This window comes from Hippopotamus amphibius, chromosome 13 (genome assembly GCF_030028045.1).
Source record: "Hippopotamus amphibius kiboko isolate mHipAmp2 chromosome 13, mHipAmp2.hap2, whole genome shotgun sequence".
In the NCBI taxonomy this organism is placed as follows: domain Eukaryota; kingdom Metazoa; phylum Chordata; class Mammalia; order Artiodactyla; family Hippopotamidae; genus Hippopotamus; species Hippopotamus amphibius.
Window position 1 is genome coordinate 39,160,975 of NC_080198.1, and position 62,520 is coordinate 39,223,494.

At 51.5% G+C, this 62,520-nt stretch overlaps 2 protein-coding genes and 1 pseudogene across 2 annotated transcripts; all 3 read right to left on the reverse strand.

Annotated features, from left to right (window-relative positions):
• Window positions 1-5,419: 5,419 nt before the first annotated feature.
• LOC130835000 (antibacterial protein PR-39-like) lies at window positions 5,420-34,663 on the reverse strand. The gene is made up of 4 exons (XM_057706166.1): window positions 34,461-34,663; window positions 11,000-11,107; window positions 6,146-6,217; window positions 5,420-5,552 (listed from the first exon to the last, which is right to left on the reverse strand). The coding sequence occupies exons 1-4, from the start codon at window positions 34,656-34,658 to the stop codon at window positions 5,436-5,438; spliced, it is 495 nt and encodes a 164-aa protein (XP_057562149.1). The 5' UTR covers window positions 34,659-34,663; the 3' UTR covers window positions 5,420-5,435.
• Window positions 34,664-37,461: 2,798 nt separating this feature from the next.
• LOC130834426 (cathelicidin-6-like) lies at window positions 37,462-52,218 on the reverse strand (annotated as a pseudogene).
• Window positions 52,219-60,077: 7,859 nt separating this feature from the next.
• Window positions 60,078-62,001, reverse strand: LOC130834427 (cathelicidin-4-like). Its single transcript, XM_057704597.1, has 4 exons — window positions 61,804-62,001; window positions 61,062-61,163; window positions 60,848-60,919; window positions 60,078-60,254 (listed from the first exon to the last, which is right to left on the reverse strand). Exons 1-4 carry the CDS (start codon window positions 61,999-62,001, stop codon window positions 60,078-60,080), a joined length of 549 nt encoding a protein of 182 aa, XP_057560580.1.
• Window positions 62,002-62,520: the final 519 nt, after the last annotated feature.

Here is a 62,520-nt window from a genome sequence, read left to right on the forward strand (position 1 = left end):
TAGGTCCTGCTGAAGTGGGGTGTTGTCCTGCCTAATTTGGGGAATGGACACAGATTTGGAAATAATCTCGACTTCCAAGCTTCGCATCAGTATTTTGTATTATGAAAACATTACCTCTCTCTTTGATTACTTTGTCATAGTACCTGGACAAACATTTGTAAATTAGAAGACATATTGCAATGAGAAGATACTGCAATTATCAAAATGCAGCTTTGTATTATTCTCTGAATGTGTATTTTTGGTCCCTTAATGGTTAAAGCAGATGTGCAATATATGTTTAATAGGCCACAGACAGTTTTGCTTAGTCTAAAGTTCAAATTAAATCAAGTATAATCCAGAATGACTTCCCCATACCTCAATATGTAAAACTGTCTTCCATCATTTCCCCTTTTAATTGTAAATCTTTCCATAGAAAGTAGTGATAATCAATATATTTTCCCAACATTGCCAGAGTGGCTCAGTTGCTTGTTCTGGATCCATTCATGTCCCTTAGCGCTAGGCCTAATTTTTGTTTATATATTTGTCTAGTCATCCATGGGGGAAAACTAATCAGACATAACAAACAAGCGTAGAGAGGTATGCTGACAGCAAATCATTTCATAGGCTATACAATTTATCGTCACACAAACATTGTATGTGTGCTTTAAGCAGTAAACTTAAAGCCAGCAGTGATACACATCATGAATAGTTATACTCTGTGAAAACTTCATTAAATAATTTTTTTCCATCTTGAACACTGGGGTCAAAGGTATGGTTAGAAGCAAAACAATAACTTTCCATTAAAATTCTTTAAAGTTTTTATCAATATTCCTCTCTGAGATGCATCACAGGCCCTCTGGAAAACACAAAGTTAGCTAGAGAAGGAAACTAACTATTATCCAAAGCAGCTCAATAGTCCAGGGAAACTTTGTTCTCTTAAAAGAGAGAAAACCAAATTCCAGCCTTGTACCTGCTTACTGTTAATAACAAACTTCATTTACCTAATTAAATTCAATCTAATCTTAACAATGTTCAAAATACTTTCTCAAATTATCTTTTTTATTACAAACCTTCTATCACTTTTTGTATCCATGTTAATTTATCCCCTATGTTTTTCTCATTCAGAAACAACCAGCTTTAAGAAAATATTACTCTCTTTTTATCCCTCAACAAAAATATCTCCACTCTTTTTTTCTTTAATTATTTATATATTTATTTTCACTGGCTGTGTTGGGTCTTCGTTGCTGCACACAGGCTTTCTGTAGTTGCAGAGAGAGGGGACTACTCTTCATTTCAGTGCACAGGCTTCCTATTGCAGTGCCTTCTCTTGTTGTGGAACATGGGCTCTAGGCACATGGGCTTCAGTAGTTGTGGCACACGGGCTTAGTTGCTCTGCGGCATGTGGGATCTTCCCAGACCAGGGCTCCAACCCAGGTCCACTGAATTGGCAGGTGGATTCTTAACCACTGCACCACCAGGGAAGCCCTCTCTGTTCTGTATACCTTCTCTCACTGAAAACGCATATACTCCTTGCTTTACATACTGAAATGTTTCCCTCCTTATTTTTACCTATTACAATTTTTAACCCTTAAAATCTTAACAAAACCAAGAAACAAGTAGTTGAACTGTGTGTTATACCAGCATCAGTAAGAACTATTTTTAAGTAAACATCCCTGAAACATTATTCCAAGTGTTTATCCAAAAGCTTTTATCCCATTCATCTCCATTTTATTATTTATGACAAGATCTCACATAGGTGATGTGCACCCTGACAGAGATCTTAAAACTTATTCATGAATCAAATATTTCACTACAGAACTTATTAGTCTATGAATAACACTTAGAATAAGTTAAGTTTACAAACTTCGGCTTAAAATATCTTTCCTCTTTTTTGCCCCCTGGCTTGAAGCTCTGCTAATTAACTCAAGGCTGAAATCTCAGGCAATGTGGGATATGTTTTTACTTCAAGGACGTGATCACACGTAACTTCAAGCTTCTTCCTAGGCATATTTTTGTTCTCTCAGGGTCAGAATTCTGAAAAAAAAAACCCAATTATTTCATCAAGCTAGTTTTCTGTAACTGCATACGCAAAAAAGCGGTTTTGGAGTTTCAAAAGAGTTTCATCTTATTTATTTATTTATTTATTTACTTTATTTGCTGTGTTCGGTCGTTTTTGCTGTGCACGGGCTTTCTTTTTAGAAAAAAAGAGTGGGGGTGAGTGGGAGCTACTCTTCGCTGCGGTGCACAGGCTCCTCATTGCTGTGGCCTCTCCCATTGTGGAGCACGGGCTCTAGGCACATGGGCTTCAGTATTTGCAGCACATGGGCTCAACAGTTGTGGCTCACGGGCTCTAAAGCGCAGGCTCAATAGTTGTGTCGCACAGGCTTAGTTGCTCCGCGACATGTGGGATCTTCCTGGAGCAGGGATCGAAACCGTGTCCCCCTGCGTTGGCAGGCGGACTCTCAACCACTGCGCCACCTAGGAAGCCCCAAAAGAGTTTCATCTGAACCAATTTTCTCTGGAGTCTGAAGAATACTGTTGGCCACACAGTGTTAAAAGAAAATCATCTTTCTATTTTTTTATAGTCATAGGTTCACAGCTAAAATGAATTGAACCTGAGTTTCCCATTTTACAAAAGGCAACAAGAATACCAATCACACAAATGAAATATATACTCACACACCAGAAAACAGAACTGTCACAAATCTTCCAAGAGGATGACAAATAGAGTCCCACACAAACACTTCCCAACACATATGGTCCTCAGTGGTAGACACACATCAGAACAATTGGCAAACATGCCCAAATAGCACTTCATGCTCAAAAGAGAAGTTAGCCTGGGTGCACACCAGTAGACTAACTCCATCTTTGAGCTCATCAGCACTTCCAGAGGCATCTTTCCATTCCACCAAGGAAAAGGTTAAGTTGGCAGACAGCGCCAAGAAGGGGAGAAACAGGGAGGGTCCCAGAAACACATGGTTTTGGTAGCTGCTAGGTACATCCTCTAAAATCCCTCTCTTAGTTCTGCTAGCCATGAGGAGCTTACTCATCATAACCATCCCAGAGTGTTGTCATGGCCAGGAGCTCTGCTCTGGAAAACCCAAGGGAGCCAGATATTGCAAGAGCACAGACCCATCACGGGCACAAAAATTATTACTGAAAGTGGGTCCCATTGCTCAATGCTCTGAAGCCAATAAAAGGCAAAGTTGGTAGGAAGGAAAGTTTGCTCGGAGGTGGCAAGGGCTAGGGAGTGGACTCCTGTCCAAACGCCAAATGACTCCCCACACTGAAAATCACTAGGCAAGAGCTTTTATAGGCGAAGGGAGGAGGCTACACGCAGAAACAGAACAGTCGGCTCCGACACTCATCTTGAAATTGGTCATGTGGTGGTCTGACCAGCGCCATCTTAATTGTTTTAAGTACAGTTAATCTTCACTTCCAGGGTTGGTTAGTTTGCATTTGTTTGAGATCAGCTCTTGGGATCGTGGCAGCTTATGTCTGCCTAGAGCCTGGTCATCATGCAGCTAACTTCTTCCACCTGGTGGGGAATTCAGTATCTACAAAACAGATCAAAGGATATGGCTCAGGATGTTATCTATAGCTCTTGAGGAGGAACTAAAGGTCCTTGAGTTTGCTTAATGACTAAACTATCATTATTTAGTCTTGTTCGACTGTTTTCCTTTGTTTCTGCATTTTTTTCACTTCTCTGAATAAACGTATTCTTTGGCTAAAGGTGTGTTCACAGGGAAAAGGCAGCAGAGGACATGGGGGAGAAGGACCATAGGGTCCTGCTCATTTTAAAAGGACAAGGCAGGGCTGAGGATAGAGAAGGGTTACAATGGACGCAGGAAGAGCAATCATGGGAGACCATTGGAAACAGATGTGATCAGCACAGACCCCAATATCGTACTGGTGAAGATCCTTCTCCCAGGTTGGGCAGTGAAGTACCAGCTGTGATGGGCTGAATTTTTTAGCATTTGCTGATTTCCATGGTGTAAATATTATTTCCACCAAGGCCGATTTCAAGCTACCAAGAGCTTAACAACATGCTCAGAAAAATCCTGCCCATTTACCAACAGGCTCTGGCAAGCCTCTATCTTCTGGCACAGACACAACACAGCCCCCTGGGTTTCCTCTATAGTTTCCTCCCTCAACTTGGGGTAATGTAGAGGGAGCAGCATGAGGTTCCTCTAACCTGCCTGCAATCAGCCCCACCTCCTCACCAAGAGGAGACAACCTGGCTGCCTACACAGGAAATGCTCTGTGGGATCCTGTCCTGTGTTCCGCTCGGAGACGGGCATCTGTGTCTTGGTTCAGGTTGGCCCAGAAGCAGACCTAAGACAAGCATATAGTGGAAGTGGTTTGTTTGGGAGGTGATTCCAGAAAGCACCAGCAGGAGTGTAGAGCAGGAGACAGGGCAGGACCTGAGTCAGAAGAGGACGTGTCAATGAACAGGTCACTGAAGTGGGAGACAGGGGCTCAACCCAGCTGGGGACCTCAGGGAGAGGTGTAGCACTTCTGGGAGTGGGCCACCCAAGGAGTGAGGAAGAGGAGGTATTTTTCCACCAAGTCCCCACAATGGTTAGTTGAAGCTGCTCCCTGAGTTCAAACTCCCCACTGCTTCCAGTCTGCCCCAGAGCAAAGGTCAGCTAGAGAATGGGGAGTGGGCAGGACATGGACAGTGTCTAAAACACGCAGGCAAACAGACATGTGACCTGTGTGTCACTCTGTGTCTCTCACACTCATGCAGAGCTCTTCACCCCGATGAACAGGATGCTTGTTTTTAATGGTGCAAATTTTTGTATCATGTGATCCCTACACACAGGCCACCACTTAAATCTGAGACCCAGCTGAAGAAACCATGATGGGTCTCATTGCCAGAGGAAAAGCCAGGAGGGGTGGGCTTTTCCAGAGTTAAGATTGTCAAGGGGAAGTGGAACATTATGGGCATTGCACCTGCAGGCTTAGCCCTGAGACTCAACTGCGTCTCTGTGAGTGTTTAACAAGATGCCTGGGCCCTCCTGGACTGTCGCCTCCATGTGGGCTGGAACAGCATCCGCACCAGCACTGCACACAGAGCAGGTCTCCTTAAGTCCCTACTGGGTGTTGGAGGGGGAGGACCCTGTTCTGGACCTCTTGGCCCTGCTGCCTCCCCTCTTGCCTACCTGCAAAGAACAGGGGCCTCACCCAGCTCTGTGTTACAGGAGTTATCACACACACACACATACACACACACACACACACACACACACACACACACACACAGCCCTAAGTGGTCCTGGTAAGTTGGAAGATGGGAGAAATTGAAAATGAAATTGTAACTGAAGCCCGGAGGAAGTTGTTTTCACAAGTTTTTATTTTTCAGATGCTGACTCAGGGCAAAGCAGACCCTAAGAGCTTTTCCCTGGGCTTCTGATTCACCAAAAGCCCTTTGCGGGGAGTTATTTGCATATCATTCACCGTCTACCAGGAAACCGTGGCGGGAAGAAAATTGGTGGGCGGTTAATTGGTGGACGTTGGAACGGTGGAGGGCGGTAGAATGGTGGTCTGCCAAATCTCCTGACGCTCTGGAGCTGTGAACCAATAAAAACAAGTTTCTTGTGAATAGTGGGTGAAGGTCAAGACAATACCCCTCCCTCCCCATCTGACACCCCATTCCTGATGGACTCCAGGAAACTTGGCGCCCCAGTTCACCTCTGGCTGTGACATTTGGAGCACAAGGTTGAATCCCTGCCCCCACAGACAGATAAGGAAACTGGGACACAAGAAGTCAAGGGGATTCCCAGGGTCACAAGCCCAGCCCAGCAGAGCTGGACGGGAGCAGGGGCTCAAAGTCCATTACTCTAGTCAGTGCCTCTCAGAACTCAGCACAGTCAGAAGCCCCTGGAGGCCTTGTGACAATACAAATGGCTGGGCCCCACCCCAGAGGCTGAGTCAGGAGGGGCCTGAGAATTGGGCTTTCTGTCAAGTTCCCGGGTGGGGACCCCACTTACAGAACCACTGCTCTAAGGGATGGCAGAGCCAGTCCTGGAGGCCTGGGGTGCGGGTGAGGGAGGGGCCAGGTAGGAGGGCCACTCTCTGCCCTGGATGGGGCAGCAGGTAATTGGTCCAAAGGATGTTCCACAACCCACCCCATCAGCTCCACAACACAGAGGGGGCCTCTCACCTCATTACAGTTGATGTCAAATTGGTCCTTGGACTGGTCCAGGATGACTGTCCCCACACACTGTTTCACCAGCTGGAAGGGAAGACTTGAGGTCCAACTGGAAACCCCAAACCATCACCTCCCAGCCTCACCCCAGCAGCTAGAAATCGTCACCAGAAGCTCCCTATTCAGCTCCCTGCAAACATCTGTCAGTGCACCCAGGCCCCACCTCACCCCTTTCTCCTTGAAGTCACACTGCTCCGGAGGCTGCTGGGTCGTCCTGGGGCACACGGTCTCCTTCACCGTGAAGCTCACAGGCTTCGGGGTCTCTGCATCCTCGTCCTGGTCAAGGATCAAAGTGGGGAGACTGGGCTTGGGCTCATGCTTCCTTCTCTGATCGGTCTCCCTGCCCCCCACCTAGACCGCAGCCTCTCCAGGCCCTCCTGTGTGATGGGCCTGGGCTGGGTGCTGAGTGCCCAGGGGAGGCGACAGGGCCTGCTACTGGCCTCATGGGCACACGGAGAGCAGGAGCAGACCTCAGACCAGCTCTCATGAGAACGCCTTCCCCTCTGAGGGGCTGAGGAAAGTCAGGGGCCACCTGCAGGGAAAGACCTTGTCACTGGAACCTCCAGGCTGAGCAGAGTCATTCCCTGGTAGAGAGACAACGAGGTGCAGAGGGGACTGTAGCAGGGACATTACATGGCAGAGCCAGCGACCCTCCTACCCCTGGAGCTCCCAGAAGGCCCTTAAGACAAATCAGGGTGTGCAGGGCGCCTGTTCCCACAGTGGAGATGTTAAGGCAGAAAGCCTCATGCTGGGAGGGGACCCAGCTCTGGGAAGGTTTCCTGGAAGAGGTGGCAGCCCACTGAGAGGGAGAAGTGCCTTCCTGACAGGAGGTACAGCCTGAGCAAAGGGGGTGACAGTGTGGCCAAGGATGGTGGCAGTAGCCCCCTCCCCATCCACCTCTTTGACTCACTACATTGGGAGGCAGGTCCAGCTCCAGGAGGCGGTAGAGATTAGCTTCTGAGGACCGCTCATTGAGACGATCCACAGCACGAAGCACGGCCTCCCTGTAGCTGAGGGTCTGGGCGCTGGCCGAGGGCATCGCTAGTACCAGCAGCAGTAGCCACAGTGACCACCACCCCAGGGCGAGGCTGGCCCTCTGGGTCTCCATGGTCCCCAAGTCGGCCTCCTCCCAGCTTGCAGGAGCCTCCTTTATGCGCCTCCTGGGCCTGATGCAATGGCCCAGCCGGGCAACTTCCTGACCTGCCCCATCCCTGGCTGCCTCCCAGGCTGTGAGCTGGACTTGCCTCAGCCCCTGCTGTTGCCTCACGGGATTGCTGGCCCGTGAGAGAGGGAAGCCTCCTGTGCAAGGTGAAGAAATGCTTTCTCCATCTCCCTGGCAATGTCTTGGCCTCTCCTGGGCCCCACCGGGAGTGTCATAGGCAGGGTTGCTCAAGAGGGTTGAGTCGTCCATGATTGTGAGGGACCGGGCACTGCCTTACATCCCCTCTGCCTCCACACCACAGCCTCCTCAGGATTCAGGGGAAAGCAGTGTATTCACCCCTCCACCTCCAGCTCCAGGCACTGCCTGGCACGCAGTAGGCACTCAGTTTGATGAGTGGATGCCAGTACCCACCCCTTCTAGACACTTGCCCACCCAGCCTGTCTCTAGGCAGACTTTATCCCCACACCATCCTTTCCACTGGGCCCAGCCCTCAGCCTGTCAGGGGTTTGGTTCCGTCTGCCCCCTGCCATGGATTCATCTCCATCTTTTTCTCAGTTAAAAAGCTTTTCCCACAGGTCCCCACCAGACATGGCCTGTTCCCCTGACCCCTCCTCAACCAAGCATGGGAAGGGCCATCGGCTCTGTGACCACTGTTCAGTGCCCTCTCTCACACTCAGGCCACTGCAGACGGGACAGACCTCACTGATCCAAATTCACACTCAAGCCTTGTCTTCACCTATACGGACTCTGGGGACCCCTCTGTCCTTCTGAAATGGCCCTTGACCGATTCTCTCCTGCTGCCACTCTCCTGGGTCCCCTCGTGCCTCCCTGGTACCTGCTGCTGAGTCTCCTCCAAGGACCCACCTCATAACAGGCAGGGCTGGCACAGGTGCATCCGGGCTGCTTCTCCTCCCAGTCCTCACACATTCCTGGGGACTTCCCTTCCCAAGATGCCAGTTATCACGGACACACATCCCTGGTCTGTATCTCTGAATTCAAGACTCCCGTGAGTACCGCTGCTTGTCCGCACTGGGCTGTTGGCTGCTGTTGGCTGGGTGCTGCCTCAGGAGCCCTGCGCTGAAAGCCTGGGAGCCCCATCTGCTCCTTCTTTTGACAGAGGACACTTCCTCTGTCCTCCCACCATCCCTTCCCAGCTCTCACCACCGCCTTCTCTCCTCTCAAGTGGAGCCTCTACCTCCAGACTCCACCTTCTTTGATTCCGGGCTCTCCCCAGACCACTGTCCCCCCACCACACCATTTGCTAGGGGCTCCGACAATCTGCTCATTTGGACATTTCACCCCCTGCCTTCGGGAGCCCACACAGCCCTGTCTGGCATCTCGGTCTAGACTGTTGTTCTCAGTTTTCCTCATCCCTAGCCCTGCAGGCCTCAGGTGTCAGACTGACCCCTCCACCTCAACCACTCAAGCCCCTCTCAGCCTCCTGCCATCAGCTTGCCGCCTGGAATTATAAGCAGAGGCCCCAGAATTCCAATCTGAAGTCTCCCCCTTGGAGTGGACGCACTGCCCAGGACCCTTCCCCACTGGGGCTCCAGATTGCTGTTCCAGGGACTTCCCAGCACTGCTTGGATCTGGATGTAGATGCTTCCCCAATTTGGTGATATATGAACCTCTGTCTTTGCTATTCTTTCTTAGTATACTGTAATCTTTGTTAATTAAATAAACTCTCTCTAAATTCTTGTTTAACTGAGTGTAGAGTGGTTATTGTGCCAGCGAATCCTAGGAACCTTGAAATGGAAAGTAAGGCTTTTTGCAAAACATGGAGCCTCAGCTGGAAACTGAGAGGCATCTGATTTACTGAGGGGTGTTGGCAGGAGGAAGGAGGGGGAGGGGAGCAGGATAGGGCAGAGGGAGGGGCTGAGCAGGGATGTGCTCTACCCTGAGACGAACTTCAACCTCACCCTCAAAAACCCTGGAACCGGAATTGCACCCCTGCTTTGGGATTGACTAAGATGGGGGCTGGACTTCGATGTCCCCTCACGGTCACTCACCTTCCACAGGCTGAGGGCAGAGGGGACACAACCGGCCAGGCATCTCCTGGGGAGGCTGTGAAGGCAGCTGTGAAGGGGGCACCTGTGAGCCATTAGCATCCGTACTGCACATTTCAAACAGCTGGGGGACGGGGGCAGCCACCCAGTGAGGGGAATCTGGGCACAGCACTTAACAGCACTCACTGCCAAGTGCCCTGCTCAGGGACCAGCATCTCCCTGGCATTTCAGAACCAATGTGGACAAAACAGAACGGTCACCTCCCACCACACTCATCTCATATGTACACCAGGACACTGACCAGCCCATAATGCTCTCAGAACCCACTCCCGCCTTGTCCAGCCTATCAGGGAATCAATCTGCTTCATCCTCTCTGCAGTGTCTTCATCCCAGTTGGCCCCACACTCTGCCAGCTTCTGGGGCAGCCCTCCTTCCATTCTCTCTTCCCTCCTCTCCCCTTGGCCACTGCCCTAGGAGGACACGTCCTTGCTGGGCTCCCTGGTGAGTCACCCCTCGTGAACACAAACACACACACACACACACAGAGACACACGCACACACAAACAGACAGACACGCACATATAAGAAGCCTCCCAGAGTTAAGGATTTGGTGGGAGGAGACCAGACAAGTGAAATTAAAGAACGGAGGAGTTTGCTTTCAGAAGACTTTATTTTTAAAAGTCCAGAAGCCTGAGCCAAGGTGAACACCCATAGGATTCTTCCATAGGCTCACAATTTACCCCAAAATGCTGATTATCGGCAAAATCGGGCGAATAATCCGCCAGCCTACTCGGATCGCGTTTCCCAACTGTCCAAGAACTCCAGTCTTCTGCAGCTGTGAACCAGGAAGAACCAGGTTACTTGCAGGGAATGGGCCCAGGGATAAGACCAGTGTGCTCCCCACTGGACACCCCTTTCCAGGGCCACACCAGGACACTTGGGGCCCCACTTTGCCCTCCAGCTGTGACATCTAGAGCACAAAGTTGAATCCCTGACCCTACAGGCAGATAAGCAAACGGAGGCCTCACAGATGGCAAGGGGCGTCCCAGGTCACAAGCCGGTCCCAGCAAAGCTGGAGGGGAGCAGGGGCTGAAAGGTCATTACTCTAGTCGGTGCCTCTCAGAATTCAGCACAGTCAGGACCCCCTGGAGGCCTTGTGACAATACAAATGGCTGGGCCCCACCCCAGAGGCTGAGTCAGGAGGTCAGAGAGGAGCCTGAGATTCTGCCTTTCTGTCAAGTTCCCTGGTGGGGACCCCATGTAGAGAACCACTGCTCTAAGGGATGGCAGAGCCAGTCCTGGAGGCCTGGGGCTCGGGTGAGGGAGGGGCCAGGGCAGGAGGGCCTTTCTGCTCTGGGTGGGGCAGCGGGTAGTTTGCCCTAAGGATGTTCCACAACCCACCCCTCTAGTGACTCCTGCAGCCCAGAAGAGGCCACTCACCTCATTACAGTTTATGTCAAATTGTTGCTTGGACCAGTCCAGGGTGATTGTACCCACACACTGCTTCACCAGCTGGAAGGGGAAGCTCAAAGTCAGACTGGAACCCCAGGTCCATCACCTCCCAGCATCAGCCCAGGGGGCGAAAATCTTCCCCGCAGCACCCTATTCAGCTCCCCGGGAGCCCTCAGCCCCCAGCCTCACCCCTTTCTCCTTGAAGTCACACTGCTCCAGGGGCAGCTGGGTCGTCTTGGGGCACACGGTCTCCTTCACCATGAAGCTCGCAGGCTTCGGGGTCTCCGGGTCCTCGTCCTGGTCAAGGATCAAAGTGGGGAGACTGGGCTTGGGCTCACCCTTCCTTCTCTGATCTGTCTCCCTGCCCCCACCTCGACAGCAGCCTCTCCAGCCCCTCTTGGGTGCCTGGCCCTTTGCTTGGGGCTGGGTGCTCAGGAGAAGGGGACAGAGCCCACTCCTGGCCTCATGATCACACAGAGGGCAGGTGCACACCTCAGACCAGCTCTGGTGGAGACACCTTCCCCTCAGAGAGGCTGTGGGAAGTCAGGGGCTGCCTGTAGGGAAAGATCTTGTCACTGGAACCTCGAGGCTGAGCAGAGCCCTCCCTGGTAGGGAAACAAGAAGGAGCAGAGGGGACTCAAAGCAGGGACGTCACCCGGCAGAGCCAGGGACCCCCCTACTCCTGGAGCTCCTAGAAGGCCTTTCAGCCTGAACAGGGTGTGCAGGACACCTGTTCCCACAGTAGAAATGCTAAGGCAGGAAGCCGCATGCTGGGAGGGGACCAGCTCCAGCAATGTTTCCTAGAAGAGGTGGGAGACGACTGAGAGGGAGAAGTGCCTTCCTGACAGGAGGTACAGCCTGAGCAAAGGGAGTGACAGTGTGGCCAACTTGGCAACCCCTTCCGGACTTACGGCATTGGGAGGCAGGTCCAGCTCCAGGAGGCGGTAGAGATTAGCTTCTGGGGACTGCTCATTGAGGAGATCTACAGCACGAAGCACAGCCTCCCTATAGCTGAGGGTCTGGGCACTGGCCGAGGGCACTGCTAGTCCCAGCAGCAGTAGCCACAGTGACCACCGCCCCAGGGCGAGGCTGGCCCTCTGGGTCTCCATGGTCCCCAAGCTTGCAGGAGCCTCCTTTATGCGCCTCCTGGGCCTGATGCAATGGCCCAGCCAGGCACCTTCCTGACCTGCCCCATCCCTGGCTGCCTCCCAGGCTGTGAGCTGGACTTGCCTCAGCCCCTGCTGTTGCCTCACGGGATTGCTGGGCAGTGGGAGAGGGAAGCCTCTGTGCAAGGTGAAGAAATGGTTTCTCCATCTCCCTGATAATGTCTTGGCCTCTCCTGGGCCCCATGGGAAGTGTCATAGGCAGGGTGGCTCAAGAGGGTTGAGTCCTCCAGGAGAGGAAGGGACGAGGCACTGGCTTACATCCCCTCTGCCTCCACATCACGGCCTCCTCAGGAATCAGGGGAAAGAAGTATATTTAGTAGTGAACGTCCAACTCCAGGCACTTGCTCACGCAGTAGGCACTTGGTTCAACTTTGATGAGAGGATGACAGTACCACCCCTTTTAGAGACTTACCCACCCACCCAGTACCTAGGCAGCCATCAAGGCCACAGTATCCTGTTCTTTTGCCTCAAACCTCAGCTAGTCAGGACATCGGCCCCGTTTCTCCCCTCTCCTTGTCTTCTCCTCTGCCACTCTCAGAATGAAGTCACATTCCCAGACCCCAGGAGATGTGTCCTGTTGCCCTTGCCTCGGCCAACCAACCCTGTGGAAGGGTCATCGACCCCAGTGACCACACTTACTGCTCTGTCTCACACTCAGGACAGCTGCAGGCTGGCCAGCCCTCACTGGATCCAAAGGCTACACCCATCCCTTCTCTTTATCTTCACAGGTGCTAGGAAACACTCTGTCCTCCTGAAACTGCCCTCTGCCCACCTCCCTTGATGCCACTCTCCTGGGTCCCCTCGTGCCTCCCTGGTGACTCCTGCTTGGTCTCCTCAAGGACCCTCCTCTTAACAGGCAGGGCTGGCTCAGGTGCAGCTGGGCTGCTTCTCCTCCCAGCCTACACACATTCCCTTCTCAGGATACCAGTTATCATGGACACACATTACTGGTGTGTGTCTCTGAGTGTGAGACTCCCATGAGTACTCCTGGTTGTTTCCACTGGCCTGTCGGCTGCTGTTGCCTGGGTGGCACTGGAGGACCCTGAGCAAAAAGCCTGTTCCTTCTTTCAACAGAGGACACTCCCTCTGTCCTCCCACCACCCTGCCCAGGTCCTACCACCAGCCACCCCCCAGACCATTTAATAGGGGCTCCGACCATCTGCTCATTTGCACATTTCACCCCCTGCCTTCAGGAGCCCACACATCCCTTTCTGGCATCGTGGCTTGGACTGTTGTTCTGAGTTTTGCTCTCCCCCAGCCCCACAGGCCTCAGGTGTCAGGTTGCCCTGTCACCTCCAACACTAAGACTCATCTCAGCCTCCTGCTCTTCTCCCATCTCTGCACCTGATCCCTCTGCCTGCCCTGCCCTTCCACCTTGGGAAGCCTTCCCTGACCTCCAGGCAGACTCATCACATCCTCATCTTGGCTCCCACAGCCTCAGGACATCCCTGCTGATTTGACCACAATATGTCCCTGTCCAGTGCTCTGCTTGAGACACCAGGCTGGGAGGGTGGGGTTGCGGGGCGGGAGAGCACAGCTGGGAGAGATGATGGGCCCAAATGATAAGGGTCTCCAGAAGCCATGCAGCAAATTCTACCCCACCTCTCCTGTGAAATGGCCACGTGGCTGTGAGGCCTGTGATAGTTCTTGGACTCGGTTGGCTTACGGGACCCTTGGGGACTTGGCCAGAGACCCTCAGAAGGTGACAGTGGGGCTGGATGCTGCTGGTTACATACTCAGCCTTGGAGAAGGAAGGAGAGGTGGCCTTCTGTGCAACCTGCTTTCATAGTCCAGGTATTGCCCCAGTGGCCTCTTGGTCAAGCTGTATCCTTTCTCCAAGTGAGAGGAGGAAAAGGAGGTGATTACAATTGAAAATAAATAGCAACACAGATGGTTACTGGGTATTATGAAACCCTCCCTGTGCATTCCTGCCTCTGGGCCTTGCATTTGCTCACTCTTCAGACCAAGGTCCCCTTCCCCACCCTCCCTGGATCCTGTGTAGGGTCCCCTGCAGGTCCTCAAACTCCTGTAATGGGGGGTCTGCCCGCCAGGCCACCAATGTCTGGCTTTCCTGGTTTAGCCCTCACAGTGCGTCAGAGTGGAGGTCTTCTCAGAAAAGACATCAAAGCCCTTGTCCCAGGCAGGTTGCCCCTGGCTCCACATCTGGTCCCTGAGACATCCTCACGCACCCTTCACCCCAACAAACTCAGGTGTGCGCCCTGATCCTGCACTGCCCCCTCCTTTGCTCCTCCCAGCCATCCTCCCTGTGCAGACACTTAGACACTTCATAGAAAAGAGAACTGGACCCTAGGCTGCTGTGTCCCCAGCTGTGGGGACAGCCGCCCGCTCTCGGAGCTGACCCGCTGGTGAGTAAAATGAGACCCACCGGCAATATCATTCCAACAAGGACTGCACCCCCCCCTCCGAACAACGCCAGACCTGCTGTTGGACCCAGTGCCTCCGACTCACCCACCTCGCTCTCCATCCTACAGGGACACGGGGGGCAGGGAATTCGGCCCTCCCTCCTGCCCTCTGCAGTGAGCAGGGAAGGCAGCCACAGCTGCTGGGAGGGTGAGGATTTGGGTCAGGGGTGAGGGGCAGGACCCTCTGCTCAGGGTCAGCGTCCTCCTCCCCATGTACCACCTCCTGTGAAGCAAGGTTAAGTCCTCCTGGAAACCCCTGGGCCAGGCTGGGATTTCCCAGGCACGGGGCTTGGAGAAGGAAGGAGCTAGCAGGAGGGCAGCCCCACCTCACCTCGAGCAAACATCTAACCAGCTCCTCTCACCAGGATCTGGGCTGTGTGACAAGGGGAGCCGGGCCCGGGTGGAGGCTGAGTGGGAGGATGCCTGAGCTTTGCAGGAGAGGACCAGGCTCAGGGCCAGCCCCAGCCCAGGAGCTGACTTGTGGGCATGGGCACCTCTCCTGTGAGTGGGTAGTTACTGGGACATGGGTGTAGAGAGGGCAGCAGGGGGCCCAGGCCAGGCCTGTCCCCACAGGGGACAGAGGGTTTTCTCTCTCCAGAGGGGACTCTGGATGCCTCAGGTACATCTGAGAAGGCACACCCTCCCTCATTCTGCTACCAGGACAAAGACCTGCAAACCCCAACATCTCAGGGTCAGCCTCCAAGAGACCATGTGCCACAAGCATGAGGCAGGTCAAGCCTGTCTGGAGCCCAACTTCCAGGAGGCTGGAGTGAGACAGGACACCTCACAGAGGCCCACACACACCTTCCCCTTTCCTGGGTGCCTCTGCGGGCCTCCCCAGGCCTGGCTCCTCTTAGTGAAGGTCAGTGCATCTGGTCATGGCTGCCCTAGGAAAGTAGGAAGTGCCCCTCCAGAGGCTCCAGCCAGGCCCTGCCAGCTGCTATGCCCTTTGTAATGTGACGAGAGCAGGGACCAACTCCTGAGCAGAGAGACAGACTGGAGATCAGAACACAACTTCCACACATTCCATCTCCCCAGCTCTGCCACTCTCACGGAGCCCAGGTCCGACTCAATAGATTCAGGGGGCACCTGCATTTCTTATTTCCAAAAAGAATGTGGTGGATTTTTAAATTTTTATTTATTTGTTTATTTATTTATTTTTATTTTGGCTGTGTTGGGTCTTCATTGCTGTGTGCAGGATTTCTCTAGTTGTGGTGAGCACAGGCTACTCTTCGTTGTGGTGCCTGGGCTTCTCATTGCAGTCATTTCTCTTGTAATGGATCATGGGCTCTAGGCATGTGGGCTTCCGTAGTTGCAGCACACAGGCTCAGTATTTGTGGCACATAGGCCCTAGAGGGCACAGGCTTCAGTAATTGCGCCACTCAGGCTTAGTTGCTTCGTGCCATGTGGGAGCTTCCCAGACCAGAGATCGAACCCATGTCCCCTACATTGGCAGGCAGATTGTTAACCACTGCACCACCAGGGAGGTCCTGAAAAAGAATTTAGTAGCTTTTAAAGGTAACTGTCTGCCCACTAATTACCAGCTGAGAACCACCTATCATGTCTCCAGCAAACACCTGCCTCCTTAGATATTTCTTTCCTATCTGAAATTACCCTCTTGATTAACCCAATAGACAAGGGAAGAGCCTGGGCAGCTGAGACTGCAGGTTGGATGCGGTGGAGACGGGGAGGGCTGATGGGTGGCAGGAACCATGTAGGGTAGAGTGGTGCTTGTGGGAGCCATGCTATGTTGGTGTGAAACCCAAGCTATGAAGAGGACATTAGTGGAACCCCCCTGCTGTCCCTGGAGCAGGGGACTCTCTCCATTCTGCTGGGAGTTCCTGACATGAGGGTCACCTGTGCGCCCTTGGGCAAACCCATTGAAGGAGTTTTCTTCCAAGTTGCTTGCCAGTGGCAACAGCACGGACTGAGGACACTGGGGCCCATCCTGTCACCATAGCAACAACCCTAACACTAATCCCTGGGATGGTCATGGTGAAAACACTGTGAGGGGAGCCTGGGGCCCCTTGTGTCCTGCCCCCGTCACAGTTTCCCATGGCCAGTTGCCTAGGGTGTCTGGAGACCCGAGTCCAAGGATGTAACCTGTGTGTGGGGTCCTTCAGGCTACAAAGGGCACCCATGCACCCACCTCCCCTCATCTCATAGCACTCTTGTCAGGAGGGCAGGGCACGGCTTCCCACCAGTCTCATTAGGCCAGGGAGGAAACTAAGGGCAAGGGTGGGGTGGGACTGTAGCCTTGGGAGGGAGGTCTTGGCCAAGTCAGGGTTGATGGCAGCACCCAGAGCTCTGGCTCCTGCGTGAGTTTCTTGTGGCCCATTTGCGGTCTCCCTTTCTCTTAGACTAGCTCCCTCGTTCCCTCCGTCTCACCCCAGCAACCACCACCCTGACCAGCCCTGCATCTCTCCTGTAGCCCATTGATTCTGGAGACTCAGTTCAAAAGCTGGGCATCAGTTCCAAAGCACTCTGGCCATCGAAGGGTCCTTCTGGGGCCCCCTTCTGTCTTGTGTTCCCACTCTCTACCTCCCTTCCTGGGTTCTCCCCTGCCCTCTGACTGCTGAAGGCTGAGGGCAAGGACTCAGGGGTTTTCTGGGCAAGTACCCAGGGAACTAAGTTCTCTCAGAATGGCTTCTGGGACTTTCTTCACGTGTTGTGGCAAGTGTGGAGTCACCACTGGCAAGAATCGGCTACATAGTTAGCCAATTGAAATTGCAGGGCCCCTTGTTCAAAAACTGTATAAAATTTCAAGACCTTAAGAATAAGTCCCTACAGACTGTCATACAGAGTGAAGTAAGTGAGAAAGAGAAAAACAAATATTGTATATTAACACATATATGTGGACTATAGAAAAATAGTAGAAATCAACAGGTTTGCAAGGCAGAAAAAGAGGCACAGATGTAGAGAACAAACATATGGACACCAAGTGGGGAAAGCGGGGACGGTTGGCAGGGGAATGAATTGGGAGATTGGGATACCAAATTGTACACTCTAAATATATGCAGTTTATTGTAAAAAATAAAAAAATTAGATTAAAAAAAAAAACAGAATAAGTCATTAGCAGGCTTCCCTGGTGGCGCCTGCTAATGCAGGAGACGTGGGTTTGAGCCCTGGTCTGGGAAGATCCCACATGCTGTGGAGCAACTAAGCCCACGAGCCACAACTACTGAAGCCCGTGTACCTAGAGCTGCAGCTCTGCAACAAGAGAACACACCGAAATGAGCAGCCCGCACACCGAGACGAAGAGTAGCAGCCGCTCTCCGCCACTACAGAAAGCTCGTGCACAGCAACGAAGACTGAACGTGGCCAATACAAAAAGTAATTAATTAATTAATTAAAAAAAAAGATTAAGTCATTACCAAGTACCCAGCCCTCCTGAGCACGGTGGCCTGTGTGACTGCACTGGTGACACACTCACGATGCTGGCCCTGCCCCCAGTCCCAAAACCACGGTCATGGCAGGAAGAGCTCCAAGTGCCTGCTTCAGGAGTTCCTCAAATAGTGGAGATTTTAATTGCCTGGAAAATACAACATGCACTTATCACTTTAAGTCACTGATTCTCTAAAGTCTTCTCTAAGACCTACAGAAGGGGGACTTCCCTTGGTTAAGAATCCATTCTTCCAGTGGCTAAGAATCCGCCTGCCAGTGCAGAGGAAAGGGGTTCAATCACTGGTCCGGGAAGAGCCCACATGCTGTGGAGCAACTAAGCCTGTGCGCCACAGCTACGGAGCCTCCACTCTAGAGTTCACAAGCCACAACTGCTAAAGCCCATGCACCTAGAGCCCGGGCTCTGCAACAAGAGAAGCCACTACAATGAGAAGCCCATGCACCACAACGAAGAGTAGCCCCCACTCACCACAACTAGAGAAAGCCCATATGCAGCAGCAAAGACCCAATGCAGCCAATAAATAAATAAACTAATATATTGATCTTAAAAAAAGAAATAAAGAAGGGCTCTAAAAGGACACACTGCCTTCTTTAAAGCATTGCTATGGCAACTCCCATTGTTCAGAAGGGCAACCAGGCCCCAGCAGAGCAAGGGAGAAGGGGGCTCAACAAGGCTGCAGGGGTGCACCTGGCAGGGATGGAGCTGGACTCCCAGGCCAGTGCTCTTTCCACCACCCACAGCACCCCCAGCCATCCCACCTGGGGGCATCTGGAGCTGCTGACAGGGCCCTGGCCTCCTCTCCAGCCCAGTGCCCCCAGCCTGTCCAGTGGGGCCCCGCACAGCAGGCTGCTTCCTGGGCTGGAACGGCCTCCTCCAGCTGCCCAGCCACGCAGGCCTGACCTCCAGAGCCCTCGCTCCCCAGGACAGGCTCCCCTGGCTTCCAAGGCACTGAGTGTGGGCTGGAGAGCTGGGTACCCGGCCCTGTGAGCTCAGGAAGGGAGCCTCAGGATTGTCCCAGGCCCTCCCCATGCAGGGGGCATCAGATGCGGAGCCAGGAAAGACAAGAGCATCCGGGCTGCAAAAGTATAATCCATAACTGATATTCCATAAACAGCACCTGTTATTGTCAACGGAAAGCTGCCCCCAAGGCCTACTCGGGTCCTTAGACTCTGGAGTCAGGCAGCCGTGTCTTTGACTCCTTGGTTGGCCTCTCACCAGCTGTGACTTCCTTGCAAATACTCTGCTCTGGTGGAACTCTCAGCAGCAAGTGAGAGTGAACCCAGCTCAGATGGCCTCAGACATGACTGAGGAACACCCGTGGCTCCATCATTTTCCTGCAGTTCTCTCCCCAGGCTCCTGCTTAGAGAGAGAGAAGCAGGGGAGGGGGAGGGGCAGTAAAGAGCCACATCAGGAGTGGGAGGATCTCTGAGGCCACAGTAGCTGCGCCCGGAGATGGTCAGGCTGGGCCCTGGGCACGCTCCCCACGCCCCCTCCTAACCCAACAGATGACACATCTGAGAGAGCCACATGCAGCACATGACCAGCCACATTTCCCTCTAGATGTTTCACTCCAAAGGCCCCGTTCACCTCTTTCCTGGGAAAGGCTCGTTTTGTCGGTGTTTTCATTTTTCACCCTTCCCGTGATAGGGGCGTTGCTTTGTTCGGCTCTTAACATCCACTAAGGCCCAATAACAAGCCGGTGATGCCTCTTGCATGGGCGGTAGTGCCAGGCATGAGCTGTGTCTGTATCCGCAGGAGGACGTTGCCTATGGTCAGCCTCCTTCTGCCTCAGGCTCCAGGACGCATAATTTTCAGTCCCCCTCACCTGTCTTTGGAAAGTTCTTTAGAACAAATTGGCCTGAGTGGGAGGCAGTCTGTACAGCCTGCTGGTTGCTTTCTTTAAGCACCTCTGCGTCCACAGCTCTTTAGCTGGTGTGCGGTGATCTCCTTCCCCCTCCAGCCTTGTCTTCTAAACTGCTTTACTGCCATCATGCAGCTGAATGGGGGAGCCTGGAGGACTCCCATTGTGCACGTGTCCCAGTGTCACTGTCCTAACCCTGGCCTTTCCCCGATGGCAGGACCCCACAGTCAGTGGTACTGCTCATCCTAAACCCTCTATTTCCACAACCATCCAGCAGGATCAGCTACTTGACTGTGTGGAATGTCCACCAGATGAAACAACACAGATTAATTTAAAGCACATGGTAGGATCAGTGTTGGCTGAAGTGGTACCTTTTTTTTTTAATATATATTTTTATTAACTGCATTATACTTGGATTAAGTCAGGTTTTTTTCTTGGCTGCACAGAATAACATAAGGAACTTCCTCGACCAGGGATCAAACCCGTGCCCCCTGCATTGGAAGCGCAGTTTCTTAAACACTGGACTGCCAGGGAAGCCCTGAAGTGGCACCTTTGTAACCTAAAAAAGAGAGCCTGAAGCACTACCCTTGCCTGGACTGGAGCGGCCAGAGACCTCATGAGGAGCACAGAGGACCAGAGCCCTGTGGAGTGTGGCTTTTTCTACTACAAGACAAAAAAGGGGCAGGTTTTAATAGGCTTTTCAAGTTTGGCATAGGTGTGGTCCTAGCACCAGGAACGTCAAGTGCTTTCCTTTGTAAAAGGCAGCAATTTGCTTTGCTGCTGGAGGGATTCAGTTTTGTGGATTTACCCTCGTGATTTCAAGAAACTTGAAACTTGAATCGGGCCTCTGAGTATTGTCATTTCTCAATCATTCCTGTACTGTTGATAACACACAAGGCAGAGGCATGAGATGGAAACCTTTGGCTTCCCAACCAACAAAACATCACCTACACATGAAAACGCTGGACAATGTTGTCAGCATATTGTGGGAAGATCCTTCCACTGCATGTTGAAGTGATATATTATTGAATACAGATGCAATTAATTGCAGATGTATTCCGTAAACCCTACATAAAAGTATTTTAAACAGAAGTATAAGTAGTGGACACGAAACAGAATCATAAAAACAGTTCAAAAGGGGAATTTCCTGGCTCTCCAGTGGTTAGGACTCTCACTGCCAGGGCCCCAGGTTTGATCCCTGGCCAGGGAACTAAGCATAAGCCAGAATCTTAAAAAGAATTAAAAATAATACTCAAAAGAAGGCAGAAAAGGAGGGTAAAATAAGGTACTAATTGAAAGAATAAAAGAGCTTGAGACATGAGGTTATAACGCAAATATGTCACTGATTACATTATGGAAGTGGTCCCGTGTTAACCACGTTTTCTAGTTTTGTACCTGATGTTTTCACAACCTCCCAGGTTAGTAGGTGCCTAGAGACAGCAGACTCTTTCCCTCAGCACACCTTCCACATGCAAACTGACCAGCACCCTCACCCCACCCTCTCTGCTGGTGAGACTCTCACCCCCTGTCCTAATCGCCCCAGGGCCAGGCATCAACAACGTGGGCAGTCCCTACACCCCACTCCCAGCCCAATGAAATTACTCCAACGAGCCGACCCGAAACCTGGTCAGCCTCACCCTCCCGCCTCACCCATTCCTTCCCTGGAGAACATCACGTGGGCTTCCCTGCAGTGCCCCGCCCTGGCTCTCTGCCTGTGACTGTCCTCTCCTGTGGGCCAGCACGACCCGCTCCTCCTCCCAGGAACTGTGAGTAACAAACTGCCCCTGCACCAGCGATGGGCTCCCGGCCTGGTGATCTGACCACAGCTGAAGAAAACCCAAACCCTGGGGACATAGAAAACAGAGACAGATGGACTTCTCTGGTGGCACAGTGGTTAGGAATCCACCTGCCAATGCAAGGGACACGGGTTGGATCCCTGGTCTGGGAAGATCCCACATGCCACGGAGCAACTAAGCCCATATGCCACAACTACTGAGCTTGTGCTCTAGAGCCCTCGAGGCACAACTATTGAGCCCATGTGCCACAACTACTGAAGCCCGAGCACCTAGAGCCCATGCTCCATCTGCAATAAGAGAAACCACTGCACTGAGAAGTCTGCCCACCGCAATGAAGATTGGCTGTTCACCGCAACTAGAGAAAGCCTGTGCTCAGCGACAAAGACCCAACGCAGCCAGTAGATAAAAATAAATAAATAAATTTATTTTAAAAAGAAAAAGAAAAGAAATAAATAAAAGAAAAAAGAAAAAGAAAGAAACCAGAGACAGAGACAGAGAGGGAGGAAGAGGGAGGGAGGGAAAGAGAGAGAGAAACAATTAAGGCAAAATGGTAACATAGGTGACCCTGGGAAGAGAGAATATGAGAATATTATGCACTATTTTTGCTATTTTCCATAAATGCAAAATATTGCCAAATAAAATGTCTTCTTTAATTTTAAAGATACAACATTGAGGAAATTCCTTGGAGGTCCAGTGGTTAGGACTCCACACTTCCACTGCAGGCGGCACAGGTTAGATCTCTTGTCGGGGAACTAAGATCCAGCAAGCCACTTGCTGCAGCCCAAACAAACAAAAACAAAATACAACCTTGAGTAATAGGATAAGCGTTACATGCTATTTGTAACTTGCTTCTACTCTTCAGTCAAATTCTTTCCCCATAGCTGCCCCTTCCCTTGGGAATAATGAGACAATGAAACACTATTTCTCTTTGTGTTGCTTAAAGTGTATTTTGATGAGTAAAAATATAACTTTTGGAGATTAAAGTGAATACACAAAATTTTCATTTACATAAATTGCACACAAACACACTGCCACAAACGCCCATAGACCCACACTGAAACATACACTCCTACCATCACATATATGTCTGCACACCCACACTCACAACACCCCTGCACAGCCATACACACACACACACCCCTGAACTACACACACACACACTTTACACACTCCTCATACACACACATACTCACACGTCCACACACATACAAACTCAGTCCACCCTCATAAACCTCACACATACCCACACACACCAAGACACATCCCACAAACACATTTCAGACACACCCTGACACCTACACACCATACCCACTAACTCATACCCACACTTCTCCAATACAACCTCACATCACGTGAATTACACTCAAACTAATACACAGCCACAAACACCCCACCCATAACCATATATTTCACACATACACAAGCAAACACACCTAGGCCCACACTGACACACTCAAGAATATACTGCACAACACCTCACACATGACACACCCCTTGACACCTTACAACTTCTTTCCTCATACACACAAACACAAACTTTTTTAGACAAAAATATTTGGAAGACTGTGGAAATGTTCCAGATTAAAGGACGCTAATAGGAAGTCACAAATTCCTGATACACCTGACCCTAGGCTGAATCCTGTACTGGAGGTGACAAAATGTTGTCAACTAAAGCACATTATTATATCACCTGACACCATTGGGCTGGGCCGGTATATAGGGAAAAGCGTATCCATGTAAATGTACATAGTTGATAACTGCTCTGTAGTTATATAGGAGGCTACCCTCAGTCTCAAGAAATACAAATGGAGTTATTTAAGGGTAAACAGCTGACTCTAGCACCTCAGCTATAAATAACTTCTCTGTGTCTCCATTTCCTTGTCTAGCACAAAACAGTTCTTTGTACTAACTAGTTCTCAGTGTTACTAACAAAAATGTATGGTGCCCGTGTTGTGGGGAGGTGTGATTTTAGTTTTAACACAATCTCATTCAACAGAGATGAAATCTAATCGAAACAGGAATGAGAGGATGGAGTACCCCAGGGGAACCCCAGCTACTAGTCCACTGCCTGCCAAAACACCTGGGCAGGGAAGCACTCAGGCACTGCCTTCAAAGTCACCATGAGGCCACCGCTTGCCCTGCAGTACCCACGGATGGCCACTGGGGGCGATCTGAAAGCACACATGCACATGCCCAATGCCGCCAGAGACAGAAGCAGCATTTATTTCCCTGCCAGGGGGCCTGTGCTGCTACCAGGAAAACCACCTCCCCAGGACCAACTCATCCATTAGGCACAGTAGGCACAGTGCCTAGGGATCATGATAGCTTGGGGGCCCACTAAATATTCTTTTTTATAAATTTATTTATTCATGTATTTATTGGCTGTGTTGGGTTCTCGTTGCTGCGCACAGGCTTGCTCTAGTTGCGGCAAGCGGGGGTACTCTTCATTGTGGTGCACGGCCTCTCACGGTGGTGGCTTCTCTTGTTGCAGAGCATGGGCTCTAGGTGGGCAGCCTTCAGTAGTTTCAGAACACAGGCTCAATAGTTGTGGCTCACAGGCTTAGTTGCTCCAAGGCATGTGGGATCTTCCTGGATCAGGGGTCGAACCCGTGTCCCCTGCATTGGCGGGCAGATTCTTAACCACTGCGCCACCAGGGAAGTCCACAAAATATTTTTAAACGATGTCTTTTATGGTGAGACGATAAGGATGAATATATAATGAATATATAATATAAAATGAATATGCAATATAAAATGCAACCTTGATTACATCCATGTTTACATGCATGCACTTGTTAAATATAATGTTTTATACTGTTTGCAGATAAAGTGATCCAGGAAGGTGAAAGTGCCTGGGGCCCATGAAAGGCATAATGTAGCCCTCTGTCTCCCTGGCCAGCGTCCTGCCCTGCTCTGGCTGGGGGTGACACAGGGGCAGAGTGGCACACAGGAGAACAGGGGGCTGCAAGTGGGACCCCAAGAACCAGGGCAGCCCTCACCCATGGGCTGCGGCTAGAGACCTTGGGGCCTGGGGGGCAAGACTTTTGGGCTCTGACTGGCAGGGGCATCGCTCAGTCACAGACAGGCAGTCTTTATTATCCCCTGCCCTACTGCTGACCCTCTCATGGCCACATGGAAAAGCCCAGTGCAGTGGGGCTCGTTCAGTGCCCTCAGGGAAGTGTGCTGTGTGCACCAGCTGCATTTCATTCATCTCCGCCTGCTCTGATGGGGATTCCAAGTGTCTCTGTCGGTCCCTGCTCTGACAGATGACCCGGCACGGTGCCCCGAGAGTGACACACTCTAACGATTGTCTCCTTGACTCCCTCACCCTCTGAGATTCACATTCAGCCCCTATGAGGTCCTTGAACTTCTTCATCCACCTCAATGACAGACCAACCCCTTAAAGGAGATCATGTTCTTCCCAGTTACAGATAGAGAGACAGAGGCCCAGAAAGATCCATTCTCTGGCCCAGGGCCACACAGGCAGCAGACCAATTACTTTCAGATGTCTAGACTCCTCTTTCTCTCAGCCATTGAGGCTGACCTAGAGGGCCCTGCCCCCTCTCAGGAGCCCCCAAACTAACTCCTGAGACCTCAGAGGTGGTGGTCAAGAGCAGGGTCCACAAGGACCTTGCCTGATCACAGCCCAGATTCCCCCCTTGGCACAGCAGGGGTCTGGGGGATGGAGAAGCCCCTCCTTGTCCACACTCATTGCCTCCCTCTTCCTGACCTCTTGCTCTCCTCCACTCGCTGTGTTTGGCTTCTGAGCCACCAACCACAAAAGCTGCCTCCCGCTGAAGTTAGTGGCCTTCACATCTGCACAAACATTAGCAGTCATCTCCCTGGGCCTCTTGGCCTCCCGTCCTACTCTGACCACTTTGTAAAATCCTCAGTGCCCCTTTGTTGACAGCACTGCCCCCACCCCACTCCCTTCCTGCACCACCACCCTGGACACCTCGGGCTCTTCTCTCTTGTTTCCACATTAAGCCCTGCACCTGACACATCTGGCACGAGTGGACAGACTCTGCACAGCTCCACTGCCATCACAGGCCACATTCTCTAGAAGCAGGGCCTCAGCTGGGAATTGAGAGGCATCTGATTTTTGAGGGGTGTTGTCAGGAGGAGGAAGGGGGAGGGAGCAGGATAAGGCAGAGGAAGGAGCTGAGCAGGGATGTTCTCTGCCTTGAGAGGAGCCTCAGCCTCACCCACAAAAGCCCTGGAACCAGAATTGCACCCCCTGCTGTAGGACTGACTGAGGTGGGGGCTGGGTTTTGATGTCCCCTCATAGCCAGTCACCATTCACAGGCTGAGAGCAGAGGAGACATAAGGCCCCAGCATTTCCTGGGGAGGCTGTGAAGGCAGCTATGAAGGGAGTACCTGTGAGCCATTAGCATCTGTATTGCACATTTCAAACAGCTGGGGGACAAGGGCAGCCGCCCAGTGAGGGGGATCTGGGCGGGTCACTCACAGCACCTACTGCCCAGTGCCCCTCCCAGGGACCAGCAGCCCAATGTGGGGACCTCCCTGGTGGTCCAGTGGGTAAGACTCTGCACTCCCAATGCAGGGGGCCTGGGTTCCAGCCCTGGTCAGGGAACTAGATCCCATGTGCACGCTGCAACTAAGAGCCCACATGCTGCAACTTAAAACATGCCACAAGGAAGATCCCACATGCCACAACTAAGGCCCAGCACAGCCAAAATAAATAAATACACTTTTTTTTTTTAAATAAAGGTTTGGCTAGATAGCTTCCTCCACAAGAGGGCAGACAGCGGAATCAAGCAGTATCAGCAGTATTTCGTCTTGTGGAACTGAAAACCACAGCCACAGAAAGATAGAGAAAATGAAAAAGCAGAGGACTTTGTACCAGATGAAGGGACAGGATAAAACCCCAGAAAACAACTAAATGAAGAGGAGACAGGCACCCTTACAGAAAAAGAATTCTGCATAATGATGGTGAAGATGATCCAGGACTTTGAAAAAAGACTGGATGCAAAGATCAAAAAGTTTACCAAAGACCTGGAAGAATCAAAGAGCAAACAGAGATATGCAACACAATAACTGAAATGAAAAATACACTAGAAGGAATCAATAGCAGATTAACTGAGGCAGAAGGACGAATAAGTGACCTGGAAGACAGAATGGTGATCATCACTGATGCGGAAAAGAATAAAGAAAAAAGAATGAAAAGAACTGAAGACAGCCTAAGAGACCTCTGGGACAATGATGAATGCACCAACATTTGCATTATAAGGGTCCCAGAAGGAGACAAGAGAGAGAAAGGACCCAAGAAAATATTGGAAGAGATTATAGTTGAAAACTTCCCTAACATGGGAAAGGAAATAGCTGCCCAAGTCCGGAAAGTGCAGAGAGTCCCAGGCAGGATAAACCCAAGGAGAAACACACCAAGACATATAGTAGTCAAGTTGACAAAAATTAAAGACAGAGAAATGTTATTAAAAGCAACAAGGGAAAAACGACAAATAACATACAAGGGAACTCCCATAAGGGTAACAGCTGATTTCTCAGCAGAAACTCTGCAAGCCAGAAGGGAGTGCCAGGATATATTTCAAGTGATGAAAGGCAAGAACCTACAACCAAGAATACTCTAGCCAGCAAGGATCTCATTCAGATTCGACGGAGAAGTCAAAAGCTTTACAGACAAGCAACAGCTCAGAGAATTCAGCACCACCAAACCAGCCCTACAACAAATGCTAAAGGAACTTCTCTAAGCGGGAAATAGAAGAAAAGGACCTACAGAAACAACAACAAAACAATTAAGAAAATGGTAATAGGAACATACATATCAATAATTACCTTGAATGTAAATGGACTAAATGAACCAACCAAAAGACAGAGACTGGCTGAATGGATACAAAAACAAGACCCATATATATGCTGTCTCCAAGAGACCCACTTCAGACCTAGGGACACATACAGACTGAAAGTGAGGGCATGGAAAAAGATATTCCATGCAAATGGAAATCAAAAGAAAGCTGGAGTAGCAATACTCATATCAGATAAAATAGACTTTAAAATAAAAAATGTTACAAGAGACAAGAAAGGACACTACATAAAGATCGAGGGATCAATCCAAGAAGAAGAGATAACAATTATAAATATATATGCACCCAATATAGGAGCACCTCAATACATAAGGCAAATGCTAACAACTATGAAAGAGGAAATGCAAGGCAGAAATAGAGACACAGATGTAGAGAACAAACAGGGGGAGGGTTGGGGGGGGAATGAATTGGGAGATTGGGATACCAAATTGTACACTCTAAATATATGCTGTTTATTGTCTGTTAACAGTATCTCAATAAAAATTCTTTTTAAAAAAAGTAAAAAATAAATAAATAAATAAATAAATAAATAAAGGTTTGGGACTTCCCTGGTGGTCCAGTGGTTAAGACTTTGCCTTCCAATGTAGGGTGTGTGGGTTTGATCCCTGGTCAGGGAGCTGAGATCCCACATGCCTTGGGGCCGAAAACCCAAAACATAAAACAGAAGCAATATTGTAACAAATTCAATAAAGGACTTTAAAAATGGTCCACATTAAAAAAAGAATCTTTAAAAAAAAGGGGGGGGCGGAATTCGCTGGTCGTGTAGTGTTCAAGAATCTGCCTGCCAACACAGGAGACACAGGTTCGAGCCCTGGTCCAGGAAAATCCCACATGCAGCAGAGCAACTAAGCCCCTGTGCCACAACTACTGAGCCTGCGTGCCATAACTCCTGAAGCCCACACACCTAGAGCCTGCGCTCTGCAACAAGAGAAGCCACTGCAATGAGAAGCCCACGCACCGCAGCAAAGGGTAGCCCCCCTCGCCACAACTAGAGAAAGCCCACATGCAGCAACAAAGACACAATGCAGCCAAAAATAAATAAATAAAATAATAAATAAATCTTAAAAAAAAAAAAGAACCAACGTGGTCAAAACAGAACTGTCAGGACTTCCTAGGTGGCACAGTGGCTAAGAATCCGCCTGCCAATGCAGGGGACACAGGTTCAATCCCTGCTCCAGTAAGGTCCCACACGCCACGGAGCAACTAAGCCCATGCATCACAACTATTGAGCCCATGTGCCGCAACTACTGAAGCATGTATTCCTAGAGCCCGTGCTCTGAAAGGAGAGAAGCCACCGCAGTGAGGAGCCCACGCATCACAATGAAGAGTAGTCCCCTCTCACCACAACTAGAGAAAGCCCGTGTGCAGCAACGCAGACCAAATGCAACCAATAAATTAATTTAAAGAAAAACAGAACTGTCACCTCCACAACTCTCATCTCACACCTACACCAGAATGCTGACCAGCCCCTGCACTGTCCAGCAGTCAGGGAATCAACCTGCTTCATCCTCTCTGCAGTGACTCCATCCCAGTCAGCCCCACACTCTGACAGCCTCTGGGGTAACCCTCCTTCCATTCTCTCTCCCCTCCTCTCCCCTTGGCCACTGCCCTGGGGGAACACATCCTTGCTGGACTCCCTAATGAGTCACCCCTCATGAACACACACACACACACGCACACACACACACTCTCACACACTGAAGGCAGGATGATGGCTAAGATGGACACGGATCTGCTCATCCATGTTAAAACCATCACTTGCTCCCTAGTGCACTTTAGTGCCTGGGTCTGTTCAACTCTCCACTCCCACACTGACCCCACACTTGCATGCCTGCCTAGCGCACAAAGCAGAGTGTCACTCCTCACTCCTACTGTGCCAGTCACTGTGACTTAGCCTAAGAAGTTTCCTCCTTGCTCCCATGCTGGGCTGGGGTCCACTTGATTCCATGCTTGCCAAACTGTGGGTATCACTTGCCTATGGAACTCACCATCCAGAGGTTTACTGTCAAGGAGAATGGACAAGCCAAGGGTACCATGACTAGATGCTCCACGGAATTCATGAAAGAGTCTGATACTTGATTTCTCAGGTAAGTGGTCTTATGGCCAAACAGCACTCTCATCAGTCAATCGCTTTAGCAGGCTCTGACAAGGCCTGCAGACTTCCAATCTCAGGTCGAGGTGAAATGAAATGTAAGCATCCATTCCTTTCTGGTATCATTGGTCATGTATGCATGCTGAGGGCTTAGTCCATGGCAAGGGACGTCTGGCCAACATCCATGTGAAATATGAAAGTGTTACTGAGACTGGGTCCAGTTGCTCGCCACTCTGAAGAGAATAAAGAGACTAGGTTGGTGGAAAGGAAAGTTTGCTCAGAGATGGCAAGGGGAGTGGGGGGACTGACTCCTGTCCAAAGGCTGAATGACTCCCCCACTGACAATCAGTGGGCAAGAGCTTCCATAGGTGGAGGGAGAAGACTCTATGCACAAACAGCACAGTCAGCTCTGACAGTCTTCTTGAAATTGGTCCTGTGGTGGTCTGACCAGCATCATCTTGATTGTTTTGTTGTTGTTGTTGTTTTGTTTTGTTTTTAAAGATTTTTTTAAAATGTATTTTTGGCTGTGTTGGGTCTTCATTGCTCTGTGCAGGCTTTCTCTAGTTATGGTGAGTGGGGGCTTCTCATTGCAGTGGCTTCTCTGTGGAACATGGGCTCTAGGTGTGCGGGCTTCAGTAGTTGCAGCACGCAGGCTCAGTAGTTGTGGCGCACAGGCTTAGTTGCTCCGAGGCATGTGGGATCTTCCTAGACCAGGGATCAAACCCGTGTCCCCTGCATTGGCAGACGGATTCTTAACCACTGCACCACCAGGGACGTCCCATCTTGATTGTTTTAAGTACACTTAATCTTCAGTTCCAGGGTTGGTTAGTTTCCTTTTCTTTGAGGCCAGTTCTTGGAATTGTGGCAGCTTATGTCATGGCTACAGCCTGGTCATCATGTAGTTCATTTCTTCCACCTGGTGGGGAATTCAGTATCTACAAAACAGCTCAAAGGATATGGCTCAGAATATTATCTATAGCTCTTTAGGACACGGAAGCAACCTAAATGTCCATCAACAAATGAATGGATAAAGAAGATGTGGTAAATATATACGACGGAATATTACTCATCTATAAAACGGAACAAAATCGAGACATTTGTAGAGACATGGATGGACCTAGAGACTGTCATGCAGAGCAAAGTGAGTCAGAAAGAGGAAAACAAATATCGTATATTAACACATATATGTGGACTATAGAAAAATGGTGCAAATCAACCGGTTTGCAAGGCAGAAATAGAGACACAGATGCAGAGAACAAACATATGGACACCAAGTGGGGAAAGTGGGGGGTTGGGGGGGGCGGGTTGGGAGGGAGTGAATTGGGAGATTGGGATTGCCATATATACATTACTAATAAGAAAAAAATTCAAATTGTACACTTTAAATATATGCAATTTATTGTTTAAAAAAAGAATATTATCTATAGCTCTTGAGGAAGAACTAAAGGTCCTTGACTTTGCTTAATAAATAAACTATTATTATTTACTCCTGTTGAACTGTTTTCCTCTCTTTTTGCATTTTCTCACTTCTTTGAATAAAGTTATTCTTTGGCTAAAGTTTTTTTCACAGGCAAAAGGCAAGTGGAGGACATGGAAGGAAGGACCATAGGGTCTTGCTTCATTTCAAAAGAACAAGTCAGGGCTGAGGAGAGAGAAGCGTTGCCATAGAAGCAGGAAGGACAATCATGGGAGAGCATTGGAAACTGATGTGATCAGCACAGGCCCATATCATCCTGATGAGTGAGTGATCCCTCTCTCAAGTTGGGCAGTGATGTACCAGCTGTGACAAAACTGATAGGTAATATTTGCTGATTTGCATCATGGAAGTACTTCCACCAAGCCTCATTTCAAGCTACCAAGAGTTTAACAACCAGCTCAGAAAAATCCTGCCCATTTACCAACTGGCTCTGGCAAGCCTGTATCCTCTGACACAGACACAACACAGCCCCCTGGGTTTCCTCTGTAGTTTCCTCCCTCAGCTTGGGGTAATGTAGAGGGAGCAGCAGGAGGTTCCTCTAACCTGCCTGCAATCAGCCCCACCTCCTCACCAAGAGGAGACAACCTGACAGCCTACATAGGAAATGCTCTGTGTGATCCTGCCCTCTGTCCTGCTCAGAGAGGGCAATCTGTGTCTTGATTCTGGTTGGCCCCAAGCAGACCTAAGACAAGCACTTAGTACAAGTTTTTTCAGGAGGCAATTCCAGAAAGCACCAGCAATAGTATAGAGATGTGAGACAGGGCAGGACCTGAGTCAGAAGAGGACGTGTCTATGAACAGATCACTGAAGTGGGAGAGGGGCTCAACCCAGCTGGGAACCTCAGGGAGAGGTGTGAGTGTGAGTGGGCCACCCAAGGAGTGAGGAAGAGGAAGTATTTTTCCACCAAGTCCCCACAATGGTTAGTTGAAGCTGCTCCCTGAGTTCAAACTCCCCACTGCTTCCAGTCTGCCCCAGAGCAAAGGTCAGCTAGAGAATGGGGAGTGGGCACGACACGGACAGTGTCTAAAACACACAGGCAAACAGACATGTGACCTGTGTGTCACTCTGTGTCTCTCACACTCATGCAGAGCTCTTCACCCCGATGAACAGGATGCTTGTTTTTAATGGTGCAAATTTTTGTATCATGTGATCCCTACACACAGGCCACCACTTAAATCTGAGACCCAGCTGAAGGAACCGTGATGGGTCTCAAAGCCAGAGGAAAAGCCAGGAGGGATGGGCCTTTCCAGAGTCAAGACTGTCAAGGGGAAGTGGAGCCTTATGGGCATTGCACCTGCAGGCTTAGCCCTGAGACTCAACTGCGTCTCTGTGAGTGTTTAACAAGATGCCTGGGCCCTCCTGGACTGTCGCCTCCATGTGGGCTGGAACAGCATCCCCACCAGCACTGCACACAGAGCAGGTCTCCTTAAGCCCCTACTGGGTGTTGGAGGAGGAGGGCAGAGGCGTGTGAAGGCCATGGGAGGGACCTGAGAATGGAAACCCTGTCCTGGACCTCTTGGCCCTGATGCCTCCCCCCATTCTCTCCTGGAAAGAACAGGGGCCTTACCCATCCCTGTGTTTACAGGAGTGATATCTCACACACACACACACACACACACACATACACACACACACACACACACACACACACACACACACACACCCCTAAGAGAGCCTGCTAAGTTGGAAGAGTGGAGACAATTGAAATTGAAGCCTGGAGGAAGTTGTTTTCACAAGATTTTATTTTTCAGATGCTGACTCTGGGCAAAGGAGACCCTAAGAGCTCTTCCCTGGGCTTCTGTTTCACCAAAAGACCTTTTGGGTGAGCTATCTGCATATGGTTCACTATCTGCCAGGAAACCTTGGTGGGGGGAATGGAAATGGTGGCGGGGGGAAGATTGGTGGAGGGGGGAAGATTGGTGGAGGGGGGAAGATTGGTGGAGGGAACCCTGGAGGGGGAAAGATTGGTGGAGGGAACCTCTGCCGCGGCACCCTCCTGGGTAAGAATGGTGGTGGGCCAAATCTCCTGATGCTCTGAAGCTGTGAACCAATAAAAACAAGCTCTTGTGGGTACTGGGTGAAGGTCAAGACAAGACACCACCCTCCGCATCTGACACCTGATCCTGGTGGACTCCAGGAGTCTTAGTGGCCCCAGTTCACCTCTGTCTGTGACATTTGGAGCACAGGATTGAATGCCTGCCCCCACAGACAGATAAGGAAACTGGGGCCCACAGAAGTCAAGGGGATTCCCAGGATCACAAACCCATCCCAGCAAAGCTGGATGGGAGCAGAGGCTGAAAGCCCATTACTAGAGTCAGAACCTCTCAGAATGCATAACAGTCAGAATCCCCTGGAGGCCCTGTGACAATACAAATGGCTGGGCCCCACCCCAGAGGCTGAATCAGGAGGGGCCTGAGAATTGGCCTTTCTGTCAACTTCCCAGGTAGGGACCCCACTTACAGAACCACTGCTCTTAGAGGTGGCAGAGTGAGTCCTGGAGGCCTGGGGTGCGGGTGAGGGAGGGGCCAGGTAGGAGGGCCACTCTCTGCCCTGGATGGGGCAGCAGGTAATTGGTCCAAAGGATGTTCCACAACCCACCCCATCAGCTCCACAACACAGAGGGGGCCTCTCACCTCATTACAGTTGATGTCAAATTGGTCCTTGGACTGGTCCAGGGCGACTGTCCCCACGCACTGTTTCACCAGCTGGAAGGAGAGGCTCGAGGTCAAACTGGAATCCCTGGGCCATAACCTCCCAGCCTCAGCCCAGGGGCTGGAAAACTTCCCCGAAGCCCCTTGTTCACCTCCATGAGAAGCATCCCCCAGCACCCACAGCCCCCAGCCTCACCCCTTTCTCCTTGAAGTCACACTGCTCTGGGGGCTGCTGGCTCGTTCTGGGGCACACGGTCTCCTTCACCGTGAAGCTCACAGGCTTCGGGGTCTCTGCATCCTCATCCTGGTCAAAGATCAAAGTGGGGAGACTGGGCTTGGGCTCATGCTTCCTTCTCTGATCTGTCTCCCTGCCCCCCACCTAGACCGCAGCCTCTCCAGGCCCTCCTGTGTGCCTGGCCTGTGCTGGGTGCTGGGTGCCCAGGGGAGGGGGACAGAGCCTGTTACTGGCCTCATGGGCACACAGAGAGCAGGAGCAGACCCCAGACCAGCTCTGATGAGAGCACCTCTACCTCTGAGGGGCTGAGGGAAGTCAGGGGCCACCTGCAGGGAGAGGCCTTGTCACTGGAACCTCCAGGCTGAGCAGAGCCCTCCCTGGTAGAGAGACGATGAGGTGCAGTGGGGACTGTAGCAGGGACATCACCCGGCAGAGCCAACGACCCCCCTACCCGTGAAGCTCCCAGAAGTCCCTTAAGACAAAACAAGGTGTGCAGGGCACCTGTTCCCACAGTGGAGATGCTAAGGCAGGAAGCCTCATGCTGGGAGGGGACCAGCTCTGGGAAGGTTTCCTGGAAGAGGTGGGAGCCCACTGAGAGGGAGAAGTGCCTTCCTGACAGGAGGTACAGCCTGAGCAAAGGGGGTGACGCTGTGGCCAAGGCTGGCGGGAGACAGGTCCCTCCCCAGGCACCTCCCCAACTCACAGCCTTGGGGGGCAGGTCCAGCTCCAGGAGGCGGTAGAGATTAGCTTCTGAGGACCGCTCATTGAGACGATCCACAGCACGAAGCACGGCCTCCCTGTAGCTGAGGGTCTGGGCGCTGGCCGAGGGCACCACTAGTCCCAGCAGCAGAAGCCCCAGTGACCACCGCCCCAGGGCGAGGCTGGCCCTCTGGGTCTCCATGGTCCCCAAGTTGGCCTCCTCCCAGCTTGCAGGAGCCTCCTTTATGTGCCTCCTGGGCCTGATGCAATGGCCCAGCCGGGCAGCTTCTTGACCTGCCCCATCCCTGGCTGCCTCCCAGGCTGTGAGCTGGACTTGCCTCAGCCCCTGCTGTTGCCTCACGGGATTGCTGGCCCGTGAGAGAGGGAAGCCTCTGTGCAAGGTGAAGAAATGCTTTCTCCATCTCCCTGGCAATGTCTTGGCCTCTCCTGGGCCCCACCGGGAGTGTCATAGGCAGGGTTGCTCAAGAGGGTTGAGTCGTCCATGATTGTGAGGGACCGGGCACTGCCTTACATCCCCTCTGCCTCCACACCACAGCCCCCTCAGGATTCAGGGGAAAGCAGTGTATTCACCCCTCCACCTCCAGCTCCAGGCACTGCCTGGCACGCAGTAGGCACTCAGTTTGATGAGTGGATGCCAGTACCCACCCCTTCTAGACACTTGCCCACCCAGCCTGTCTCTAGGCAGACTTTATCCACACCATCCTTTCCACTGGGCCCAGCCCTCAGCCTGTCAGGGGTTTGGTTCCGTCTGCCCCCTGCCATGGATTCATCTCCATCTTTTTCTCAGTTAAAAAGCTTTTCCCACAGGTCCCCACCAGACATGGCCTGTTCCCCTGACCCCTCCTCAACCAAGCATGGGAAGGGCCATCGGCTCTGTGACCACTGTTCAGTGCCCTTTCTCACACTCAGGCCACTGCAGACGGGACAGACCTCACTGAACCAAATTCACACTCAAGCCTTGTCTTCACCTATATGGACTCTGGGGACCCCTCTGTCCTTCTGAAATGGCCCTTGACCGATTCTCTCCTGCTGCCACTCTCCTGAGTTCCCTCGTGCCTCCCTGGTACCTGCTGCTGAGTCTCCTCCAAGGACCCTCCTCATAACAGGCAGGGCTGGCACAGGTGCATCCGGGCTGCTTCTCCTCCCAGTCCTCACACATTCCTGGGGACTTCCCTTCCCAAGATGCCAGTTATCACGGACACACATCCCTGGTCTGTATCTCTGAATTCAAGACTCCCGTGAGTACCGCTGCTTGTCTGCACTGGGCTGTTGGCTGCTGTTGGCTGGGTGCTGCCTCAGGAGCCCTGCGCTGAAAGCCTGGGAGCCCCATCTGCTCCTTCTTTTGACAGAGGACACTTCCTCTGTCCTCCCACCATCCCTTCCCAGCTCTCACCACCGCCTTCTCTCCTCTCAAGTGGAGCCTCTACCTCCAGACTCCACCTTCTTTGATTCCGGGCTCTCCCCAGACCACTGTCCCCCCACCACACCATTTTCTAGGGGCTCCGACAATCTGCTCATTTGGACATTTCACCCCCTGCCTTCGGGAGCCCACACAGCCCTGTCTGGCATCTCGGTCTAGACTGTTGTTCTCAGTTTTCCTCATCCCCAGCCCTGCAGGCCTCAGGTGTCAGACTGACCCCTCCACCTCAACCACTCAAGCCCCTCTCAGCCTCCTGCCATCAGCTTGCCGCCTGGAATTATAAGCAGAGGCCCCAGAATTCCAATCTGAAGTCTCCCCCTTGGAGTGGACGCACTGCCCAGGACCCTTCCCCACTGGGGCTCCAGATTGCTGTTCCAGGGACTTCCCAGCACTGCTTGGATCTGGATGTAGATGCTTCCCCAATTTGGTGATATATGAACCTCTGTCTTTGCTATTCTTTCTTAGTATACTGTAATCTTTGTTAATTAAATAAACTCTCTCTAAATTCTTGTTTAACTGAGTGTAGAGTGGTTATTGTGCCAGCGAATCCTAGGAACCTTGAAATGGAAAGTAAGGCTTTTTGCAAAACATGGAGCCTCAGCTGGAAACTGAGAGGCATCTGATTTACTGAGGGGTGTTGGCAGGAGGAAGGAGGGGGAGGGGAGCAGGATAGGGCAGAAGGAGGGGCTGAGCAGGGATGTGCTCTACCCTGAGACGAACTTCAGCCTCATCCTCAAAAACCCTGGAACCGGAATTGCACCCCTGCTTTGGGATTGACTAAGATGGGGGCTGGACTTCGATGTCCCCTCACAGTCAGTCACCTTCCACAGGCTGAGGGCAGAGGGGACACAACCCCCCAGGCATCTCCTGGGGAGGCTGTGAAGGCAGCTGTGAAGGGGGCACCTGTGAGCCATTAGCATCCATATTGCACATTTCAAACAGCTGGGGGACGGGGGCAGCCACCCAGTGAGGGGAATCTGGGCACAGCACTTAACAGCACTCACTGCCAAGTGCCCTGCTCAGGGACCAGCATCTCCCTGGCATTTCAGAACCAATGTGGTCAAAACAGAACTGTCACCTCCCACCACACTCATCTCATACGAACACCAGGACACTGACCAGCCCATAATGCTCTCAGAACCCACTCCCGCCTTGTCCAGCCTATCAGGGAATCAATCTGCTTCATCCTCTCTGCAGTGTCTTCATCCCAGTTGGCCCCACACTCTGCCAGCTTCTGGGGCAGCCCTCCTTCCATTCTCTCTTCCCTCCTCTCCCCTTGGCCACTGCCCTGGGAGGACACGTCCTTGCTGGGCTCCCTGGTGAGTCACCCCTCGTGAACACAAACACACACATGCACACACAGAGACACACGCACACACAAACAGACAGACACGCACATATAGGAAGCCTCCCAGAGTTAAGGATTTGGTCCCAGTAAGTGGGAGGAGACCAGACAAGCGAAATTAAAGAACGGAGGAGTTTGCTTTCAGAAGACTTTATTTTTAAGAGTCCAGAAGCCTGAGCCAAGGTGAACACCCATAGGATTCTTCCATAGGCTCACAATTTACCCCAAAATGCTGATTATCGGCAAAATCGGGCGAACAATCCGCCAGCCTACTCGGATCGCTTTTCCCAACCGTCTAAAAACTCCAGTCTTCTGCAGCTGTGAACCAGGAAGAACCAGGTTACTTGCAGGGAATGGGCCCAGGGATAAGACCAGTGTGCTCCCCACTGGACACCCCTTTCCAGGGCCACACCAGGACACTTGGGGCCCCACTTTGCCCTCCAGCTGTGACATCTAGAGCACAAAGTTGAATCCCTGACCCTACAGGCAGATAAGCAAACGGAGGCCTCACAGATGGCAAGGGGCGTCCCAGGTCACAAGCCGGTCCCAGCAAAGCTGGAGGGGAGCAGGGGCTGAAAGGTCATTACTCTAGTCGGTGCCTCTCAGAATTCAGCACAGTCAGGACCCCCTGGAGGCCTTGTGACAATACAAATGGCTGGGCCCCACCCCAGAGGCTGAATCAGGAGGTCAGAGAGGAGCCTGAGATTCTGCCTTTCTGTCAAGTTCCCTGGTGGGGACCCCATGTAGAGAACCACTGCTCTAAGGGATGGCAGAGCCAGTCCTGGAGGCCTGGGGCTCGGGTGAGGGAGGGGCCAGGGCAGGAGGGCCTTTCTGCTCTGGGTGGGGCAGCGGGTAGTTTGCCCTAAGGATGTTCCGCAACCCACCCCTCTAGTGACTCCTGCAGCCCAGAAGAGGCCACTCACCTCATTACAGTTTATGTCAAATTGTTGCTTGGACCAGTCCAGGGTGATTGTCCCCACACACTGCTTCACCAGCTGGAAGGGGAAGCTCAAAGTCAGACTGGAACCCCAGGTCCATCACCTCCCAGCATCAGCCCAGGGGGCGAAAATCTTCCCCGCAGCACCCTGTTCAGCTCCCCGGGAGCCCTCAGCCCCCAGCCTCACCCCTTTCTCCTTGAAGTCACACTGCTCCAGGGGCAGCTGGGTCGTCTTGGGGCACACGGTCTCCTTCACCATGAAGCTCGCAGGCTTCGGGGTCTCCGGGTCCTCGTCCTGGTCAAGGATCAAAGTGGGGAGACTGGGCTTGGGCTCACCCTTCCTTCTCTGATCTGTCTCCCTGCCCCCCACCTCGACAGCAGCCTCTCCAGCCCCTCTTGGGTGCCTGGCCCTTTGCTTGGGGCTGGGTGCTCAGGAGAAGGGGACAGAGCCCACTCCTGGCCTCATGATCACACAGAGGGCAGGTGCACACCTCAGACCAGCTCTGGTGGAGACACCTTCCCCTCAGAGAGGCTGTGGGAAGTCAGGGGCTGCCTGTAGGGAAAGATCTTGTCACTGGAACCTCGAGGCTGAGCAGAGCCCTCCCTGGTAGGGAAACAAGAAGGAGCAGAGGGGACTCAAAGCAGGGACGTCACCCGGCAGAGCCAGGGACCCCCCTACTCCTGGAGCTCCTAGAAGGCCTTTCAGCCTGAACAGGGTGTGCAGGACACCTGTTCCCACAGTAGAAATGCTAAGGCAGGAAGCCGCATGCTGGGAGGGGACCAGCTCCAGCAATGTTTCCTAGAAGAGGTGGGAGACGACTGAGAGGGAGAAGTGCCTTCCTGACAGGAGGTACAGCCTGAGCAAAGGGAGTGACAGTGTGGCCAACCTGGCAACCCCTTCCAGACTTACGGCATTGGGAGGCAGGTCCAGCTCCAGGAGGCGGTAGAGATTAGCTTCTGGGGACTGCTCATTGAGGAGATCTACAGCACGAAGCACAGCCTCCCTATAGCTGAGGGTCTGGGCGCTGGCCGAGGGCATCGCTAGTCCCAGCAGCAGTAGCCACAGTGACCACCGCCCCATGGCGAGGCTGGCCCTCTGGGTCTCCATGGTCCCCAAGCTTGCAGGAGCCTCCTTTATGCGCCTCCTGGGCCTGATGCAATGGCCCAGCCAGGCAGCTTCTTGACCTGCCCCATCCCTGGCTGCCTCCCAGGCTGTGAGCTGGACTTGCCTCAGCCCCTGCTGTTGCCTCACGGGATTGCTGGGCAGTGGGCGAGGGAAGCCTCTGTGCAAGGTGAAGAAATGGTTTCTCCATCTCCCTGATAATGTCTTGGCCTCTCCTGGGCCCCATGGGAAGTGTCATAGGCGGGGTTGCTCAAGAGGGTTGAGTCCTCCAGGAGAGGAAGGGACAAGGCACTGGCTTACATCCCCTCTGCCTCCACATCACGGCCTCCTCAGGAATCAGGGGAAAGAAGTATATTTAGTAGTGAACGTCCAACTCCAGGCACTTGCTCACGCAGTAGGCACTTGGTTCAACTTTGATGAGAGGATGACAGTACCACCCCTTTTAGAGACTTACCCACCCACCCAGTACCTAGGCAGCCATCAAGGCCACAGTATCCTGTTCTTTTGCCTCAAACCTCAGCTAGTCAGGACATCGGCCCCATTTCTCCCCTCTCCTTGTCTTCTCTGCCACTCTCAGAATGAAGTCACATTCCCAGACCCCAGGAGATGTGTCCTGTTGCCCTTGCCTCGGCCAACCAACCCTGTGGAAGGGTCATCGACCCCAGTGACCACACTTACTGCTCTGTCTCACACTCAGGACAGCTGCAGGCTGGCCAGCCCTCACTGGATCCAAAGGCTACACCCATCCCTTCTCTTTATCTTCACAGGTGCTAGGAAACACTCTGTCCTCCTGAAACTGCCCTCTGCCCACCTCCCTTGATGCCACTCTCCTGGGTCCCCTCGTGCCTCCCTGGTGACTCCTGCTTGGTCTCCTCAAGGACCCTCCTCTTAACAGGCAGGGCTGGCTCAGGTGCAGCTGGGCTGCTTCTCCTCCCAGCCTACACACATTCCCTTCTCAGGATACCAGTTATCATGGACACACATTACTGGTGTGTGTCTCTGAGTGTGAGACTCCCATGAGTACTCCTGGTTGTTTCCACTGGCCTGTCGGCTGCTGTTGCCTGGGTGGCACTGGAGGACCCTGAGCAAAAAGCCTGGGAGCCCTACCTGTTCCTTCTTTCAACAGAGGACACTCCCTCTGTCCTCCCACCACCCTGCCCAGGTCCTACCACCAGCCACGCCCCAGACCATTTAATAGGGGCTCTGACCATCTGCTCATTTGGACATATCACCCCCTGCCTTCAGGAGCCCACACATCCCTTTCTGGCATCGTGGCTTGGACTGTTGTTCTGAGTTTTGCTCTCCCCCAGCCCCACAGGCCTCAGGTGTCAGGCTGCCCTGTCACCTCCAACACTAAGACTCATCTCAGCCTCCTGCTCTTCTCCCATCTCTGCACCTGATCCCTCTGCCTGCCCTGCCCTTCCACCTTGGGAAGCCTTCCCTGACCTCCAGGCAGACTCATCACATCCTCATCTTGGCTCCCACAGCCTCAGGACATCCCTGCTGATTTGACCGCAATATGTCCCTGTCCAGTGCTCTGCTTGAGACACCAGGCTGGGAGGGTGGGGTTGCGGGGCAGGAGAGCACAGCTGGGAGAGATGATGGGCCCAAATGATAAGGGTCTCCAGAAGCCATGCAGCAAATTCTACCCCACCTCTCCTGTGAAATGACCACGTGGCTGTGAGGCCTGTGATAGTTCTTGGACTCGGTTGGCTTACGGGACCCTTGGGGACTTGGCCAGAGACCTTCAGAAGGTGACAGTGGGGCTGGATGCTGCTGGTTACATACTCAGCCTTGGAGAAAGAAGGAGAGGTGGCCTTCTGTGCAACCTGCTTTCATAGTCCAGGTATTGCCCCAGTGGCCTCTTGGTCAAGCTGTATCCTTTCTCCAAGTGAGAGGAGGAAAAGGAGGTGATTACAATTGAAAATAAATAGCAACACAGATGGTTACTGGGTATTATGAAACCCTCCCTGTGCATTCCTGCCTCTGGGCCTTGCATTTGCTCACTCTTCAGACCAAGGTCCCCTTCCCCACCCTCCCTGGATCCTGTGTAGGGTCCCCTGCAGGTCCTCAAACTCCTGTAATGGGGGGTCTGCCCGCCAGGCCACCAATGTCTGGCTTTCCTGGTTTAGTCCTCACAGTGCGTCAGAGTGGAGGTCTTCTCAGAAAAGACATCAAAGCCCTTGTCCCAGGCAGGTTGCCCCTGGCTCCACATCTGGTCCCTGAGACATCCTCACGCACCCTTCACCCCAACAAACTCAGGTGTGCGCCCTGATCCTGCACCACCCCCTCCTTTGCTCCTCCCAGCCATCCTCCCTGTGCAGACACTTAGACACTTCATAGAAAAGAGAACTGGACCCTAGGCTGCTGTGTCCCCAGCTGTGGGGACAGCCGCCCGCTCTCGGAGCTGACCCGCTGGTGAGTAAAATGAGACCCACCGGCAATATCATTCCAACAAGGACTGCACCCCCCCCCCCCCCAAACAACGCCAGACCTGCTGTTGGACCCAGTGCCTCCGACTCACCCACCTCGCTCTCCATCCTACAGGGACACGGGGGGCAGGGAATTCGGCCCTCCCTCCTGCCCTCTGCAGTGAGCAGGGAAGGCAGCCACAGCTGCTGGGAGGGTGAGGATTTGGGTCAGGGGTGAGGGGCAGGACCCTCTGCTCAGGGTCAGCGTCCTCCTTCCCATGTACCATCTCCTGTGAAGCAAGGTTAAGTCCTCCTGGAAACCCCTGGGCCAGGCTGGGATTTCCCAGGCACGGGGCTTGGAGAAGGAAGGAGCTAGCAGGAGGGCAGCCCCACCTCACCTCGAGCAAACATCTAACCAGCTCCTCTCACCAGGATCTGGGCTGTGTGACAAGGGGAGCCGGGCCCGGGTGGAGGCTGAGTGGGAGGATGCCTGAGCTTTGCAGGAGAGGACCAGGCTCAGGGCCAGCCCCAGCCCAGGAGCTGACTTGTGGGCATGGGCACCTCTCCTGTGAGTGGGTAGTTACTGGGACATGGGTGTAGAGAGGGCAGCAGGGGGCCCAGGCCAGGCCTGTCCCCACAGGGGACAGAGGGTTTTCTCTCTCCAGAGGGGACTCTGGATGCCTCAGGTACATCTGAGAAGGAACACCCTCCCTCATTCTGCTACCAGGACAAAGACCTGCAAACCCCAACATCTCAGGGTCAGCCTCCAAGAGACCATGTGCCGCAAGCATGAGGCACGTCAAGCCTATCTGGAGCCCAACTTCCAGGAGGCTGGAGTGAGACAGGACACCTCACAGAGGCCCACACACACCTTCCCCTTTCCTGGGTGCCTCTGCGGGCCCTCCCCAGGCCTGGCTCCTCTTAGTGAAGGTCAGTGCATCTGGTCATGGCTGCCCTAGGAAAGTAGGAAGTGCCCCTCCAGAGGCTCCAGCCAGGCCCTGCCAGCTGCTATGCCCTTTGTAATGTGACGAGAGCAGGGACCAACTCCTGAGCAGAGAGACAGACTGGAGATCAGAACACAACTTCCACACATTCCATCTCCCCAGCTCTGCCGCTCTCACGGAGCCCAGGTCCGACTCAATAGATTCAGGGGGCACCTGCATTTCTTATTTCCAAAAAGAATGTAGTGGATTTTTAAATTTTTATTTATTTGTTTATTTATTTATTTTTATTTTGGCTGTGTTGGGTCTTCATTGCTGTGTGCAGGATTTCTCTAGTTGTGGTGAGCACAGGCTACTCTTCGTTGTGGTGCCTGGGCTTCTCATTGCAGTCATTTCTCTTGTAATGGATCATGGGCTCTAGGCATGTGGGCTTCCGTAGTTGCAGCACACAGGCTCAGTATTTGTGGCACATAGGCCCTAGAGGGCACAGGCTTCAGTAATTACGCCACTCAGGCTTAGTTGCTTCGTGCCATGTGGGAGCTTCCCAGACCAGAGATCGAACCCATGTCCCCTACATTGGCAGGTAGATAGTTAACCACTGCACCACCAGGGAAGTCCTGAAAAAGAATTTAGTAGCTTTTAAAGGTAACTGTCTGCCCACTAATTACCAGCTGAGAACCACCTATCATGTCTCCAGCAAACACCTGCCTCCTTAGATATTTCTTTCCTATCTGAAATTACCCTCTTGATTAACCCAATAGACAAGGGAAGAGCCTGGGGAGCTGGGACTGCAGGTTGGATGCGGTGGAGACGGGGAGGGCTGATGGGTGGCAGGAACCATGTGGGGTAGAGTGGTGCTGGTGGGAGCCATGCTATGTTGGTGTGAAACCCAAGCTATGAAGAGGACATAAGCGGAACCCCCCTGCTGTCCCTGGAGCAGGGGACTCTCTCCATTCTGCTGGGAGTTCCTGACATGAGGGTCACCTGTGCGCCCTTGGGCAAACCCATTGAAGGAGTTTTCTTCCAAGTTGCTTGCCAGTGGCAACAGCACGGACTGAGGACACTGGGGCCCATCCTGTCACCATAGCAACAACCCTAACACTAATCCCTGGGATGGTCATGGTGAAAACACTGTGAGGGGAGCCTGGGGCCCCTTGTGTCCTGCCCCCGTCACAGTTTCCCATGGCCAGTTGCCTAGGGTGTCTGGAGACCCGAGTCCAAGGATGTAACCTGTGTGTGGGGTCCTTCAGGCTACAAAGGGCACCCATGCACCCACCTCCCCTCATCTCATAGCACTCTTGTCAGGAGGGCAGGGCACGGCTTCCCACCAGTCTCATTAGGCCAGGGAGGAAACTAAGGGCAAGGGTGGGGTGGGACCGTAGCCTTGGGAGGGAGGTCTTGGCCAAGTCAGGGCTGATGGCAGCACCCAGAGCTCTGGCTCCTGCGTGAGTTTCTTGTGGCCCGTTTGGGGTCTCCCTCTCTCTTAGACTAGCTCCCTCGTTCCCTCCGTCTCACCCCAGCAACCACCACCCTGACCAGCCCTGCATCTCTCCTGTAGCCCATTGATTCTGGAGACTCAGTTCAAAAGCTGGGCATCAGCTCCAAAGCACTCTGGCCATCGAAGGGTCCTTCTGGGGCCCCCTTCTGTCTTGTGTTCCCACGCTCTTCCTTCCCTCCCTGGGCTCTCCCCTGCCCTCTGACTGCTGAAGGCTGAGGGCAAGGACTCAGGGGTTTTCTGGGCAAGTACCCAGGGAACTAAGTTCTCCCAGAATGGCTTCTGGGACTTCCTTCACGTGTTGTGGCAAGTGTGGAGTCACCACTGGCAAGAATCGGCTACATAGTTAGCCAATTGAAATTGCAGGGCCCCTTGTTCAAGAACTGTATAAAATTTCAAGACCTTAAGAATAAGTCCCTACAGACTGTCATACAGAGTGAAGTAAGTGAGAAAGAGAAAAACAAATATTGTATATTAACACATATATGTGGACTATAGAAAAATAGTAGAAATCAACAGGTTTGCAAGGCAGAAAAAGAGGCACAGATGTAGAGAACAAACATATGGACACCAAGTGGGGAAAGCGGGGACGGTTGGCAGGGGAATGAATTGGGAGATTGGGATACCAAATTGTACACTCTAAATATATGCAGTTTATTGTAAAAAATAAAAAAATTAGATTAAAAAAAAAAACAGAATAAGTCATTAGCAGGCTTCCCTGGTGGCGCCTGCTAATGCAGGAGACGTGGGTTTGAGCCCTGGTCTGGGAAGATCCCACATGCTGTGGAGCAACTAAGCCCACGAGCCACAACTACTGAAGCCCGTGTACCTAGAGCTGCAGCTCTGCAACAAGAGAACACACCGAAATGAGCAGCCCGCACACCGAGACGAAGAGTAGCAGCCGCTCTCCGCCACTACAGAAAGCTCGTGCACAGCAACGAAGACTGAACGTGGCCAATACAAAAAGTAATTAATTAATTAATTAAAAAAAAAGATTAAGTCATTACCAAGTACCCAGCCCTCCTGAGCACGGTGGCCTGTGTGACTGCACTGGTGACACACTCACGATGCTGGCCCTGCCCCCAGTCCCAAAACCACGGTCATGGCAGGAAGAGCTCCAAGTGCCTGCTTCAGGAGTTCCTCAAATAGTGGAGATTTTAATTGCCTGGAAAATACAACATGCACTTATCACTTTAAGTCACTGATTCTCTAAAGTCTTCTCTAAGACCTACAGAAGGGGGACTTCCCTTGGTTAAGAATCCATTCTTCCAGTGGCTAAGAATCCGCCTGCCAGTGCAGAGGAAAGGGGTTCAATCACTGGTCCGGGAAGAGCCCACATGCTGTGGAGCAACTAAGCCTGTGCGCCACAGCTACGGAGCCTCCACTCTAGAGTTCACAAGCCACAACTGCTAAAGCCCATGCACCTAGAGCCCGGGCTCTACAAGAAAAGAAGCCACTACAATGAGAAGCCCATGCACCACAACGAAGAGTAGCCCCCACTCACCACAACTAGAGAAAGCCCATATGCAGCAGCAAAGACCCAATGCAGCCAATAAATAAATAAACTAATATATTGATCTTAAAAAAAGAAATAAAGAAGGGCTCTAAAAGGACACACTGCCTTCTTTAAAGCATTGCTATGGCAACTCCCATTGTTCAGAAGGGCAACCAGGCCCCAGCAGAGCAAGGGAGAAGGGGGCTCAACAAGGCTGCAGGGGTGCACCTGGCAGGGATGGAGCTGGACTCCCAGGCCAGTGCTCTTTCCACTGCCCACAGCACCCCCAGCCATCCCACCTGGGGGCATCTGGAGCTGCTGACAGGGCCCTGGCCTCCTCTCCAGCCCAGTGCCCCCAGCCTGTCCAGTGGGGCCCCGCACAGCAGGCTGCTTCCTGGGCTGGAACAGCCTCCTCCAGCTGCCCAGCCACGCAGGCCTGACCTCCAGAGCCCTCGCTCCCCAGGACAGGCTCCCCTGGCCTCCAAGGCACTGAGTGTGGGCTGGAGAGCTGGGTACCTGGCCCTGTGAGCTCAGGAAGGGAGCCTCAGGATTGTCCCAGGCCCTCCCCATGCAGGGGGCATCAGACGCGGAGCCAGGAAAGACAAGAGCATCCGGGCTGCAAAAATATAATCCATAACTGATATTCCATAAACAGCACCTGTTATTGTCAACGGAATGCTGCCCCCAAGGCCTACTCGGGTTCTTAGACTCTGGAGTCAGGCAGCCGTGTCTTTGACTCCTTGGTTGGCCTCTCACCAGCTGTGACTTCCTTGCAAATACTCTGCTCTGGTGGAACTCTCAGCAGCAAGTGAGAGTGAACCCAGCTCAGGTGGCCTCAGACACGACTGAGGAACACCTGCGGCTCCATCATTTTCCTGCAGTTCTCTCCCCAGGCTCCTGCTTAGAGAGAGAGAAGCAGGGGAGGGGGAGGGGCAGTAAAGAGCCGCATCAGGAGTGGGAGGATCTCTGAGGCCACAGTAGTTGCGCCCGGAGATGGTCAGCCTGAGCCCTGGGCACGCTCCCCACGCCCCCTCCCAACCCAACAGACGACACATCTGAGAGAGCCACATGCAGAACGTGACCAGCCACACTTCCCTCTAGATGTTTCACTCCAAAGGCCCCGTTCACCTCTTTCCTGGGAAAGGCTCATTTTGTCGGTGTTTTCATTTTTTACCCTTCCTGTGATAGGGGCGTTGCTTTGTTAGGCTCTTAACATCCGCTAAGGCCCAATAACAAGCCGGTGATGCCTCTTGCGTGGGCGGTAGTGCCAGGCATGAGCTGTGTCTGTATCCGCAGGAGGACGTTGCCTATGGTCGGCCTCCTTCTGCCTCAGGCTCCAGGACGCATAATTCTCAGTCCCCCTCACCTGTCTTTGGAAAGTTCTTTAGGACAAATTGGCCTGAGCGGGAGGCAGTCTGTACAGCCTGCTGGTTGCTTTCTTTAAGCACCTCTGCGTCCACAGCTCTTTAGCTGGTGTGCGGTGATCTCCTTCCCCCTCCAGCCTTGTCTTCTAAACTGTTTTACTGCCATCATGCAGCTGAATGGGGGAGCCTGGAGGACTCCCATTGTGCACGTGTCCCAGTGTCACTGTCCTAACCCTGGCCTTTCCCCAATGGCAGGACCCCACAGTCAGTGGTACTGCTCATACTAAACCCTCTATTTCCACAGCCATCCAGCAGGATCAGCTACTTGACTGTGTGGAATGTCCACCAGATGAAACAACACAGATTAATTTAAAGCACATGGTAGGATCAGTGTTGGCTAAAGCGGTACCTTTTTTTTTTTAATATATATTTTTATTAACTGCATTATACTTGGATTAAGTCAGGTTTTTTTCTTGGCTGCACCGAATAACATAAGGAACTTCCTCGACCAGGGATCAAACCCGTGCCCCCTGCATTGGAAGCACAGAGTCTTAACAACAGGACTACTAGTGAAGTCCTGAAGTGGCACCTTTGTAACCTAAAAGAGACAGCCTGAAGCACTACCCTTGCCTGGACTGGAGCAGCCAGAGACCTCATGAGGAGCACAGAGGACCAGAGCCCTGTGGAGTGTGGCTTTTTCTACTACAAGACAAAAAAGGGGCAGGTTTTAATAGGCTTTTCAAGTTTGGCATAGGTGTGGTCCTAGCACCAGGAACGTCAAGTGCTTTCCTTTGTAAAAGGCAGCAATTTGCTTTGCTGCTGGAGGGATTCAGTTTTGTGGATTTACCCTCGTGATTTCAAGAAACTTGAAACTTGAATCGGGCCTCTGAGTATTGTCATTTCTCAATCATTCCTGCACTATTGATAACACACAAGGCAGAGGCATGAGATGGAAACCTTTGGCTTCCCAACCAACAAAACATCACCTACACATGAAAACGCTGGACAATGTTGTCAGTATATTGTGGGAAGATCCTTCCACTGCATGTTGAAGTGATATATTATTGAATATAGATGCAATTAATTGCAGATGTATTCCATAAACCCTACATAAAAGTATTTTAAACAGAAGTATAAGTAGTGGACACGAAACAGAATCATAAAAACAGTTCAAAAGGGGAATTTCCTGGCTCTCCAGTGGTTAGGACTCTCACTGCCAGGGCCCCAGGTTTGATCCCTGGCCGGGGAACTAAGCATAAGCCAGAATATTAAAAAGAATTAAAAATAATACTCAAAAGAAGGCAGAAAAGGAGGGTAAAATAAGGTACTAATTGAAAGAATAAAAGAGCTTGAGACATGAGGTTATAACGCAAATATGTCACTGATTACATTATGGAAGTGGTCCCGTGTTAACCACGTTTTCTAGTTTTGTACCTGATGTTTTCACAACCTCCCAGGTTAGTAGATGCCTAGAGACAGCAGACTCTTTCCCTCAGCACACCTTCCACATGCAAACTGACCAGCACCCTCACCCCACCCTCTCTGCTGGTGAGACTCTCACCCCCTGTCCTAATCGCCCCAGGGCCAGGCATCAACAACGTGGGCAGTCCCTACACCCCACTCCCAGCCCAATGAAATTACTCCAACGAGCCGACCCTAAACCTGGTCAGCCTCACCCTCCCGCCTCACCCATTCCTTCCCTGGAGAACATCACGCGGGCTTCCCTGCAGTGCCCCTCCCTGGCTCTCTGCCTGTGACTGTCCTCTCCTGTGGGCCAGCACGACCCGCTCCTCCTCCCAGGAACTGTGAGTAACAAACTGCCCCTGCACCAGCGATGGGCTCCCGGCCTGGTGATCTGACCACAGCTGAAGAAAACCCAAACCCTGGGGACATAGAAAACAGAGACAGATGGACTTCTCTGGTGGCACAGTGGTTAGGAATCCACCTGCCAATGCAAGGGACACGGGTTGGATCCCTGGTCTGGGAAGATCCCACATGCCACGGAGCAACTAAGCCCATATGCCACAACTACTGAGCTTGTGCTCTAGAGCCCTCGAGGCACAACTATTGAGCCCATGTGCCACAACTACTGAAGCCCGAGCACCTAGAGCCCATGCTCCATCTGCAATAAGAGAAACCACTGCACTGAGAAGTCTGCCCACCGCAATGAAGATTGGCTGTTCACCGCAACTAGAGAAAGCCTGTGCTCAGCGACAAAGACCCAACGCAGCCAGTAGATAAAAATAAATAAATAAATTTATTTTAAAAAGAAAAAGAAAAGAAATAAATAAAAGAAAAAAGAAAAAAAAGAAACCAGAGACAGAGACAGAGAGGGAGGAAGAGAGAGGGAGGGAAAGAGAGAGAGAAACAATTAAGGCAAAATGGTAACATAGGTGACCCTGGGAAGAGAGAATATGAGAATATTATGCACTATTTTTGCTATTTTCCATAAATGCAAAATATTGCCAAATAAAATGTCTTCTTTAATTTTAAAGATACAACATTGAGGAAATTCCTTGGAGGTCCAGTGGTTAGGACTCCACACTTCCACTGCAGGCGGCACAGGTTAGATCTCTTGTCGGGGAACTAAGATCCAGCAAGCCACTTGCTGCAGCCCAAACAAACAAAAACAAAATACAACCTTGAGTAATAGGATAAGCGTTACATGCTATTTGTAACTTGCTTCTACTCTTCAGTCAAATTCTTTCCCCATAGCTGCCCCTTCCCTTGGGAATAATGAGACAATGAAACACTATTTCTCTTTGTGTTGCTTAAAGTGTATTTTGATGAGTAAAAATATAACTTTTGGAGATTAAAGTGAATACACAAAATTTTCATTTACATAAATTGCACACAAACACACTGCCACAAACGCCCATAGACCCACACTGAAACATACACTCCTACCATCACATATATGTCTGCACACCCACACTCACAACACCCCTGCACAGCCATACACACACACACACCCCTGAACTACACACACACACACTTTACACACTCCTCATACACACACATACTCACACGTCCACACACATACAAACTCAGTCCACCCTCATAAACCTCACACATACCCACACACACCAAGACACATCCCACAAACACATTTCAGACACACCCTGACACCTACACACCATACCCACTAACTCATACCCACACTTCTCCAATACAACCTCACATCACGTGAATTACACTCAAACTAATACACAGCCACAAACACCCCACCCATAACCATATATTTCACACATACACAAGCAAACACACCTAGGCCCACACTGACACACTCAAGAATATACTGCACAACACCTCACACATGACACACCCCTTGACACCTTACAACTTCTTTCCTCATACACACAAACACAAACTTTTTTAGACAAAAATATTTGGAAGACTGTGGAAATGTTCCAGATTAAAGGACGCTAATAGGAAGTCACAAATTCCTGATACACCTGACCCTAGGCTGAATCCTGTACTGGAGGTGACAAAATGTTGTCAACTAAAGCACATTATTATATCACCTGACACCATTGGGCTGGGCCGGTATATAGGGAAAAGCGTATCCATGTAAATGTACATAGTTGATAACTGCTCTGTAGTTATATAGGAGGCTACCCTCAGTCTCAAGAAATACAAATGGAGTTATTTAAGGGTAAACAGCTGACTCTAGCACCTCAGCTATAAATAACTTCTCTGTGTCTCCATTTCCTTGTCTAGCACAAAACAGTTCTTTGTACTAACTAGTTCTCAGTGTTACTGACAAAAATGTATGGTGCCCGTGTTGTGGGGAGGTGTGATTTTAGTTTTAACACAATCTCATTCAACAGAGATGAAATCTAATCGAAACAGGAATGAGAGGATGGAGTACCCCAGGGGAACCCCAGTTACTAGTCCACTGCCTGCCAAAACACCTGGGCAGGGAAGCACTCAGGCACTGCCTTCAAAGTCACCATGAGGCCGCCGCTTGCCCTGCAGTACCCACGGATGGCCACTGGGGGCGATCTGAAAGCACACATGCACATGCCCAATGCCGCCAGAGACAGAAGCAGCATTTATTTCCCTGCCAGGGGGCCTGTGCTGCTACCAGGAAAACCACCTCCCCAGGACCAACTCATCCATTAGGCACAGTAGGTACAGTGCCTAGGGATCATGATAGCTTGGGGGCCCACTAAATATTCTTTTTTATAAATTTATTTATTCATGTATTTATTGGCTGTGTTGGGTTCTCGTTGCTGCGCACAGGCTTGCTCTAGTTGCGGCAAGCGGGAGTACTCTTCATTGTGGTGCACGGCCTCTCACGGTGGTGGCTTCTCTTGTTGCAGAGCATGGGCTCTAGGTGGGCAGCCTTCAGTAGTTTCAGAACACAGGCTCAATAGTTGTGGCTCACAGGCTTAGTTGCTCCAAGGCATGTGGGATCTTCCTGGATCAGGGGTCGAACCCGTGTCCCCTGCATTGGCGGGCAGATTCTTAACCACTGCGCCACCAGGGAAGTCCACAAAATATTTTTAAACGATGTCTTTTATGGTGAGACGATAAGGATGAATATATAATGAATATATAATATAAAATGAATATGCAATATAAAATGCAACCTTGATTACATCCATGTTTACATGCATGCACTTGTTAAATATAATGTTTTATACTGTTTGCAGATAAAGTGATCCAGGAAGGTGAAAGTGCCTGGGGCCCATGAAAGGCATAATGTAGCCCTCTGTCTCCCTGGCCAGCGTCCTGCCCTGCTCTGGCTGGGGGTGACACAGGGGCAGAGTGGCACACAGGAGAACAGGGGGCTGCAAGTGGGACCCCAAGAACCAGGGCAGCCCTCACCCATGGGCTGCGGCTAGAGACCTTGGGGCCTGGGGGGCAAGACTTTTGGGCTCTGACTGGCAGGGGCATCGCTCAGTCACAGACAGGCAGTCTTTATTATCCCCTGCCCTACTGCTGACCCTCTCATGGCCACATGGAAAAGCCCAGTGCAGTGGGGCTCGTTCAGTGCCCTCAGGGAAGTGTGCTGTGTGCACCAGCTGCATTTCATTCATCTCCGCCTGCTCTGATGGGGATTCCAAATGTCTCTGTGGGTCCCTGCTCTGACAGATGACCCGGCACGGTGCCCCGAGAGTGACACACTCTAACGATTGTCTCCTTGACTCCCTCACCCTCTGAGATTCACATTCAGCCCCTATGAGGTCCTTGAACTTCTTCATCCACCTCAATGACAGACCAACCCTTTAAAGGAGATCATGTTCTTCCCAGTTACAGATAGAGAGACAGAGGCCCAGAAAGATCCATTCTCCGGCCCAGGGCCACACAGGCAGCAGACCAATTACTTTCAGATGTCTAGACTCCTCTTTCTCTCAGCCATTGAGGCTGACCTAGAGGGCCCTGCCCCCTCTCAGGAGCCCCCAAACTAACTCCTGAGACCTCAGAGGTGGCGGTCAAGAGCAGGGTTCACAAGGACCTTGCCTGATCACAGCCCAGATTCCCCCCTTGGCACAGCAGGGGTCTGGGGGATGGAGAAGCCCCTCCTTGTCCACACTCATTGCCTCCCTCTTCCTGACCTCTTGCTCTCCTCCACTCGCTGTGTTTGGCTTCTGAGCCACCAACCACAGAAGCTGCCTCCCGCTGAAGTTAGTGGCCTTCACATCTGCACAAACATTAGCAGTCATCTCCCTGGGCCTCTTGGCCTCCCGTCCTACTCTGACCACTTTGTAAAATCCTCAGTGCCCCTTGGTTGACAGCACTGCCCCCACCCCACTCCCTTCCTGCACCACCACCCTGGACACCTCGGGCTCTTCTCTCTTGTTTCCACATTAAGCCCTGCACCTGACACATCTGGCACGAGTGGACAGACTCTGCACAGCTCCACTGCCATCACAGGCCACATTCTCTAGAAGCAGGGCCTCAGCTGGGAATTGAGAGGCATCTGATTTTTGAGGGGTGTTGTCAGGAGGAGGAAGGGGGAGGGAGCAGGATAAGGCAGAGGAAGGAGCTGAGCAGGGATGTTCTCTGCCTTGAGAGGAGCCTCAGCCTCACCCACAAAAGCCCTGGAACCAGAATTGCACCCCCTGCTGTAGGACTGACTGAGGTGGGGGCTGGGTTTTGATGTCCCCTCATAGCCAGTCACCATTCACAGGCTGAGAGCAGAGGAGACATAAGGCCCCAGCATTTCCTGGGGAGGCTGTGAAGGCAGCTATGAAGGGAGTACCTGTGAGCCATTAGCATCTGTATTGCACATTTCAAACAGCTGGGGGACAAGGGCAGCCGCCCAGTGAGGGGGATCTGGGCGGGTCACTCACAGCACCTACTGCCCAGTGCCCCTCCCAGGGACCAGCAGCCCAATGTGGGGACCTCCCTGGTGGTCCAGTGGGTAAGACTCTGCACTCCCAATGCAGGGGGCCTGGGTTCCAGCCCTGGTCAGGGAACTAGATCCCATGTGCACGCTGCAACTAAGAGCCCACATGCTGCAACTTAAAACATGCCACAAGGAAGATCCCACATGCCACAACTAAGGCCCAGCACAGCCAAAATAAATAAATACACTTTTTTTTTTTAAATAAAGGTTTGGCTAGATAGCTTCCTCCACAAGAGGGCAGACAGCGGAATCAAGCAGTATCAGCAGTATTTCGTCTTGTGGAACTGAAAACCACAGCCACAGAAAGATAGAGAAAATGAAAAAGCAGAGGACTTTGTACCAGATGAAGGGACAGGATAAAACCCCAGAAAACAACTAAATGAAGAGGAGACAGGCACCCTTACAGAAAAAGAATTCTGCATAATGATGGTGAAGATGATCCAGGACTTTGAAAAAAGACTGGATGCAAAGATCAAAAAGTTTACCAAAGACCTGGAAGAATCAAAGAGCAAACAGAGATATGCAACACAATAACTGAAATGAAAAATACACTAGAAGGAACCAATAGCAGATTAACTGAGGCAGAAGGACGAATAAGTGACCTGGAAGACAGAATGGTGAATATCACTGATGCGGAAAAGAATAAAGAAAAAAGAATGAAAAGAACTGAAGACAGCCTAAGAGACCTCTGGGACAATGATGAATGCACCAACATTTGCATTATAGGGGTCCCAGAAGGAGACAAGAGAGAGAAAGGACCCAAGAAAATATTGGAAGAGATTATAGTTGAAAACTTCCCTAACATGGGAAAGGAAATAGCTACCCAAGTCCGGAAAGTGCAGAGAGTCCCAGGCAGGATAAACCCAAGGAGAAACACACCAAGACATATAGTAGTCAAGTTGACAAAAATTAAAGACAGAGAAAAGTTATTAAAAGCAACAAGGGAAAAATGACAAATAACATACAAGGGAACTCCCATAAGGGTAACAGCTGATTTCTCAGCAGAAACTCTGCAAGCCAGAAGGGAGTGCCAGGATATATTTCAAGTGATGAAAGGCAAGAACCTACAACCAAGAATACTCTAGCCAGCAAGGATCTCATTCAGATTCGACGGAGAAGTCAAAAGCTTTACAGACAAGCAACAGCTCAGAGAATTCAGCACCACCAAACCAGCCCTACAACAAATGCTAAAGGAACTTCTCTAAGCAGGAAATAGAAGAAAAGGACCTACAGAAACAACAACAAAACAATTAAGAAAATGGTAATAGGAACATACATATTGATAATTACCTTGAATGTAAATGGACTAAATGAACCAACCAAAAGACAGAGACTGGCTGAATGGATACAAAAACAAGACCCATATATATGCTGTCTCCAAGAGACCCACTTCAGACCTAGGGACACATACAGACTGAAAGTGAGGGCATGGAAAAAGATATTCCATGCAAATGGAAATCAAAAGAAAGCTGGAGTAGCAATACTCATATCAGATAAAATAGACTTTAAAATAAAAAATGTTACAAGAGACAAGAAAGGACACTACATAAAGATCGAGGGATCAATCCAAGAAGAAGAGATAACAATTATAAATATATATGCACCCAATATAGGAGCACCTCAATACATAAGGCAAATGCTAACAACTATGAAAGAGGAAATGCAAGGCAGAAATAGAGACACAGATGTAGAGAACAAACAGGGGGAGGGTTGGGGGGGGAATGAATTGGGAGATTGGGATACCAAATTGTACACTCTAAATATATGCTGTTTATTGTCTGTTAACAGTATCTCAATAAAAATTCTTTTTAAAAAAAGTAAAAAATAAATAAATAAATAAATAAATAAAGGTTTGGGACTTCCCTGGTGGTCCAGTGGTTAAGACTTTGCCTTCCAATGTAGGGTGTGTGGGTTTGATCCCTGGTCAGGGAGCTGAGATCCCACATGCCTTGGGGCCGAAAACCCAAAACATAAAACAGAAGCAATATTGTAACAAATTCAATAAAGGACTTTAAAAATGGTCCACATTAAAAAAAGAATCTTTAAAAAAAAGGGGGGGGCGGAATTCGCTGGTCGTGTAGTGTTCAAGAATCTGCCTGCCAACACAGGAGACACAGGTTCGAGCCCTGGTCCAGGAAAATCCCACATGCAGCAGAGCAACTAAGCCCCTGTGCCACAACTACTGAGCCTGCGTGCCATAACTCCTGAAGCCCACACACCTAGAGCCTGCGCTCTGCAACAAGAGAAGCCACTGCAATGAGAAGCCCACGCACCGCAGCAAAGGGTAGCCCCCCTCGCCACAACTAGAGAAAGCCCACATGCAGCAACAAAGACACAATGCAGCCAAAAATAAATAAATAAAATAATAAATAAATCTTAAAAAAAAAAAAGAACCAACGTGGTCAAAACAGAACTGTCAGGACTTCCTAGGTGGCACAGTGGCTAAGAATCCGCCTGCCAATGCAGGGGACACAGGTTCAATCCCTGCTCCAGTAAGGTCCCACACGCCACGGAGCAACTAAGCCCATGCATCACAACTATTGAGCCCATGTGCCGCAACTACTGAAGCATGTATTCCTAGAGCCCGTGCTCTGAAAGGAGAGAAGCCACCGCAGTGAGGAGCCCACGCATCACAATGAAGAGTAGTCCCCTCTCACCACAACTAGAGAAAGCCCGTGTGCAGCAACGCAGACCAAATGCAACCAATAAATTAATTTAAAGAAAAACAGAACTGTCACCTCCACAACTCTCATCTCACACCTACACCAGAATGCTGACCAGCCCCTGCACTGTCCAGCAGTCAGGGAATCAACCTGCTTCATCCTCTCTGCAGTGACTCCATCCCAGTCAGCCCCACACTCTGACAGCCTCTGGGGTAACCCTCCTTCCATTCTCTCTCCCCTCCTCTCCCCTTGGCCACTGCCCTGGGGGAACACATCCTTGCTGGACTCCCTAATGAGTCACCCCTCATGAACACACACACACACACGCACACACACACACTCTCACACACTGAAGGCAGGATGATGGCTAAGATGGACACGGATCTGCTCATCCATGTTAAAACCATCACTTGCTCCCTAGTGCACTTTAGTGCCTGGGTCTGTTCAACTCTCCACTCCCACACTGACCCCACACTTGCATGCCTGCCTAGCGCACAAAGCAGAGTGTCACTCCTCACTCCTACTGTGCCAGTCACTGTGACTTAGCCTAAGAAGTTTCCTCCTTGCTCCCATGCTGGGCTGGGGTCCACTTGATTCCATGCTTGCCAAACTGTGGGTATCACTTGCCTATGGAACTCACCATCCAGAGGTTTACTGTCAAGGAGAATGGACAAGCCAAGGGTACCATGACTAGATGCTCCACGGAATTCATGAAAGAGTCTGATACTTGATTTCTCAGGTAAGTGGTCTTATGGCCAAACAGCACTCTCATCAGTCAATCGCTTTAGCAGGCTCTGACAAGGCCTGCAGACTTCCAATCTCAGGTCGAGGTGAAATGAAATGTAAGCATCCATTCCTTTCTGGTATCATTGGTCATGTATGCATGCTGAGGGCTTAGTCCATGGCAAGGGACGTCTGGCCAACATCCATGTGAAATATGAAAGTGTTACTGAGACTGGGTCCAGTTGCTCGCCACTCTGAAGAGAATAAAGAGACTAGGTTGGTGGAAAGGAAAGTTTGCTCAGAGATGGCAAGGGGAGTGGGGGGACTGACTCCTGTCCAAAGGCTGAATGACTCCCCCACTGACAATCAGTGGGCAAGAGCTTCCATAGGTGGAGGGAGAAGACTCTATGCACAAACAGCACAGTCAGCTCTGACAGTCTTCTTGAAATTGGTCCTGTGGTGGTCTGACCAGCATCATCTTGATTGTTTTGTTGTTGTTGTTGTTTTGTTTTGTTTTTAAAGATTTTTTTAAAATGTATTTTTGGCTGTGTTGGGTCTTCATTGCTCTGTGCAGGCTTTCTCTAGTTATGGTGAGTGGGGGCTTCTCATTGCAGTGGCTTCTCTGTGGAACATGGGCTCTAGGTGTGCGGGCTTCAGTAGTTGCAGCATGCAGGCTCAGTAGTTGTGGCGCACAGGCTTAGTTGCTCCGAGGCATGTGGGATCTTCCTAGACCAGGGATCAAACCCGTGTCCCCTGCATTGGCAGACGGATTCTTAACCACTGCACCACCAGGGACGTCCCATCTTGATTGTTTTAAGTACACTTAATCTTCAGTTCCAGGGTTGGTTAGTTTCCTTTTCTTTGAGGCCAGTTCTTGGAATTGTGGCAGCTTATGTCATGGCTACAGCCTGGTCATCATGTAGTTCATTTCTTCCACCTGGTGGGGAATTCAGTATCTACAAAACAGCTCAAAGGATATGGCTCAGAATATTATCTATAGCTCTTTAGGACACGGAAGCAACCTAAATGTCCATCAACAAATGAATGGATAAAGAAGATGTGGTAAATATATACGACGGAATATTACTCATCTATAAAACGGAACAAAATCGAGACATTTGTAGAGACATGGATGGACCTAGAGACTGTCATGCAGAGCAAAGTGAGTCAGAAAGAGGAAAACAAATATCGTATATTAACACATATATGTGGACTATAGAAAAATGGTGCAAATCAACCGGTTTGCAAGGCAGAAATAGAGACACAGATGCAGAGAACAAACATATGGACACCAAGTGGGGAAAGTGGGGGGTTGGGGGGGGCGGGTTGGGAGGGAGTGAATTGGGAGATTGGGATTGCCATATATACATTACTAATAAGAAAAAAATTCAAATTGTACACTTTAAATATATGCAATTTATTGTTTAAAAAAAGAATATTATCTATAGCTCTTGAGGAAGAACTAAAGGTCCTTGACTTTGCTTAATAAATAAACTATTATTATTTACTCCTGTTGAACTGTTTTCCTCTCTTTTTGCATTTTCTCACTTCTTTGAATAAAGTTATTCTTTGGCTAAAGTTTTTTTCACAGGCAAAAGGCAAGTGGAGGACATGGAAGGAAGGACCATAGGGTCTTGCTTCATTTCAAAAGAACAAGTCAGGGCTGAGGAGAGAGAAGCGTTGCCATAGAAGCAGGAAGGACAATCATGGGAGAGCATTGGAAACTGATGTGATCAGCACAGGCCCATATCATCCTGATGAGTGAGTGATCCCTCTCTCAAGTTGGGCAGTGATGTACCAGCTGTGACAAAACTGATAGGTAATATTTGCTGATTTGCATCATGGAAGTACTTCCACCAAGCCTCATTTCAAGCTACCAAGAGTTTAACAACCAGCTCAGAAAAATCCTGCCCATTTACCAACTGGCTCTGGCAAGCCTGTATCCTCTGACACAGACACAACACAGCCCCCTGGGTTTCCTCTGTAGTTTCCTCCCTCAGCTTGGGGTAATGTAGAGGGAGCAGCAGGAGGTTCCTCTAACCTGCCTGCAATCAGCCCCACCTCCTCACCAAGAGGAGACAACCTGACAGCCTACATAGGAAATGCTCTGTGTGATCCTGCCCTCTGTCCTGCTCAGAGAGGGCAATCTGTGTCTTGATTCTGGTTGGCCCCAAGCAGACCTAAGACAAGCACTTAGTACAAGTTTTTTCAGGAGGCAATTCCAGAAAGCACCAGCAATAGTATAGAGATGTGAGACAGGGCAGGACCTGAGTCAGAAGAGGACGTGTCTATGAACAGATCACTGAAGTGGGAGAGGGGCTCAACCCAGCTGGGAACCTCAGGGAGAGGTGTGAGTGTGAGTGGGCCACCCAAGGAGTGAGGAAGAGGAAGTATTTTTCCACCAAGTCCCCACAATGGTTAGTTGAAGCTGCTCCCTGAGTTCAAACTCCCCACTGCTTCCAGTCTGCCCCAGAGCAAAGGTCAGCTAGAGAATGGGGAGTGGGCACGACACGGACAGTGTCTAAAACACACAGGCAAACAGACATGTGACCTGTGTGTCACTCTGTGTCTCTCACACTCATGCAGAGCTCTTCACCCCGATGAACAGGATGCTTGTTTTTAATGGTGCAAATTTTTGTATCATGTGATCCCTACACACAGGCCACCACTTAAATCTGAGACCCAGCTGAAGGAACCGTGATGGGTCTCAAAGCCAGAGGAAAAGCCAGGAGGGATGGGCCTTTCCAGAGTCAAGACTGTCAAGGGGAAGTGGAGCCTTATGGGCATTGCACCTGCAGGCTTAGCCCTGAGACTCAACTGCGTCTCTGTGAGTGTTTAACAAGATGCCTGGGCCCTCCTGGACTGTCGCCTCCATGTGGGCTGGAACAGCATCCCCACCAGCACTGCACACAGAGCAGGTCTCCTTAAGCCCCTACTGGGTGTTGGAGGAGGAGGGCAGAGGCGTGTGAAGGCCATGGGAGGGACCTGAGAATGGAAACCCTGTCCTGGACCTCTTGGCCCTGATGCCTGCCCCCATCCTCTCCTGGAAAGAACAGGGGCCTCACCCATCCCTGTGTTTACAGGAGTGATATCTCTCACACACACACACACACACACACACACACACACATACACACACACACCCCTAAGAGAGCCTGCTAAGTTGGAAGAGTGGAGACAATTGAAATTGAAGCCTGGAGGAAGTTGTTTTCACAAGATTTTATTTTTCAGATGCTGACTCTGGGCAAAGGAGACCCTAAGAGCTCTTCCCTGGGCTTCTGTTTCACCAAAAGACCTTTTGGGTGAGCTATCTGCATATGGTTCACTATCTGCCAGGAAACCTTGGTGGGGGGAATGGAAATGGTGGCGGGGGGAAGATTGGTGGAGGGGGGAAGATTGGTGGAGGGAACCCTGGAGGGGGAAAGATTGGTGGAGGGAACCTCTGCCGCGGCACCCTCCTGGGTAAGAATGGTGGTGGGCCAAATCTCCTGATGCTCTGAAGCTGTGAACCAATAAAAACAAGCTCTTGTGGGTACTGGGTGAAGGTCAAGACAAGACACCACCCTCCGCATCTGACACCTGATCCTGGTGGACTCCAGGAGTCTTAGTGGCCCCAGTTCACCTCTGTCTGTGACATTTGGAGCACAGGATTGAATGCCTGCCCCCACAGACAGATAAGGAAACTGGGGCCCACAGAAGTCAAGGGGATTCCCAGGATCACAAACCCATCCCAGCAAAGCTGGATGGGAGCAGAGGCTGAAAGCCCATTACTAGAGTCAGAACCTCTCAGAATGCATAACAGTCAGAATCCCCTGGAGGCCCTGTGACAATACAAATGGCTGGGCCCCACCCCAGAGGCTGAATCAGGAGGGGCCTGAGAATTGGCCTTTCTGTCAACTTCCCAGGTAGGGACCCCACTTACAGAACCACTGCTCTTAGAGGTGGCAGAGTGAGTCCTGGAGGCCTGGGGTGCGGGTGAGGGAGGGGCCAGGTAGGAGGGCCACTCTCTGCCCTGGATGGGGCAGCAGGTAATTGGTCCAAAGGATGTTCCACAACCCACCCCATCAGCTCCACAACACAGAGGGGGCCTCTCACCTCATTACAGTTGATGTCAAATTGGTCCTTGGACTGGTCCAGGGCGACTGTCCCCACGCACTGTTTCACCAGCTGGAAGGAGAGGCTCGAGGTCAAACTGGAATCCCTGGGCCATAACCTCCCAGCCTCAGCCCAGGGGCTGGAAAACTTCCCCGAAGCCCCTTGTTCACCTCCATGAGAAGCATCCCCCAGCACCCACAGCCCCCAGCCTCACCCCTTTCTCCTTGAAGTCACACTGCTCTGGGGGCTGCTGGCTCGTTCTGGGGCACACGGTCTCCTTCACCGTGAAGCTCACAGGCTTCGGGGTCTCTGCATCCTCATCCTGGTCAAAGATCAAAGTGGGGAGACTGGGCTTGGGCTCATGCTTCCTTCTCTGATCTGTCTCCCTGCCCCCCACCTAGACCGCAGCCTCTCCAGGCCCTCCTGTGTGCCTGGCCTGTGCTGGGTGCTGGGTGCCCAGGGGAAGGGGACAGAGCCTGTTACTGGCCTCATGGGCACACAGAGAGCAGGAGCAGACCCCAGACCAGCTCTGATGAGAGCACCTCTACCTCTGAGGGGCTGAGGGAAGTCAGGGGCCACCTGCAGGGAGAGGCCTTGTCACTGGAACCTCCAGGCTGAGCAGAGCCCTCCCTGGTAGAGAGACGATGAGGTGCAGTGGGGACTGTAGCAGGGACATCACCCGGCAGAGCCAACGACCCCCCTACCCGTGAAGCTCCCAGAAGTCCCTTAAGACAAAACAAGGTGTGCAGGGCACCTGTTCCCACAGTGGAGATGCTAAGGCAGGAAGCCTCATGCTGGGAGGGGACCAGCTCTGGGAAGGTTTCCTGGAAGAGGTGGGAGCCCACTGAGAGGGAGAAGTGCCTTCCTGACAGGAGGTACAGCCTGAGCAGAGGGAGTGACGCTGTGGCCAAGGCTGGCGGGAGACAGGTCCCTCCCCAGGCACCTCCCCAACTCACAGCCTTGGGGGGCAGGTCCAGCTCCAGGAGGCGGTAGAGATTAGCTTCTGAGGACCGCTCATTGAGACGATCCACAGCACGAAGCACGGCCTCCCTGTAGCTGAGGGTCTGGGCGCTGGCCGAGGGCACCACTAGTCCCAGCAGCAGTAGCCACAGTGACCACCGCCCCTGGGCAAGGCTGGCCCTCTGGGTCTCCATGGTCCCCAAGTCGGCCTCCTCCCAGCTTGCAGGAGCCTCCTTTATGCGCCTCCTGGGCCTGATGCAATGGCCCAGCCGGGCAGCTTCCTGACCTGCCCCATCCCTGGCTGCCTCCCAGGCTGTGAGCTGGACTTGCCTCAGCCCCTGCTGTTGCCTCAAGGGATTGCTGGCCCGTGAGAGAGGGAAGCCTCTGTGCAAGGTGAAGAAATGCTTTCTCCATCTCCCTGGCAATGTCTTGGCCTCTCCTGGGCCCCACCGGGAGTGTCATAGGCAGGGTTGCTCAAGAGGGTTGAGTCGTCCATGATTGTGAGGGACCGGGCACTGCCTTACGTCCCCTCTGCCTCCACACCACAGCCTCCTCAGGATTCAGGGGAAAGCAGTGTATTCACCCCTCCACCTCCAGCTCCAGGCACTGCCTGGCACGCAGTAGGCACTCGGTTTGATGAGTGGATGCCAGTACCAACCCCTTCTAGACACTTGCCCACCCAGCCTGTCTCTAGGCAGACTTTATCCACACCA

Bases quoted from the DNA above. Each gene is read 5' to 3' on its own strand.
- LOC130835000 (XM_057706166.1), bottom strand. From the start codon at position 34,658: ATGGAGACCCAGAGGGCCAGCCTCGCCCTGGGGCGGTGGTCACTGGGG. The intron at 11,108-34,460 runs GTGAGTTGGGGA...ATCCTTGACCAG, and splicing joins TGGACCTGCCCCCCAAGGCT to GACGAGGACCCGGAGACCCC. The intron at 6,218-10,999 runs GTGAGGCTGGGG...CTTCCCTTCCAG, and splicing joins GTGACTTCAAGGAGAAAGGG to CTGGTGAAACAGTGTGTGGG.
- LOC130834427 (XM_057704597.1), bottom strand. From the start codon at position 62,001: ATGGAGACCCAGAGGGCCAGCCTTGCCCAGGGGCGGTGGTCACTGTGG. The intron at 61,164-61,803 runs GTGAGTTGGGGA...GACCAGGATGAG, and splicing joins TGGACCTGCCCCCCAAGGCT to GATGCAGAGACCCCGAAGCC. The intron at 60,920-61,061 runs GTGAGGCTGGGG...CTCTCCTTCCAG, and splicing joins GTGACTTCAAGGAGAAAGGG to CTGGTGAAACAGTGCGTGGG.